General features: G+C 41.6%; 1 protein-coding gene across 1 annotated transcript; it reads left to right on the forward strand.

The window, feature by feature from the left end:
- The first annotated feature begins 23,245 nt into the window (after positions 1-23,245).
- RAB18 (RAB18, member RAS oncogene family) lies at positions 23,246-44,791 on the forward strand. The gene is made up of 7 exons (XM_067542554.1): positions 23,246-23,511; positions 29,481-29,530; positions 37,755-37,816; positions 40,673-40,745; positions 41,677-41,795; positions 41,879-41,945; positions 43,532-44,791. The coding sequence occupies exons 1-7, from the start codon at positions 23,351-23,353 to the stop codon at positions 43,705-43,707; spliced, it is 708 nt and encodes a 235-aa protein (XP_067398655.1). The 5' UTR covers positions 23,246-23,350; the 3' UTR covers positions 43,708-44,791.
- Positions 44,792-72,089: the final 27,298 nt, after the last annotated feature.

Here is a 72,089-nt window from a genome sequence, read left to right on the forward strand (position 1 = left end):
ATGAAAACATGAATGTCCTGTCCAAGTGCCCATGTTGTCATTACATTCCAACTAGTTAAATTCCCCTGCTGTTTTAACTGCATGCAATATTATTCTTCACTTCCGGCTCTAAACTCTTGTGAAGATAACTGTACATTGTTAAACAGCTGCTGTATTCAATCTCAGGGATGATTGAAGTTGTCCCTAACTCTTGGGAGTGATGTGAGGCTTAGGCAATTAAAGGCTTGTCTACACTTACCTCGGAGATTCAGTGGCAGTCGACCGGAGTTACGCAAACTACGCAAAAAAATTGCGTAACTCCCGTCGACTTCTGTGCTTCTGTTCTGCGTGCTGTCTTCACTGCACTGCACCGATGGGAACTGTGTTCCCATCAACGCAGCGCTACGCCACTTGAGAAGGTGGTCTTAATAAGTCAATTTCTGGACTGACTGAGCTGGTCTTCACTGACTGCTCAGTCGATCCAGATAAGTCGATCTGGCAGCGGCAAATTTGCCACCGTCAGTGAAGACATAGTCTAATATTCTGAAAGAACGTTGAGATTCTCAGAAGAAAGATAATACAGAAAGGGAAAAAGAGTTTTGTGTGCATGTGTCTAACTTTGTGAAAATTCAAATCTGGACCCAAAAGTTGCAACAGACCATGTATACAATGGGCCAAACCAAATCTCTGAATCCAAACATGCCCAAACATAAAAAAAAAATTGCATCTGGATATGGATTTGAAGATAGGAGTGCATATGGGGTGTGCCTGGCACACCCTAATGCAGGGGTGTCAAACATCCATTCCGTGGGCTGAATCCAGTCCGTGAACTTTTTTTATCTGGCTCGCGTATCTTTTACAGCAAGATCACCCGCGGTGCTGTGTTTCCAGCTGATGCTGGAGGGTAAAGCTGTCGCCGAAAGAGTGGGGGGCACGCAATTTCTCGGTGGACGGACACAGCGAGCTACCACCGAAAAACAAGGGGCTGCGAGATTTTGTGGCAGAGACTAGGACACAACGAGAATTGTGCTGGCAGGTAATTCAAATGTGGCCAGCCGGTAGAATTGAGTTTGAAACGCCTGATAAAGATGAAAATGAAAATTCCCTGGGTGCACACCCTAATGAAATGTGCTGCACATGCCTATGGATTTGAACTTTGTGTCTTGGTCTGTTTCTTTTCTTTAACACTATTTCATTCTGTTCAGAGTCATTGAAATATGCGATAAAATCCCTATCTTTCCATCAGATTTTCATATTTTGGATGATTTACTCTTCTGGCCTCAACACATGGCACTGTGGAAATGACAAGAAGAGGTGGAACAGGAAGCTGGCAGCCAGCCAGTTTCTCTTCTGTAGAACACTGAAAGCTGTGAGCTAGGGCTGTGGCTTTTGGTACATTGCTGGGTGGTACCTTTACTGTTTAACAGCATTTTTCTTTATACTTCTCATTTGGGTTGTACTAGCTGTCACCGTACCACAGTGGGTCACAGCTGAGGATACCAGATTCAGGACAAACTGCTGAGAAAAGGGGCAGACCCACCCTAAACTGGAAGTTTTTCTTCCATATGGTATACCAAGCCAATCACAAAAGTAAACTTCCATCTCACCATACTGGTTAACAAGAAGTCAGACGTGCACTCTCCTTAGGTATCCCAGTCCTTGTTTCACCACCCAGACATTAGACTTTCTGATGAGTGGTTATTTGAAACCAATTTCATTAAACAAAAAGTTCTTCTAGTCCAAAGAGACCAGCTACACAGTCACGTCAATATCTAACTCAGATCTTACCCAATAATCACATTGCTGCCAATCCTTTAGTATCTAATATCTAAAGGTTTATTTATAAGAGAAAAGAATTAGAGAGTTAAAATGATCAAGGAAAACAAATACATACACTCATTGCAAAGTTCTTGTATCAGGTTTGAAGCAGTAATGGAATAAACTGCTGGCTTGTAAAGTCTCTGGTAACTTCCAAAAGATTGGAAGGTCCTCAGGCCATTGACTAGAATGCTCCTTGTAGTGTAAGTCCAGAGATCAGAGCAGGAAAGAGGCAAAATGGAGATGCTTCCAGGATCTTTTATATCATTAGCCATGTGAAGGGGATGCTCTCAGTCTTATTTAATTTGTGGAAAATTACAGGCACAAGATGGAGTCCAAAGTCACATGAGCTAGTCACATGCTCTTGCATGATTTGATGACTCTTAGGAACAGCCATTACATATACTTTGGCTAAGGCGTCCATAGTAAGGTTATCGAGTGGGGCCAAGTTTCTTGTATGGTCTTTTGTGAGAACTAAGTGTTCTTTAATGGGCCATCAACTTCAATAGCCATTCACATTGTGTTGGCCAGACTGGATGTAAATTACCTTGTGGGTCTTACTCCAGGAACAAACACTATTTGAACTACAGATTTATAGTCAGTATTCATAACTTCAGATACAAAGATGATACATTTATACAAACTGGATACTCATATTTGATAGATTTTGCATTGATACGTAACATGACATACTTCATATAAGATTTGTTGCAATTATATAACAGTGGTAGCAACAATGATATACACGGTCATACTTTAATCCAGTGGTTCCTGACCTTTTCGGCTCGAGGGCCACAGATATCATTTTTATAACACTGAAGAGCCACCAGTCTCCACCAGCAGCCCCTCCCCCCATTGCCCCCGTCTCCTGGGCTGCCACAGGGAAACCGCATGTGTCTTGTAGCCCTGTGCATTCCACCTGGCTCCCTTCTGCAGCCAGGGGGACATGAGATCAGTGCTCCCCTCCCTCTGGCTCCAGCAGGGACCCCAGCACCTATGGACCCAGGCGGAGTGCTTTGCCATGCTCCCTGCTACAGTCAGGTGGAAGGGAGCGCTGATCTCCCATCCTCTTGGCAGCAGCAAGGAGCCTGCACTGGTCTTTTAGTCCCCATGGCAACGCGCTCCTCCTGGGTCGTTAGGCAGCGGCTCCCTTCTGCAGCCAGCGGGAGGGGAGCAGTGGGCCATTTTGAAAGACCCGGCGGGCGGGCCACTTTTGGCCCACAGGCCATGGGTTGGGAACTACTGCTTTAATCATACATCACACTAGCTCAGCACGTGCTCTGGATTTTCCAGAGGGAGGGGGTTGTATGTTGTTGTTACGGGTGTGTGCTTGCTGAGCTGTGTTTCAGCCTTGAAAAACTGATTTTTGGGGGGATAGTTTTGCCTTAATTTTAGCCTCATTATGTCAGTCTGCAAAAAGATTATAAGCCCCCTGGGAAGCTCTTCCAGTACCTGTGTTTACTGGAGCCTTTACTGAGGTCTGCTGCTGGTGCTCAGATTGGAAGCAGCAATCTAGTATGATTTAGCTGTGGCAGCCATTTATTTCTCCCCTGTACTCTGTTACCATGTCCAATGAATTGTTTTGTTTTTAATGGAAACAAATCTGGCACAGCTTTCTTTGCAAATAATCTTAGCAGCAATTATTTGATTGGAAACTGAAACGGATACTTATAGACCTTGCCTAAGTGGAACCCCAGGTGGAAACCATCCTGGAAAATCTATTGGCTACTAGTCATGTACAGACAAGCAGTGCTAGTAGATTTGAGCCTCTTCAGAGAAACTTAAATCTCTCCTAGATTCAGCAAAGACAGTATGTGCTGCAGCTCTGATAGAACATAAGATAACCTTCTGTTAAGAAAAGTTGAGATACTAGTGGACAATGCTAAACCCAGTGTTCTGGATATGAAAGGTGAGACTGGTAGCATAGAATATACTGGAGGAACAGTAGATGTAACTGAAACCTTATTAGAAACAAAACTCCATCAATCTCTGTCAGCAGGCAAAGATTTGCAAATACCAGAGCCTTCTGCAGGTGCATGAAATATCAGGAGCGGAACAAGAAAAGTTCAGTGGGTGACTTACTCTATCTGGGATAGAGAGAAAGTTATTGCTATAATGAGGAAAAATAAAGGTTATGTTTCAATATTGTCAGGTTAGTATTTGTGCATCTGGGATGTATTTCTGGATCTACAGATGCACCTGGATCGTGATTCAATGCCTGCAGAAGACAATAGGAGTCTCTCAATTGACTTCATTGGGTTTTATATCAGGCCTTTAGAGCATTTGGTCTGGCACATCAGATACAGAAGTTCTAAGTTAATAAGTATCCAGCTCATTTCAGGGGTCTGTCTGGTGTCAGATATATTTTCTGAGGTTTCTGATTGAGAAGGAGAAAATTCTGCATAAAAGGATTTTGCTTTGTTGGAATGTTGTGAGGACTGAGAGGCAAAATCCTCACCACAGAGACAGGCTTCATGCATAAACAGGCTGCTATTAAAGGCCATAGGGAAGATTAGCACATGTGGCCTGCTCACTATAAGCTTGACCTACAGAATGCTGAGTGCTCTGACCCTGCAGGTTTAACTTTAAGCATATGCCTAAGGGCTTTACTAGATCAGATTCCGAGTGCGCAGCATCTTGCATGATCAAACCCTAAGTTCTCATTCAACATGGGGATGCTGCAGAGACCTGCAATAGAAATCTTAAGGGTTTACAGGATACCCACTGTTGCTACAACCCCTGTGCAGCCGCTTGCCATTTTTAAACATCTTTGTGGCCTTCCATGAGCAGGCAGTGACCTGGTATTCGACCCTGAATGAAGAGCAGGAGCATTAAATTCTCTTAAGTTCTCCAAAAAAGAAGCCATTATTGAAATGCACTTATTTTATCCTAATTACAATGCATTTCCTGTCAAGAGCTTTAAAATACACCTTTATTCCTCCTGAAAAAAATCAGTCTTAACTCTAAAATAAGACTCTGGGAATGATATAATGTAAACATGTGCTGACTCTAATTACAGTAATATTTATCTATAAAACAGATGGTAACGCTTTAAAAAATGTGTGAGTAACGATCAGAATGAATTCATAAGGATTTATATTTCTGTCATGTACTTGCATAAGTGTTGCCTTGCATGTTGCTACATGTGAAGGACTCATTTTTGTTTTTGTTTTTAAAAAAGTGAGGTTTTTTACCAAACAGATGGAAAACATTATTGACTACTGTTTTCCTTTCTTGTTAAAAATGTTTTGTCTAACCATCAACATAATTACACATCCACATTGTTGTAAATCACACTGTATAAACATTTAAAATAAAGAGGACTATTAGGGTGAAATGCACAGTATTCCAGACATTAAAACAAAGTAAATATGAACTGGACTCTGCTGAATAAGAAAATTCTAAAACTCAAGGACAGACAAAAACATAATTGTACAGATTTGGCATCACTTTCTTCCGTCTACATCATGTTATTCTACAGGCCATCCGGCCTGCTTTCAGTTGCTTTTCTCCAACTCTTTATATGAATGTTCATTAGTGAGGAGACATTCACTTCTACACTGTAGTTCATTTCAATGTTTTGATACCTCCAATTGCTTTTTTCATTTAATACTTTATCACAGTAACATTCAGGAAGAAAGGAAGGCACAAGACCAATCTAATGCAGATCCTTCTGTTTTCTCTGTTATTCACAAGGTCCTACATTTTATAACCAGTACATCATATTTGAAATAGGGCATAGACTGAAATTGAGGATGAAAGGATGGTAATCAGTAAATGTGTCTGATCAGCTGCGTTAGATACCTTGGATTAGATGCTTATTCTGTGTCCATTATCCTTTAAGAGTTCAATCCTTGCAATCTTAGCCTATAAGAGACAGCACACTGAAATGGATGGGACAGTACACCTGAATTAGAGTTATAGGACTGGTTCTGTTTCACTGTAAACTTAAGGAGGTTATAATTGACACCGCATCTCCATTTATTTGTTTCTTAATTAGAAGCAATGCCATTGCTTTTTCGAATACCAGTCAAGATTTGTTTCTAGTAATACTGTGTAGCTTTCTAAATCCATTTTAATTTCTAAAATGATTCAAATTATAGTTTACAGCTTAAAAGCAGCCTCTAACAATGCATTAAGCCTGTCTGTTTGCGCAAATGCTGGCTCTTGAGCACACATGTATGTGAATACAAATTTTGGGAAAGCGATATAGAAGTGCAAAGCATTATTATTGTCTTGTATTGTTAGAAGTGTCATTCTTTAGATGAAAGGTTAAACTAAATTCCCCTGTGTACTATTAGAAGTTAAATATTTCATGGTCTTTTAAAAAAAAAATGGGGAAGGGAGACTGCCTAAACCAGATGTCGTGTGACATTTCCACCCCCTCCCCCCCAATAAAAAAGTCTTGCTGAGTGCATAATGGCTTCCCTGTTTGTCTAGACAGTCAATGCAAGTCCAGTATCTCTGTAATTTAATGCTCTCTAAGGTGCTTTGGGATACCTTGCATATGGAAGGTGCTATATAAAACTAAATGTTAAAAATGATATTTCCCAAAGGGTTCAGTGAACCTTTTCTTAAAATTTCTGAAAGCAATGGAAGAAGAATGAGCTCTGACATTCTTTTACGAAAGCCATCAGGAAAGATGAATTTGTCTGTACAATTTCCATAGAAAAGGTTCATAGATAGCCAGAGTTTGGAAAATCATTTGTTTACACATGCATATAGTCCTCCCTGGGAGCAGATTAGAAGCTGTGATATAGGCTAAATTTACAGACCAGTGGCCTCCCTTTTAAAGGCACAAATTACACTCGTATTTTTGCACCAACAATTCAGTTACAGGTGTAGCTACTTAGATTTACTCCCATGATTCATCTTATTTGTGAATAATTGCAAGTGCAAATTACTGCATCAACGACAGATACTAGATTTTTGCCTAACTGAAAATATACTCCATAAAATTTAAACTCCAAATTATTGGGCCTGATTCACAACTGCAATACTTCAGTTTTATGTCAATGAAAGTCCAGTGATTTCAGTGGAATTCGGCTGATGTAAGACTGGAACACAGTGGTGAATCAAGCCCATTATCAGAGCTGGTTAAAACACTGGAAAACAATTTCACAAATAATTTTGATGTTTCCATTTGCGGGATTTGAAATGGTGCTACTGGATTCAGCATGAAGTTTCTGAGCAATAGGAGAAGGAACCTCCATCTTCTCTCAGCTGGCAGAAGACTTTTCAGGAGATGGGGCTTAGCGCAAGGTTGGGAAGGAAGTAAATGAAGGGGAGTTTTCAGACAGCAGTTGTAAATATATATATGTATATTCCAAGGGGCAGTTTAAGGATGGATCAATTCAATACATAGGAAACAAGTTATGAACATATCATGTTCTATTTTTCAGCAGACTGAAGTCTGAATCCACAGACACTAAATTGTCATTATTTCACCAGCACATATATACCCCTTGCTGTGCCAAAAGGTGATTTGCCAAACTGCAGGATTTCTGACATACTAAGGTATAGGGCAGAGAATAAAATGTTTTTAAGCAAAACATTGTTTACATAGTGGCATGGCTCAAAGCTTGGCTTAGAAACTGAAATTTATAACACAGAGTAGCTGTATGTAGAATGGCTGCATTGTGATACTGCCAATGAGCCATTCACACACTGCGAAGCAAGTATCAATAAAGGCTTTGCAGAACTAGTGTGAAAAATCAGTGTTTTATCGGTTTTCAAGAAAGTGTACAATGAGATGATTATGAGGAACTATAGCAGATAAAGTCCATCTGTCTATCCATCCAATGGGTACTCACGCAGAGGGATTATAGAAATAAGACACAGGTCTGATTCCTCTGTTTAGGACAGTGGTTCTTAACCTTTCCAAACTACTGTACCCCTGAAGCCTGAGTCCCACCCCCATGGGGCTGAGGCATGTAACTTAGTTTCATGGCGCCCCTGTGGCTCCAGGCAATTGCCTTTCTTGCCACCCCCAATACCAGCTCTGCACTTGCGACCCCTCTAAAACCCCAGGTTAAGAAACACTGGTTTAGGAGCTATGTAATACTGTCTTTCATTCAGTGATTCAATCATTTAGTGATAAAGTCTTTGCAGCCCGATCAAAGGTGAGTTCCACAAGAGTGCTTATTTTGCATGTTGGCCCTGTTGAAACTTTGCACACCATTTGCTTTGAGAAGAAAGTACTAAGTCCAAATGTTGTAGGCACAATAAATCTTCACTGCGCTAGCAACGGATGAGAACTTTGATTATTTTACATGTTTTTCGTCCATTGCTTAATTTTTCAAGAATACAATACAGGTAAACTATGCTGCTAAATTTTTTTCTAGAATTTTTTGGAATATTGAACTATTGTTAACCCAAAACAATATTTAACTATATGGGGTGAAATTCTGAGCTTATTGAAACCAGTGGGAGTTTTTGACATTGACTGCAAAGGGGCCAGTGTTTTACCCATGGAATTCAAAAGAATGGATAATCAGCAGCACAGAACATTTATTAATATTTGTTTTAAAAATAATTCTGAATAATTCTTAGTGAGTGATCAAATTAAGGGTCTTTTGAACAGCACTTTTGAACAAATAAGTCTTTTGAACAATCCTGTTCTTACTTGGATTGCATCAGTCTCCATATAACCACTGCTGAACAACTAAACAATAAGGCTGAGGTTCCATGTGCCCCAGAATTAATTTAAAATTAAACTTGAAGATTATATCACCTCATGGTTATGTGAATTCCATTATACCAACTCCAGTGATATCAGAATGAGCACTGTAGTATATGTGACATCTAGGAAAAGGGTCATCAGTTCACAGAAGCTGCTGGTTAACTGTTTTGTGCACCCAGATTAGTCAATTACAGTATATTCTGATGGTGTAATGCTTACAACTTTATATCCTGTTTCCTTAGCTTTGGTGCATAGAGTTTCTGAACTGGAATTAGCTCCTTCCTGCTTGTGGAGATGAATTAATCTCTGATTAAACAAAATTATTTTTCTAATTTGTCTCCAAACAAATAAGTACATGCCTTGTCACTAGGAATGGACTTTGCATTGCAGATTCATACTCATATTCATGAATCATTACAGAAGGCTGGAATGTGCACAAAAATTTTGCTCCTGTTGAAGTCATTGGGAGTTTTTAAACTTCAACAGGAGGAGGATCAAGCACTGTGTAAGTGGGTAGAGAGTGAAAATAAGGGGCTCTGTACTGGGAATATTAGCATCTGAAATTCTCTGATTTCTGGTTTGTAGATCTCTAGATATTTAAAAAAAAAAAACCCACATGAATGAGTTCAGGCATTTGTAATTCTAAAAGAAAACCACTAAGTAAGCCAGATTATAATGGGGAAAAAATAACAATTAAGCTTTTGTTCTAATATGGAGCAATCTAGCTAGCACTCAACAGCCAGTATATATTACTCTTCAGACACAAACACAGTACCATCGTGTGTTATTTCTATACAGAGGTATTGTAAACCCAGAATCAATACTGCAACTAAAAAACTGGATTAGGGCCTTGTCTTGCTGACAGTGAAGTCAACTGGAAATTTGTCTCATTAACCTCAATGGGAGCTCAATCAAGCTCAAAATCTGGAGCTAGTATAAATCATGATGCTCATTAATAACACATTGATGCTTTTTCATCTTTAACAGCCTCCCAGTAAATGAATAACAGCAAAGATGAAATTACGTTTTTTTGTTTCATTTTTTTGTTTTGAAAAAAGGTAATAGATTGCCCATGGAAAATTCTGGAAACAAATTTGTTCAACTACAATAGGAATGAGTATTTATACACTAGTAAATCTCAGTCAAGCTATACTGTATAACCCAAAAAGTTATAAGGAAATGTTCTGCATGAGGAAGGCATCAGACTGTTAAACGTTTACCAACAGCAGGAAATGATTCATATCACAGTACTGTGGAATCTAGAATCACTTATATTGGTGAACATACTGTGCCTCACCAGCTCAGATTATAATGAATTTATATAATATATATTTATATATAAATATAATTTAAACCTAACCTATCTTGTTAAAACCATTGCTAATGCTAAAGATACTTAAGAGCCCCCAAGAAATTAGAGATCAAACAAAGGCAAGAAGACCTGCAAAAGTGCTTCCAAAGTTCAATATGCTCTAAGTACTCTATGTGAAGAGCTCAAATGACAAATGGAAATCGGAGTCTTTTGAAGTGCATAGCAAATACTTCATATTGACACATAATTGAAATACTCATCAGAAAAGCTACCCAGACACAATGGATAGCATGTGATATGAACAGGAGAAGTTAAAAACAGGATACAAGACTTTGGGGACTACAGTGAAGACTATCCAGAGGCTAAACCATGAATCTAAAAACTGCAACTGGATTCAAGTTACCAGATGCTTCATAAATAGACAATTGAGCAGCTGAATCAAGAGGGAGTACTACCATGTTGCAGGAAACCCAGTGGAAAAGTAATCTTTGCAAAAAAGTGTGTGTGTGTGTGTGTGTGTGTGTGTGTGTGTGTGTGTGTGTGTGTGTGTGTGTGTGTGTGTGTGTGTGTGTGTGTGTGTGTGTGTGTGTGTGTGTCCTCAGTCACCTAATTCAAACTCCTGATACAGAAGAAATGTTTTGGTTTATTTGTAAGATTTTTGGCTTACATTATGAGAAGATTAAATTGCATATATTTTATTCTTGAAATTAGTACTGTGCCTTATGCCACTATCCAGGATCATGATCCTGTTAGATCTCATGAGCTAAACAGTGTCAAACCTGGTCAGTATTTGAAGGAGCAGATCACCAAGAAAAAATCAAGATGGTGTAGGGAATATTATTGCCTACATTTAATAGGTGGTACTTTTCTCTCTGAGTCAGCTCTTCAGGACACAGGCCTGTGGTCATACTGCACCTTACACAGTGGGGCTCAATCCTTATGCAGGCCTATGGACACTAATGCAATAGAAATCTTAAAAATAATAGTAAACCATACCCAGCATGGTGTGAAAGAGGATTGTTCAATTAGTAGTGGTATTTTACATCAAATGAGATGTAAAAACAAGGCTCTTAACATTAGTTGTGATTAAAGGTTCCATTTACAATTTTCACAGGAGCATACCAGTGTGTGTTAGCTGTTGTCCTGCACAAATCCTAATTTAGGTAATTACATTTTGTCTCTGCCTACCTAACTTTCTGCTTCACTTGCAAATGGATATGGTATTTTTCTTTGCTGCCTGTCCTAAATGGTTCTGCAATATAGCTGTGTGCTGTTAAACAGTTGCTATCTTTTACTCTGGGGGTAGCTTCACTTCAAGCAGTTGTTAAAAAGATTCCTAAGGAGTTTGCAAACCACTTTGGGAGGAAGGGCATTGTGTAAATATGAGTCACTGTAAAACAATAATATTTATTAAAGATAATGTTTTAAAAAAATGGTCAGGTACAGAGTTTAAACGGAAGAGTTCCTGGACATCCAGGCATAATGTACAGATTAACAGCGGGTACAGAGTTTGGTTGGGAGTCAGGGAGTACAATGAAAGCATAATCTATGGTATCCTGGATGGGGGGTAATAGGTTTGACGGTTAACAGTACACACGATCGGTAATTCAGGAACATCACTTATTGCAGGGGTTACATAGGATGCGGTTAATGGGGAGTAGGTATGTCCATAATAGTGGATTGTCCCTCATTGAGTCAGTTATGTGGTGTAAATAGTCCTTTAATCTATAATTTAATCTATTACTACTGCAACTACTCCTGGACCTGATAGTCAGGGATGAACATACCCAGTTCCCATTGAAAGGGAGTTGCAGCTGTTCACCATGCTCCAGCATAAGCCCCCAAAATAATAAGATATAAATGAAAAGGTAAATGATGAAACAGCAAACATAGATACTCTATAGCAATATAGAAGGAAATCTTTTTTAAAGTCTCTGTGATGCTGCAATTTTTTAAGGGAAGATGTAAGAAAGGATGTAAATGTATGTTGTTATGTTGCCATGGCTACTTAGTGATGAAAGTGCATAAGAAAGTTGAATAATGAACTTGGCCCAGCCTCAGCACCTAGAATTGGCCTTTTACATAAAACACAGAAACTTGGGTTCCACTTCCTAGTCCTTGCTGTATAAACCTTGGAATATGTGGATGAAGCATGATCTGCGACTGCAGGGGAGAGAAGATATCTCACATTACTCAGGCATCTTTGCTTACTCTACACCAGTGATATTCAGACTCAGGCTTGGGAGTCACAAGTGGCTCTTTAATGTGTCTCCTGCAGCTGTTTGCAGCATGATATTAAAACACTGTGTGATTTAATTATTAATCAGTCTAAGTTATTAGCCAGTCAGGATGCTCCTACTATGTTATTAACCAATTTAGTTGATCAAATAATAATACTTGGTCAGTCATTTTGCTATGAGAATAATACATATATATAATATGTAAAACTAAATATGTCCCCTGTCATACTGTTTACATAAGAATATATAGTTCTATAGTAAATGAAACAATGAATTCACACTGTGGCTCCTTTGAGTAATGTTGATCGCTAATTTGGCTCCTGAACCACTGAGGTCTGAATATCACTGCTCTACACCTTCCTATGGCGCAATATCACCTGCACATTAGGGGCACTGTATTTACACACTCCATCTGTCAGAAACAGAATAGCACCATCAGACAGATGGTCCATTCCCTCTTGTACCGTGGACCCTCTTCACTTCCTTACTTTACCACATCCATGTTCCTGTGCCAAAAAAGGACCTCTTCCCTTGATATGTGATGTTCCTACCTCATCCAATGGCTTCTACATTGCGGCAGCCTTTGAACCATATGTTACAGATGGGTATGAGGTCAAAGGCTCTTGTCGTGTGGAAGCTGATCAGCGAGCATGCAAACAGCGTAAGTGAGATGGTGGAGTTAGCCACGTGGGCTGGAGTGGAGTTTCCTAGCATACCTTGGACCACCAAAACTGGAATTCAGACAGTCCTTGCCTGTGTTTGTCCCCTCAATTGCTAGAATCATTGTTATTTGCCTCATTTGTCGATCACTGCGCTGGTTGAGGGCAATCCTCCTCCCTCAAGGCCACCAAGAGCGTGATGAGGCTGGTTTATTTAATCTCTCCCATCCTAATACTTAATTCTGCAGACATGTATAATCAAAGACTGTGGATGAGGTGCATCACCTCTAGCGAGGGGATTATGAGGATAAGATGGTCCCAAGAAGGGAAGGGGTGTTGCATTAGCCTTATTGTCTTGAGAACAACTGGTTTGTGGTAAATGAGGGTATATGTTCTCAAGTGGAAAACAGTCCCATTGCTGACTTTCCCTCCTTTTAACAACCTTTATTCCAGGGTCATTCTATTTAAAAAAAAAAAAAAAAAGGTCTATTTCAGTGGTTCTTAACTTTTTTTTATCCAAGGACCCCCAAAATTAAATCGACAAACCTGCAGACCCCCAATGCCACCCTCCAGAGGCAACGCATGGGGAGGCATGCAGGGTCATATGACCCCCTACCCCTCCAGATTTCAGGGGCACATGCTCCTCCCCCACATTGCCTCTGGTTGCTGGCACATTCGCGGATCCCTCTGATTATATTGGTGGACTCCTAAGGGTCCACACACCACAGGTTGAGAACCACTGGTCTACTTTTATTCTTATCCAGAACAATTGCTTTTTAAGAAATGAACTGCTTTGGTTTGCTTGGAGGCATGTACAATGTGCGTAAACAAACATGTTGCAGCCACATACATTGCAGCCTAATCTGCACCCTCAAGCAAGAGTCTCCTATATGCAGAAAAATATCTCTTGCTCTACCACCAACATTATAAATCTACAGGAAGTCTTGAGTTAGCCTTTCAAAAATGAATGTGGTGAGGTGGGGATAGTGAGCTTTGGAAATGTGTTACTAATTCTTTTTATAACTGATCAAAATCCCAGTATTTATAATCTAGGTGAAATTGACTTCCCACTTTGGTCTGTTCTATGAATACCTCCTTTAACTTCTACTTTTTATCGTCTTAGGTAAAGATAGTTGTATGTTAAAATATTTCTAAGATCTCTGTACTAGATAAAAATATACTTGCTGTAAACAAAGAAATGCCATCACAATCCCAATTGTTTCAGTATGCTGAAGAGGTGAAAACCTCTGCCTTACTGACAATACATTTAGCTATTGTGTGAAAACTCCAAGGTTCAAAAGTAGCACGCCTCATTGTTCCTTCTGTGATCTTTTACAGGTTGTTGCGCCATCCTTTTCACTGTTGGCACTTTTGTTGTAATTAAAAATATAAAATATATTTTGCTCCTTTTAAAGATGTAATGAATGCACACTAGAAACTGATGCCTAAACAGAGGTACATTTGTGCATTGCTATGTTTATATCTGCTTCATGGTAACTTTAGAGATATTTTTAAAAGTGTATTCAGGGAATCCATTCAATAGTCTCAAATCAATCCTTGTTAAGATGAAAGGTTATTGACACAGCACTGAAAAAGAGGATTTGATTTTTAACACTCCTGCTTACACTTGTTGGGATTAAATTAATCCATTTATTTGAACAGAATTCAACGGAATGGAGAGTTAGCCAGTCTTTTACAAAATCTTCCAGCTGAGATATAAAGTGTGGTGTATCTTGAAGGGAGCTCTTAAGCCTAACTTTTAATTAGTAAATTTGCCATATTTCAAGGCATGCAACTGAATTTGAACACTATGTAAGGTGACCAAATTTCTTCAGCGCAAAACCAGCATGGTCTATAAGTGATTAATATAGAGTACCTTTTTAATGATCTTAAAAATGTGTTGATTTTCACTACCAGCAAGAACTGAGTTTTCCAGAAAAATGTTCAAAGTTATGACATCACTACCAAAAGCAGCCTTAGCATTTTTGGGTAGGCTTGCAACACAATTTTTCATGTTACCCATCCACCAAATAGTCAATTCCTGTCCATCATTATCACAACATGCGTACTCCATCTCTTAAAAGTGTGTTTGAGTATAAACAGTTTAATTGCTCAATGTTATGCATCTGTCTCCTTAGTCTTCTGTGCTGGTCATAAGGCTTGTCTATACTTACCTCGGAGATTCGGCAGCAGTCGACCGGAGTTACGCAAGCTACGCAAAAAACTTGCGTAACTCCTTTCGACTTCTCTGCTTCTGTTCTGCGCGCCGTCTTCATTGCACTGCGCCGACGGGAACCGCGTTCCCATTGACGCAGTGCTACGCCACTTGATAAGGTGGTCTTAATACATCGATTTCTGGATCGACTGAGTGGGTCTTCACTGACTGCTCAGTCGATCCAGAGAAGTCGATCTGATGGCGGCAACTTTGCCGCCGTCAGTGTAGACATAGCCATAGAAACTCACTAAGCAGTGCAGGCTTGTGAATCTCTGTGGAACTCAAAGGAATAACAGGAGAGGTGTTGCCCAGTCTGGCTGCTGACAGCAGGGAGAGAGACAGTATTATCATGCATCTCCTTCATAAAAATAAGTTGGAGCCTACAAAGGAGAAGCCAGCCACAGCAGGCACATTTTCATTATAGTCAGGTCTCCAGAGAAGGCCTGCCCAGAATTCAGGGAGTTGTGTGGCATTTCTAAGTCCTTTCAGTTACTTGTTGAATGTGAAATCATACAGATTTTCTTACTGTGCTTAAAGGTGCCTCATAGAAAAGGAGTTTATTTGAAATTCCTCCCCCAGCTTGAGAGCCTAAGCCACAACATCTACACACCTATTTTTAGCGTGCTAGCCCAAGACCCCCTAACACGAGTCTGTTGACCTGGGATGGGAGGCTTATGCCCAGATGCACTGTACACATACCCCTATGGGCCACCCTGAGGATCTGGGAATGGGATACTAAGACTAGTCTGTGCAGCACCACTTTAGCTGATTTATTTTAAATGAAAAGGTCATTTGCTGATGCAGGGTTCTGTGCATAGTTGGCATCACTGGAAAAGTTTTGCAAGTCCTCAGTAAATTAGGGTCTTTAGAGTTTCAAAGCCACCATCCTCCAGAGGGTTTTGTGTGAAGCCTGGAGCAAATGCACAAATACTACCTAATCAACTGTTGGAACATCCTGTGAAGTAAGTATTATTATCCCATTTTATAGATGTAGAAATTAAAACAGAAAGGTTAAGTGATTTGGCAAAATTGTCAAAGGAGTCCGTCACACCCAGGACTAGAATGCAACAGTCTTTTGTTGTCAATCACATACCTAGTTAATTAGACCATGTTGCATCTCATGTTACTGAGTCATCCACCCTTGTGGCTAGAGATTACATTTGCTGCTCAGCACAGGAGCTGGTCCAGCTGCAGACGGTTGTCTGGGAGTGTCTCACACTGGGTTCAGCACTAAATCACGAGTGGCCTAGGTGGCACTTATCCATGTCGCCATCAATCAAGGAATCCAGTAGCCCTGTTTTCCATAGATCCTAGAGATCAGCCCTGGCTAAAGGGACGGAGAGGCTGTCACTGTCTTTCAGGAAAAAAGCAACAAACCTTGAATGCTGGTGAACAGTTTACTTCTTCAAAGATATCTTTGTAAGCAAGGGCTAGAAACGCCCCTGTTTGTTGGTCACAGAATTACCATACAAAGGTCAGGCACATCACCTTAAAACCTATAAATTTTACACTAACATTCTTTGAAGTAAAGGCATGCCAGGGGGAGAAGGAAGATAATGCTTCTTTCCCACCAAGGCCTTACTTAGAAGTAATAATAATAATGATTTTATTAGCCTTATTTCCAGCACAGACGGCCAGAAAAAAAGAAAAAAATAACAGACTCTAACTAAAATTCATATCAATTAACAGAAACAAAATTTGTCCTTGCCACGACCCCGTTCCCTGTAATTTAGGCCTGACTACTTGTCCAACTTTTAACTCTTTATTCTCCTACACTTTCTTTTATTTAAATGGAAACAGATTAGACTTGAGGGGTACTCAAATACTCAGTTTAAATGGTGTCAGTGGGTTACAGTGATTTACATTAGTCTGACACTTCTAGATCCTGAAAATCATAGGAGCCCTCAGGACCTCAAAGACCATCTCTTCCCAGCATCTAAATTGACAGTACACTGCTACCTAGCATTGTGAGCTATCCACACTTTCCTTGTGTACACTGTTCTCCCAAATGCAGTGCAGGAGTACTATCTCTTCTCAGTGTTTACTGTTGTCTCTCCCACACGCACCATGGTCTGTTGTACTTATTTTGTTTTACCTAATTTGTAAAGATGGGCCTAAATCAAAATCTTGGGAGATGAGCCCTCAGCTGCCATGATCCCATGTGCTTGATGCAGCTGAGGTGGGGAAGGCAAAGTTGGTTGTAAGCCATCATTTAACTTCCTCCAATCCTGAAGCTGGCTAAGAGCTGGAACAGGCTTGTAACGGTCCTGTGGGATCCCTGTAGTGCGCCACATTCCCTCCCCGACTCTTCCCATGCTCTGCACACTGAGGTGTTGAAACAGAGCCAACTATTCCAGTTATATGCCATCTGAGGATTTCCCCCATGAAGGGGTATCCTTAGCTGTCCATTTAGGGCAGATTTAAGCTCTCTTCCTGCTCCTGGCATTAGTAGGGCTGAGGATCTAGCCCTGGATATGAACACTCCTTAACCTTGAATGAGGCAGGGAGTTGTAATCTAAACCAGGATTCAGATCCAAATTTAGCCAATATCCCTTATAGCTATAATGGGCAGAATTAACACACAGGATACAAATGCCCCTGTACTTCGCAGGTTGGGCCCGTATTTCCAGAGGTAATGATACTGTGAGGTGCTGTGTGCCCTCAACAGGAATTGGCAAAGGGCCCCCATCTCAGTGGAGCCCCTGACCACTGGAGGAAAAAAACACCCTCTTACACACGTATACAAACTAACTCAGGGCCAAGAAGGGGTGGGGTGGTGCAAGGCATCGTGTTGGAGGGAGAGGACCCCTCATGCATGCTGTGGCAAAATCCAATAGACTGGAGTGAAGAGCCAGGCCAGCCATGCAGGACAGGAACTGCTGTGGGGTGAGGGCAGGGAGGGCTTGCTCTCTAATCTCCCTGGGACTTCTCACCCCTCAGGGGCAGGACCCAACTCTTCTCACTCCGGGCTTCTCCCCTCCCAGAGGCAAGGAAGGGGAGGCAATTGTCATAGTGCACAGAGACCTAAAATTCTTTAATCAAGCCGTGGCCCTCAACTCCTTTTGACTTCAGTATAAACCCAGAAGGTAGGCACCTTGGCTTATTACATGACTGTAAATCCCACCAATGGATCCTTATATATAATAATTAATATTATAACACCTTTTACACATCTCAGAATATTATTAATAAAGAGACAGTCATGGTGCAGCCATAGTCATCTATTTGCACAGATTTAAATAAGGGATGTGCCTATAATATCTAATAATTAGATAATGATTGTTTTTGTGTTCATACAGTATAGTCATTGGGAGTTAGGGCCCCTGAGGGAATCATATAACTGTAAGGAACTCAAGAGATCATATAGCCTGGCCCCGTCCTGAGGTGAGACCCAGAATACTTAGATCATCCCTGACAGGCAGGGTGGATAAAATTCAATGATTTTTTTTTTTAAATCAAAATAATCAGATTTTTTAAATTTAAATGGGATTTTTATAAATTTTTTTAGGTGATCAATAAAATACTCAATTTCTCATTTAAAAAGTAACAGTTACAATTAAATCTCATCACAAATATGCTAATCTTACACTTACAGTCTCATAAAAATGAATTAATGGCTCTAGTCTGTCCAGCCTAATTTACAACTCTTGCTTCTTGAAAGTTCTGGGCTTTCAGTTTCTGTTTCTCAGCAGACTAAAGTCATATATGCAAAGAAAGACACAGGCTGGATAGGACTGTTGTTGTTCTGTGCTTATGTGCTGGTGGAGCTGGGCCAAGCAAGGCAGAGGAGTTAGTTAACACATTGTCTTAAATGCACAGAGAGAATATTTTCATTGTTTAGTATTATTCACTCAATGCTGCAAACGTGGCAAAGATGAGAAGATACTTAGAAGAAGAAATGGAAGGATGCTCCTTAATAACATATGGCTGCAGTGCCCATTTAATGCATATTTTAGCCACAGACTTAAGTATGTCTTCTCCAGGAATAAAAGAAAATGTTGTTGAAGTCACAAAATACTTCCTTAATAGCCTTTTTGCTTCAGCTTCACTGAAGAGAGCAGGAGGATCCAAACTATTCTCCCTCAAGATGTTCGATGGAATTCTGTGGTTGATTGTTTTGAACAATTTACTTAAAACTGGCCTATTCTCATAAAACTTTGTGAAGAAAACCATGATAAAATAGATGGAAGTATCTCATTCAAAGTATCTAACATTGGATTAAAGGGGAATGTAGAGGACATGCTCAGTATACTGAAGCCTATATCCATAACCTTAAACAAACTTCAGAGAAATTGTTGCTGCATTCCTGATGCTGTCAAAATTTGGAAGGCACTTCAAGAGACATTGAAGAAAGAAATACCTCACCAGAAAGTGAAACTGCAGGCAATAAAGAAGCGAATGGATCAAGCACTTGCTACACCTCATTTTCTTGCAAACATTCTCGACCCCAGATATAAAGGTAGATACCAACGTTCTGAAGAAGATAATACTTCCATGGCATGGACATCTCAAAATCACTCCTCAATTATGCCAGTCATAATAAATTTCAGGGCTGGAATGGAACCATTTAAACAGCACATGTTTACTGATGATGTTTTGAACAGTCATTCCCCTAAATTGGTGGAAACCTTGCCAGGCACCTTGAAACAGAGTTCTTTCAGTTGCTAAACCAACTTTTCACAGCAGTAGCTTCCTCTGCAGGCACAGAGAATATTTTCATGGTTTGTATTATTCACTCAAAGCTAAGAAATCAACTGGGAGTTGAAAAAGCAGGAAAACTCGTATATCTGTTTCAGTCTATGAATAAAAATGACAGTGGGAGTGGGGAAGATGAGAGCTAGTTGTAGAAGTTTTAAGGACAGTGTACGTTTAGTGTTGTGATGACTTGTCTGCTAGTTAATAAACTTTAAAAAATGTTAAAAAAAAAAAAAAAAGTTTAAGGACAGCCATCAGCCAGCAACTCAGGAGACTGCTGCAATTGCAAATGTGAAACATGTATGTAACGTTTAAGATATAGTTGAAGATAAGTGCTATTGTGTTTGTGTGTGTGATTTAGTTCTTACCATTCCTAACATATTGCTGCTGCATCTGCAGCTTGACACAGGTAATGAGTATTATGTACTATTTCCTAAATTAATAAAAATCAAGTTATCTAAAAAATTACACCAAGTATACCCTCCTAGATGTTGTAAAATGTTGTAGGTTAACATGCTTTAGTGATCAGATTTGCACCATGTAGAAGAAGTATCAGTGGAAAACTTGATTTAAATCAATGATTTTCTTGGTGATTTAAATTGCATTGCTTTACAGGTGTTTATCTAACCTGTTCTTAAAAACCTCCAATTGTAGGGATTCCATAACTTCCTCTGAAAGCCTATTGCAGAGTTTACCTATCCTTATAGCTAGAAAGTTTTTCCTCATATCTCATCTAAATCTCACTTGCTGCAGATTAAGCCCATTACTTCTTGTCCTGCCTTCAGTGGATATGGGAAACAATCAGCCCACATCCTCTCTATAGCAATCCTTAACATATTTGAAGGTCCCCCGTCAATTTTCTTTTCTCAAAACTAAACATGCCCAGCTTTTTTTAACTTTTCCTCATAGGTAAGGTTTTCTAAACCTTTTATCATTTTTGTTGCTCTCCTCTGGAATGTCTCCAAATTGTCCATAACTTTCTTAAAGAATGGCACCTAGAACTGGCCACAGTACTTCAACTGAGGTCTCCATGTAAAATCAGACCATTACCTCCCAGGTCTTACATACAACACTCCTGTTAATAGACACCAGAATTTTATTAGCCTTTTTTGCAACTGCATCACATTTTTGTCTAATTCGTGATCCAGTATAACCCCCAGTTCCTTTTCAGCATTACTGCCTAGCGAGTTATTCCCCATTTTGTAGTTGTGCATTTGATTTTTCCCTCCTAAACATTGCACTTTGCATTTGTCTTATACCAGCTTTGAGTCAGATGCTGAGTCCAGAACTGTTAGCTAGTCGGGTCTGTCGGAAAAATTTTGCTGTGTGTTTCCTGAAGACATTTGGAGTCTTGCTCATTATCTTTCTAAAATCTCCCTGGGCCAAACTGTCCTAGTTTGAGATACTCTAGCCAACTTCACACCCTCCAATGTTTTTGAGAAATACATATGCTGCAAGATTGTTAACTGAGCAAGTGTCTCCCAGGGAAGGGTCTGTGTAATCATGTGTGTCTGGAAAGGGGAATGGATCATGTTTGCCTGAAAAAAAAAATTAACCTCAAATTATGCAATATGTATGAGATCGGAGATGGAGGAAGTAAATGGAGAGCATTGGGAAACCAATACATTTATTGATATACCTGTAACCAGCCCTGAAAAGCAGGTATGGTACAGGCAAAAAAGGTACAGTTGGTACAGGAAAGGTATAGGTATATGATATCATGTCAAAGTAACTTTTATATATGAACTCGTATGCACTTATATTCGTAGATTCCATGACCAGAAGGGACTATTGTGATCATCTAGTCCGACCTCCTGTCTAACACAGGCCATAGAACTTCCCCCAAATAATACCTAGAGCATATCTTTCAGAAAACAAATTAATTTAAAAATTGTCAGTGATAGAAAATTCACAATCCTTGGTAAATTGTTCCACTGATTATCTCACTGTTAAAAATGTACACTTTATTGCCAATCTGAATTTGTCTAGCTTTAACTTCCAGCCACTGGGTCATGTTATACCTTTCTCTGCTAGATTAAAGAGCCCATTAGTAAATATTTGGTCTCTATGTACATACTTATAGACTGTAATCATCACCCCTTAATGTTTTCTTTGTTAAGCTAAATATTTTGAGCTCCTTGAGTCTATCACTGTAAGGCAGGTTTTCCAATCCTTTAATCATTCTCATGGCTTTTTTCTGAATCCTTTCCAATTTTTCAACATCCTTGCTGAACTGTGGACACCAGAATTGAATACAGTATCTCAGCAGTGATTGCATCAATATTAATGTTCGTAAGGATAGGATGACCAAATGCTCCCATTATGTAGTGGAATATTTCAATTTTGAGGGGTTGCCTGGGTGCCCCAGCACTTGGGAAGAGGTTTCGTTCTCCATTTCAATATGATTAGCTTGCCTAACTCCATTCCGCAGTAGCCCTCCTTCTCTTCTAGCAGTTGTATCTGACTTTTTCTCTCCTCCAGCTGTGATCTCCAATCCCAAAGGTACCAACCACACTGCCTATAGAGAAACTGAAACCTTAAGAACATCCTTTTAAGTGACTTGTCATCCACCATTATCCACTAGTTTATCTAAATAATCTGGGGTAGGGTGGGGGAAATGATCATTTAGACCTTATTTTAAATCAAAAAAATAATTTATTCTCAGTTTTCAGCTGAAATGCTGAAGATAGACAGGTAGGGATTGCAACCCTTCCTCACTTTTAAAGGAATCATGGTGCTAAGTTGCTTCCCAGTTGGACCCTGAAACTTCATTCCACACAGAAGACTCAGAGGAGCAGGACGGAAGGGGTCTGTGTATATGCATGCACTTGCCCTCTAGAAGCCGGTGCACAGAAGGAATACATCTACTGCTACTCCTTTAGCTTAAGTAGAATCTTTACTTTGGACAATACAGGTTTCTAGCCTTGGCTCCCCAAATGTGTGTGTAATTTATATAGGAATTTTAGTTGCTCTGGTGACTGGATAAGTGAATGAAAAGTAGGCAAAGAATGATGGAAGAGAAGGAAAAATGGATAAACGGGGTGGCAGACAGTTCCCTGACAACTCCCCATCTCCCCATGGCAAATGCCCTCAATTTTTCCCTCCCATATCCCCGAGGGGGAAGACCCCAACTCTCCTGAATAAAACACCCTCCCCCATCCACATTACATATTTAGGTGGCTGTCCCACTTCCCCATGTAGATCAGGTCACTAATAATATGTCCACACCACAGCAGGAACTGTGCCTCCCAGCACGGCTAACTCCACAGCAGGGCACTAACATAAGCTGTGTGGACGTTGGGGTTCCAGTCGTGGGAGGGCCCGGCCAGGCCGTGTCACAACACGTCCACACTGCGATTTTTGGCACGCTGGAGTGGGGCCGGCTTGAGTCTCTTTCCCCAGGCTGGGGGCTGTGCCCCGCAGCCTCACCCTACAGGCAAGCCGCCAGACTAGAGAGGCACCGAAGCTGCAGTCAGTGCCAGTGCCCCCAGTCTGCGCACGCGCGATGCAGCACACGGTGCTCACTCGCTGACGGGCAGCTGAGCGAGGTACAGACTCGGAGACACCGAACTCACCAACACGAGGCTGTGGACGGTTGGGGAGGAGACGTTTACGTTATACGTTACCGTCTCCGCTCTACAGCGCATGCGCCACCAAGAAGGTCGTTTTCGGATACATCTGAAACGCCGAGGCAGGTCAAAGCGCATGCGTAGACGGGATACAATGGGAAATTAAAAAAACTGCGCGCGCATGCGCAGTCACCCCAGAGAGCCTACCCACCCTGCGCAAGGGCGACTAGGGAGAGTCGGGGTCGGTGGAGCTGGCTGCGGGCGGGCGCTCGTGATGGACGAGGATATACTGACCACGCTGAAGATCCTCATAATCGGCGAAAGTGGCGTCGGCAAGTCCAGGTGAGGCAGGGCCGCTCCCTGCGCGCCACGCCAGCCTCCCGGGCTGGCTTGTCATGGCTGGGCCCGGCGCCGTGCTGGACAGACCCCTCCCGCGGGACCCGGCCCGGCGGGGCCTCCTGGTTCGGGGCGAGACTGCCGGTCTCGGATACAGCCTCGCTCCCCGGCCCGGGTGACAGCCAGCAGGGGGACCCCCTCCCCTCGGGTGACCAGGGGGACCCCCCTCGGCCCCTCCCCCCTCGGCCCTGGTGACAGCCAGCAGGGGGACCCCCCTCAGGTCCGGGCCCCTCGGCCCTGGTGACAGCCAGCAGGGGGACCCCCCTCAGGTCCTCGGCCCTGGTGACAGCCAGCAGGGGGACCCCCTCCCCCTCGGCCCTGGTGACAGCCAGCAGGGCCCCTCCCCCTCGGCCCTGGTGACAGGTCCGGGCCCCTCCCCCCTCGGCCCTGGTGACAGCCAACGGGGACCCTCCCCTCAGATCCTGGCCCCTCCCTGCCAGGCCTGGTTCACAGCCAGCCCTCTGTCTCAGATCTGGGGCTTGCCCTTCTGCCTTGCCTTATTTAGGGTTTCCCCGGATCTTGTCTTGAACCTTCCTCCCTGCCCCTCTTCACAGTCAGGCTGCCTCCCCTCTCCCTCATCCTTGAGGACCCTCTTATCTAGCCCCTTCCTTAGTTCATGTTCAGAAGCAGACTCCATCTTGGCTTTCCTAGCCACTGTGCATTGAGTACAATTTGTTAAATTACTTTTGAACTACTGTTTCTCACTGCCCAAGGATCATACATATTATGTGCCTATTGGCAGTGAGGTGAGTAGGGGGTTGGGGGGCCTTTAGACAGTCCCCTGGCCCAATTAAAAGTGGGACTAAAAATCATCAAAACCATCCTACTCAGACAGATCTATTGACTCCCCTCATTTTGCTATGTGTGGGTCTTTCAAATAGGACATGAAAAACCAGGGCCTTGTCCACACTATGTGGAAAAGATGTATGTGCTATACACCTGAGTGTATCATAGTTAGGCTTGCTAGAATTTGATTTTTATTTTTTATAGTTTTGGTGGATAATAGTGTTTGTTTTAAAGCATTTTTAAAAAAAATTATTGTTTTTGTTTTTTTCTTTTAAATTATTTTCACAGTTGTGGGAAATTATGGGGGTGGAATAATTCGGGGGCATCACAGCAATTATTTAATGATAGTAATCATTGAGTTACACAATGTTAAAGTTTTAAAATGATTAAATCACAAATTGTCAACACCACATGTCAAAATATACAAAGTAAATATCCCTGAATCAAATTCTAAATTGTCAAGCTGCATTTTTCTTTCTTTGCCTATCTATACATTTCTATCATTATTGATTGAAATACTTTTTTGGTTTGTGTGTGTTTGATTAAATTGCTGTTTACTGACATTTACAAATAAAAATCTAATCTTTCCAAGCCTAACAATATTACTTTTAGAAATAAATGCTTTTTAAACAGTAATTTAATTCTGCTACCTTGCATCAGATAAAAAGGGAATCTTGCCTTCTAATAATTTAAACCAAGCGATAGGTGGTCATTGCTTCTTTCTAATCCTCAGTGTATTGGATCTCTAAAATGTTGCAATAATCCTGTGATGTCAGACATGACTTGAGCAAATTTATTTTAGATTAGGTCATCTCTTGTTCATGTGACCTTGTGAAAGTTTACACTTAGGCACAAATAACTCTCAAGTCTTGCTTACTTATTGTATGTATTTAATATTGCAAAACAGGGAGACATTTAAAATCCCTTGTCTGTATGTCATAAACATTGAATTATTTTATATCCAAGAATTACATTAAAGCAACTTGGCATTTAAAGTTTTCTTTATTTATTTGGATGGTAAACTGCAACTTTGTGTCAAGTAGTATTAGTTTTTACACTAAAAATACTGCTTGCGCTCAGATAACTTAACATTCCTTAACTGAGCATGTTCAAATATGAAGTTTCTATTAGCCTATGATAATAAAAGTACTTGACTGGAGACCTGGCTCTGATTCAGTAACACCTTCTTCTACATGACAGGTGTGTATAACATAGAAAGACTCACTTTGAGTGAACTTAAGAGGGAAACCCTACATTCATATTAGCATTTGCAAAAAGTTGCAAATTGGCATTTGTTAGCAAGCCTGTGTATATACAAATATCATTATGAGCGTTCTATGTTTGTCAGACTCATATGAAACTGGATTAGATTGCAAGTTAAAGGGAAGCCTTTTCTAAATATGATCTCAGTCAAAACACCAGGGATCTAAAAGTAAATCTGTCTCTCAGTATGACCTCCCTCCAGCCTGATAGTTCACCTTTCAGTATGACCCATTGTATCATCTTGAGCCACTGAAGGTGTAGTTTTAAAGTAAAGATTTCCCATTGGAACTTGGCTAACAGCTTGCAGAATACATGAGCCAGAACAAAATCCATCTCATTCTCCCATATCTATATTTGCTCTGCTAGTTTACAGGAGTAAAAAGCACTGATCTTATTTTTTGTAGGTAAAGTAAACAGTTAGGACTTGTTCCAGAGGGGTAGCCATGTTAGTCTGTATACAGCAAAAACAACGAAGTGGGTTATAGCCCACGAAAACTTATGCCTGCAGAAATTAAATTTGTTAGTCTTTAAAGTGCTACAGGACTCTTGGTGTTTTTTTTTTTTTAAGTTAGGACTTGCAATACAAACATAACAGATAAAGTTGAGGAAGAACTATAGTCACATTTCTGGTCACACGAGCACTTTAAGTTCATACTCTCTATAAAATAAACTTGGCTTCTGTATGTGACAGTATCACACTTCAGATTTTGTTTTGTTGCACTAGACAGTGAAATTGAATGCAGGCTGTCAGTCATAGTTCTCAGCTGTCTGCCACATGGTTATATGCTCTTGTCCCAATATGTAATATCACTGCTCAGTAGCTTAAAAGGAACTTTCTTTATGTAGTATTGTGGCTAGCATGCCAAAATGAGAATCCTTGTTCATAGACTTTTAAGGCTGGAAGGGATCATCATGATCATCTAGTCTGAGTACATTGCAGACCACAGACCTTCACTCACCCATTCCTGTAATAGACCAATAATCTCTGGCTGAGTTACTGAAGTACTCAAATCATGTTTTAAAGACTATAAGGTACACAGAAACCACCATTTATACTAGATTAAACCTGCAAGTGACCTGTGCCCAATTCTGCAGAGGAAGGGGGGGGGAAAAAACCCCAGGGTCTCTGCCAATCTGTCCTGTGGGAAAATTCATTCCTGGCCCCAGATATGATGATCAATTAGGCCCTGAGCACGTGGGCAAGATCCACCAGCCAGGCACATGGGAAAGAATTCTCTGTAGTAACTCAGCATCCTCCCCATCTAGTGTCCCATCACCAGCATTGGAGATATTTGCTGCTAGTAGTCGCAGATCGGCTACTTGCCAGTGTAGGCAGTCTCATTATACCATCTCCACCATAAATTTATCACGCTCACTCTTGGAGCCAGTTAGGTTTTTTGTCCCCCCTGTTACCTTTGGAAAGCTGTTCCAGAACTTCACTCCGATGGTTAGAAACTGTCATCTAATTTCAAACCTAAACTTCTTGATGGCCAGTTTATATCCATTTTTCTTGTGTCCACACTGGCACTTAAATAATTCCTCTCCCTCCATGGTATTTATCCCTCTGATGTATTTATAGAGGGCAGTCTTATCTCCCCTCAGCCTTTGTTTGGTTAGGCTAAACAAGCCAAGCGCTTTGAGTCTTTTCTTTATAAGGTAAGTTTTCCATTCCTCTGATCATCCTAGTAGCCCTTCTCTGCACCTGTTCCACTTTGAATTCATCTTAAGCATGAGAGATCAGAACTATACACAGTATTCCAGATGAGGTCTCCCCAGTGGCTTGTATAATGGTACTAACACTTCAATTTCTCTATTGGAAATCCATCCTAAGACTGTATTAGTTTTTTCATGGCCACATCACATTGGCAGCTCACATTCATCCTGCGATCAACCAATACACCCAGGTCTTTCTCCTTCTCTGTCTCTTCCAACTGATATATCCCCAGCTTATAACAAAAATTCTTGTTGTTATTCCCTAAGTGCATGACTTTGCACTATTACAATTCATCCCATTTCTATTTCTCCAGTTTTCAAAATAGTCCAGATCTTCTTGTATGATATTCTGGTACTCCTTTGTATTGGCAATACCTCCCAACTTTGTATCATCCACAAGTTTTATTAGTACACTTCCACTTTTTGTGCCCAGGTCATTAACCTTATTTACCATTTTTATTATTTATCTAGACCGATCCCTGAGAAACTCCACTAGTAACCTCCCTCCAGCCTGACAGTTCACTTTTCAGTATGACCCATTGTAGTCTCCTTTTTAACAGCTTCTTTATCCATCAACCTTTAAATTCTCATATTAATCCCCATCTTCTCCAATTGAACTAATAATTTACCATGTGGAACTGTATCAAATGCCTTACTGAAATTCAAGTAGATTGGATCTACTGCATTTCCTTTGTCTAAAAAATCAGTTATTGTCTCAAAGAAGGAGATCAGGTTGGCCTGGCACAATCTACCTTTCATAAAACCATGTTGTATTTTATCCCATTCACCTCTATGTCCATAACTATTTTCTCTTTCAAAATTTGTTTCAAGACTTTGCATACAATTGAAGTCAAACTAACAGACCTGCATCATTGGATCACTTTTTCTTTTCCTTTCTAAAAATAGGAACTGTATTAGCAATTCTCCAATCTAGGGTACGATTCCCAAGTTTACAGATTCATTAAAAATCTTTGCTATTGGGCTTGAGATTTCATGTGCCAGTTCCTTTAACATTCTTGTATAGAGATTATCAGGCTCCCTGATTTCATCCCATTAAAATGTTTGTCCTTCAGGTGGAAGTCAAAATCAATCAGTGGATTCTTTCCTGCTCCCATTAGGATCCTCGGGTCCACATCCTGTATCTTAGCTCCTGGCAGACAGTGCACCCATCTGTTCTCTGTATCAACTCTGGTGACAGGCCTTTCTGTTCTTCTTAAGGAGGAGTCCCCAATCACTTTTTCTGGTGATGGTGTGATTCTTTGGCCTTCCTCCTTTCTGGCTGCAAGTCCTCTTGTCTTTTATTCTCCTTTGCAGTATTCTGCGAGTCACCCTGTATCCTTTTGGAGCTCTGAACTCAGAATTTCCATTGACTCTTCCCCTAGAGAGGACTAGCTGCTCTTGGATAATAAATTTTAGAAGGCCCAGTTACTCAATTTTCTGTAATTTGATGTGCCATCCCCACCTGTACAATGTAAAATTTTTAACTCTAGTGCTCACCATTTTATCAGAATTCTAATTTGTGTGAGATTGCATAAGTATTTCTATTCCTAATGTACAGGTTCCAGAATAATTTGTTTTGTTCATAACACTTTCCACTAAAGGTCTGTATCTTTCTGTGTCTAAGAAGTTTCCTTAGTGTTGCACATATGTTGTTCCATAGATTCTTCCTACTGTGGAAAGGTAACTTGCACTCTGGAACCTTCTTTGAAACTTGCAAAAATGTCATGCTGGGGCATTATCTAATTAAATCTTTTTTCTTTTTGCTCTGGGTTTTAGAAGACTTGCAATAGAACACAATAGAAATAGAATATTCTGAACAATAGAGCATGTGACATTGTTTTGGACAATCCTAGTCAGGGGCAGAGATTGAAGCCTAGCCCCAAAGAGGCTTATTCAGTACTGTAATTAAAGAGTAAAAATAACTCCTCCTTTCCAGAACACAGCTAATATTAGTTATGCAGTAAACTGAAGTGCAGTACTTTTAATTCCACTGTCTTGAAGGTGATGCTCAGATCTATCTTGTTTTATTTTAATGTAACTTTGCTTTCAGAGTTGTGGTATACAGTAATGCATGAATCTGGAAAGCTACAGTTTACACTGCAACAACAAAATATCTGGTGTTTTGATACTATTTTTTATTCTCCCTCCATCAGCCTTTTGTTGCGGTTCACAGATGACACATTTGACCCAGATGACACAATAAGTGTTGCTAACACTACATCATAAATCCCAGTGACTTGCTGGACTTGCAGAACTGTTAAGGAGGTTCATCTCATTCAGTAAGTGTGTGCAGTCAACACTACATCATAAATCAAATTAACTTATGTAGACAGCACTAGGTCGATGGAAGAGTTTTTCTGTTGGCCTAGTACTGCCTGTTGGAGGTGGATTACCAGTGGGAGAATGCTCCCATTGCTGTAGGAAGTGTCTACACTGAAGCACTACTGTGGCACAGTTGTGCTGCTGAAGTGTTTTTAGATGTAGATATACCCATAGTGTATGGAACTATACTACAGAAATATAAACAGTAATTGGGTGCTGTTACACTTTGCACAAAATCAGTTCAGAATTGACACAATGTAGGTATATGTGTACTTTGTATTCTTGAAGCTGGAAGTTATAGGTATCGGCTGTCACCGAAGAAGATGTGCGTCTGTCAGCACTACAGCCAACTTATGGTGTTAGTGAATTTGTTAGAGCCATGTGCAAAAGATTCTTGCTAATCCTTGCGAGAAATCAGTAAAATCTCTCAAACATGATAGGAGATTGGAACTTAGTTTAATAATAATAAAAGTACTGCTCAGGATTTGTGTTAGGGTAGGTTGCATAGGTGGCTACCTAGGAAACTGAAGATTTAGGAAAAAGATTCAAGCCCTCTAGATCCAAAGCAGGTAGTTCCTGCTGCTCCAGAGAAGTTCTGTATTATACTGGACATTGAACTCTTCTCTCCCACTTTCCCTTCAAGGAACAGATGTTTGAAGGGTAGGAAATGGCTTCTTCCTTACCTACCCCAAAACAGCCATTAGCTCCTGGGCAAATGGCTCAAGAGGAAAGGGGAAGAGAGGAGGGGAGCACGTAGAGCAGCTGAAATACTGTACTGGGAGGGCGTGGGCGATGTGGGTAGCAGTAAAGGCCCAGCATTAATTGAATTGTATTTAGGAGGGTGAGACAGAATCCAGAATGAAAGAGTGTGGATATTGAAGTTTGTGTAAGGCAGCAAAATATGTAGAATCAATCCTGCTATTATGTGATGTATCATTTTTACCCATAATCACCAATTATTTATTTAGCGTGGAACTGGGAGCAAATTAAGATAACTTTTCTGCACAAGCTATTCTAATTCTAAAACTAGATTGATTGCAGTGGAGGTTCTAACTAAAAATTTGGAAGAGAGAAAGTAATTTTCCTTAAACTCTTGGTCAGTTGAGGTGGCTACTGAGAGAGAAATACTAATGCAAAGCCAAAAATAACTTTGTGCAGCTGTTTAACATATTTGACCAGTTGAATTAAATATTGGGGAGGGGGAAGGAAATTATGTAATGGAATTAAAATATGACTATTGCTAAACAATAATTCAAACTACTAATGCAGGAAAAGCAGGTATTGCAGAAGTACTAACACTTCATTTTTTTCCGATGTCCCAACAACTAATTTGGGCAATATAGGCTTGTTCACACAGGTTTGCTTGATGCTGTGCCTCTAATCTACCTTCTCTAACTTGCTTATAGAATGAGAAAGAGATGACCTATCATTTGGGTGATCTCCTCTGACATTAACTACCATCTCTAGCATAAACTCTGCTGTTAGGTAACGGTTGCAAGCTGATCACATACATAAAGATTGTAGCAAAGTATCTGCACAAGGAGGCAGAATTAAGGTTGTATGGACAATCTTACTTGTCACTTACTAATTTCTGAGTGCCTTTCAACCTTAAAGTCCGTTAAATTGAATATTAACAGTAAATTATCACCCAGAGGCCCCAATAAGGGCTGGGGACCTCATTGTGCTAGATAGCATTCAAATATGGGAAGACACAGATCAGCCTTTTGAGGTGAGACCAGCTGTTGAGTTTCTTTTCAAGAAAGGCTTTGGTTAGCGTGAAACTTAATTTTTTTCAAGTTTTCCTACCATCTAACTTGACCTCTCTGACCAGCAATGCAGTATCATGGACAATCATCAGCCTGGTGACAAAAATGTTAATGGCTTTATCAGCTTACTTGCTTTCATGTGGGAATTGAGTATAAATACATTTCTACGTCAACTAAATAACTGCTTCAACTCATCCTGTCAAGAAAAATGGAGGTATTTGAGTACCTGCTGCTTTTTCCTTAAACAATGTAGACCCTGAAGGAAACCGTTAATGAAACATGCATTGAGGATAAAACATAAGATGCAGGTCAACTTGCCTGAATTTTTAAAAAATGTCTCTTCTCAAGGGACCAAATCTATATAAAAGCTGATAAATTGTCAACAAGTGCATAACTCCCAAATATAACTTTACAGTGAAGTAATTCAAAATTATTGTTGTATCTTTACACCATTTTTAACCTAAAGTTAACAAAGTTGAACTTGAATCACATTGTTTAACTTCATTAACCATAACCATTAATTGATGTAGATCATTAGTTACAATTTTAATACTATTTTCTCTTGCTATCTCTGTGGACACATATTCCACAGCTGTATAAGTAGCGACAGTATCTACCCTTTGCTGTGAACGAGGCTTGACTTTAACAAAACCAAGGTTCTATATTGTTTGCAAGAAGGGCCTGGCATAAACCAAAGAAATACTATCTAAAAACTGACTCAAAATAGTTCTTATATAAGAGCTTTCACCATTCATCTCAATGGAATGTTGACTCTAAAATCCAATGATGATGTAGATCTCAATATAAACTATTTAACTGCTGATCTTTCTAGCGCAGATAGCTATCAAATGTGTGTCTCGACTGCTTCATATACAGTCCTGGGTAATAAAACATCCAGCTCCTTCTTTTACAAATCTTAATAATGAAGTCTTCAATATAAAATTCTGCAAAAAGTCTAATTAGACTAAAGCATTTCAGTCCTCAGGAGACTAAACTGTTGTGTGTAACAGACAGAGAGCAGGATAGTCTGAGGTGCCACCAGTGCCTGAAGTCCCTGCAATAGTGGGGAGTTGACTAGGAGAGAGAGGCCTACATAATCCTACCAAGCAATTCAGGCTGCAGAGGAAGGCAAACTCTCTACTTCCTTTCCCCAAGGTCCCTGTCAATCTGACCTGGGGAAAATATTACTTCCCAATGCCAAATCTCGTTATCAGTTTCACCCTGAGCAAGTGAGCAAGACAGCAGCCAGACATCTAAGAAAAAATGATTCTCTGAACCATGTTAGAGCACTGGTCCATCTTATCCTGTGTCCAATCTCCAGCTGTGGCCAATCTTTGATGCTTCAAAGAAAGATATGGGATGTGAAACAGAATACATCTGGCCAATTGTGCATTGAGGGGGAGGGGAATTCCTTCCTGATGCCTGTGTGTGACTGGCTGAAGCATGATATTTGATTATAACCATTGTATTAATGCAAAGCTGCAAGTGTTTTGAGCGTGTTGAGGGCAATGCAGGCAATCTTGTTCTCCTGTGGCCCATTAAGAAAGGGGTTAAATATGGGAATTCACAGATTCCAAAGCAATAAGACACCAGCCTGGCTTCTGACACACACAGACTTCTTCTCCCAGAAGCTGGATTAAATCATATAGTTGAGAAGGTTATGCAATCTTGTTTTAAAGATGCCAAGCAATGCTGAGTCTACCATATTCCCTTGTGAGCTGAACTGTTCCATTGTTTTATTACCCTCATTGCTATGAAATTCTTATTTCAGGGTTTAATTTGTCCAACTTCAAGCCATTGTTTCTGAAGCTGAGAAATGCCATTTTCATGTACTAGCTGGTGGGTAGCACTGCACTCTATTGGACTGTCAGACTTGCTTTGTTTGGCCATTTATGATGGTTACTGTCAACTCTCCTTCAGCTGAAATGGCTGAAGGCTGGGAGTCGAAAGTCCAGTGTTACTACTTATGTGCAGATATGTAAATACTATGGGTGAAATCCTGGCCCCATTAAAGTAAATGGGAGTCTTGCCACTGACTTCAGTGGGCCAACATGTCACCCTATAGCTGTGTAGTCATGTATTTATATATAATCTTCTGAGTGCATTGTGAAATGAAACCTTGAACACAAATTCATTAACTCTCCCAAGATACTCTTATAAGAGTAGATATTCCTGGCCAAAGTCCAATCGGGGCAAGTTACATTCTAAATAACTTAATTACCCCTAGTATTTCCAGATCAATAAATCTTCCCTCACTTCCTCATCCTACCATCCCTTCCCTCACCCAAATTGCTGTGTAGTGTGGTGTTGTCGTGTGCTCTCTTAGACAACTTATTTCAGTAGTCGATGAAGTAATATTGGCATACAGTTCAAAGTTCTCAAGATCTTTTTGGATGAAAGGCGCTGTATACTGTATAAATATAAGGCGTTATTATGTGTTCTGAATGTATGCTGGTGGATTGCACGTTTACTGTGTTTACACCAGTAGACTTTTAATTGTTAACCCTTTTTGCATCTCTCCGTTTGTGGAATCTATCTATGTTACAAATGTGCTTTTCTGCAAGCTCAACATTTTTTTTGTATTAGGCTTCTCATAATCAAATTAATGAAGACTAAAGTAGCAACAGTTCAAATAGATATTAATGCATGCCATTGGGAGTCAGTTCTAGAGAGCATAACTATGTTTAGCATTGTTCAGGGTGGATTGATTTAAATCAAGGCGATTTAAATCACCAAGAAAATCATTGATTTAAATCAAGTTTCCCCACTGATACTTCTTCACATATATTTTAAACAATGGTGCAAATCTGATCACTAAAGCATGTTGACCTACAATTCGGTACAGCATTTTACAAAATCTAGGAGGATATACTTGGTGTAATTTTTTAGATAATTTGATTTTTATTAATTTAGGAAATAGTACATAATACTCATTATCTGTGTCAAGCTGCAGATGCAGCAGCAGTACATATGGAATGGTAAGAACTAAATCACACACACAAACACAATAGCACTTATATTTTATTAAACTAAATCTTAAACGTTACATACATTTTTCACATTTGCAATTGTAGCAGTCTCCTGAGTTGCTGGCTGATGGCTGTCCTTAAACTTTTTTTTTTTAATTTTCAAAGTTTATCAACTCTAACAGACAAGTCATCGCAACACTAAACGTACGCTGTCCTTAAAACTTCTACAACTAGCTCTCATCTTCTCCACTCCCACTGTCATTCTTATTCATAGACTGAAACAGAAATACAAGTTTTCCTGCTTTTTCAACTCCCAGTTGAATTCTTAGCTTTGAGTGAATAATACCAAGCAATGAAAATCTCTCTCTGCTTGCAGAGGAAGCTACTGCTGTGAAAATTGGATTAGCAACTGAAGGAACTCTTTCAAGGTGCTTGGCTAATGATTTCCACCAATTCAGGGAAGTGACTTTGTTCAAAACATCATCAGTAAACATGTACTGTTTAAATGGTTCCATTCCAGCCCTGAAATTTATTATGACTGGCATAACTGAGGAGTGATTTTGAGATGCCCATGCCATGGAAGCATCATCTTCTTCAGAACTTAGGCATCTATCTTTATATCTGGGGTTGAGAATGTTTGCAAGAAAATGAGGTGGAGTTCGTGTTTGATCCATTCGCTTCTTTATTGCCTGCAGTTTCACTTTCTGGTGAGGTATTTCTTCCTTCAATGTGTCTTGAAGTGCCTTCCAAATTTTGACAGCATCAGCAGTGCAGCAACTATTTCTCTGAAGTTTGTTTATGAATATAGGCTTTAGTATACTGAGCATATCCTCTACATTCCTCTTTACTCCAATGTTAGATACTTTGGATGAGATACTTCCATCTATTTTATCATGGTTTTCTTCACAAAGTTTTATGAAAATAGGCCCGTTCTTAATAAATTGTTCAAAACAGTCAACCGGGAATTTCTTCAAAATATTCCCAGATAGGGTCGATCTTATGCCCAGAATCCACGACCGTTTTTCTGTGGCAAAAGTGTGGGGGAATATAGGAAGCTATGTGTGTACTGAATAATGTCTTCACTTTTTCTTTCCAGTCCACTTCAGTATTCCTTTCTACTCTGCCTCCGTCTTTTGTCTCTCTGTCTATAAGACAGTGTCTTAACTAACTCCTCTACCTTGCTAGGCCCAGCTCCACCACCACATAAGCACAGAACAACAACAATCCTATCCAGCCTGCGTCTTTCTTTGCACATGTGACTTTAGTCTGCTGAGAAACAAAAACTGAAACAGCAACTGAAAGCCCAGATCTTTCAAGCAGCAAGAGAGCTGGTAGTTAGGCTGGACAGAGAAGAGCCATTAATTTATTTTTATGAGACTAAGTGTAAGCTTAGCATATTTGTGATGAGATTTAATTGTAACTGTTGTTTAAAAAATAAGAGGGAAATTTAGTATTTTATTGATTTAAAAACAAACACAGAAATGAAAAAAAATCCCATTTTTTTTTTAATTTAAAAAAAAACCCAACATTTTTATGCACCCTGGCATTGTTATAACTGTTTTCTTTTGTACAAGTTAAGATGATAACGTTTTATCAAGAGCTCTGCAGTTGGTTAGAAACATAAGTCAATTTTCTACTCTCCTCTTCTGCTGTACTGTAACTATGCTGTCTTTTCCTTTATCACTTAAAGGTGGGTTAAGTATTAAAATTTGGTGTAATGCTATGCAGCATGCTTATTTAAAAATAATGTTTCCAAGCATGTATTAAAGGAAAACTGTATAATAATGGTAAATATAACATTAAGTTTACATTTTTAAATGCTCCCATAAAGTCCAAAATTAAGATTTTTGTTAATCGTGACTGGCATGTATTGCTCATAAGGAGCATTTTGGATTTAGTTATAGTAATATTTTAAAGTATGTTAGGCTTTCCAAATATCTCTTTAAATCTCCTTCTTTGATAGCTGTTTAATAGGGCTGTCATGGCTCTTCTTAGCAGAGGTACGCTTTGATGCAGTTTGACATGGAACGTTTTATTAGTTTTAAGTGCCAACTCTTTATTTTACATTGAACTCTGAAAATTGACAGGGCAGCAGATTATTTAGGTTTAAGATTAATCAAATTGTAAGCATGGCAAGTTCCTGTTTTAACTACTTACAGCACAGTTGTCACTGACCTCAAATTGGAGATACAGTGATAAGAATTTCTGTCTTTGCAGCCTGTTCATTCAACAGTAATTGAGTGCTAAACCAATCTTAGTAAAACATTGTTACTTTTATATACTGTATCAATTATGGATTAAGAATCTTAAATTTAAAATAACATTTAAATAAACTAGACCTTAGTGCACTTTTTTGCTATAAAAGTTTTAAAGCCAGAGTTAAAAAAAGCCTCTTTAATGTTCAGTGCATAATACAATCATGTACTCTACAATCATGATCTAGAGAAATCTTGTATCAACAACCTATGTGCTTCTCACTGCAATGTGCCTAGAAAATTAACAAATCTAAGATGTGGAGCACTAAAATGGAGGGAGTTCCAAAGTAGAGAAGCCTTCAGAAAATTGAGTGGGCCTCCAGCTGTAGTGACTCCATTGATTGTAACAGCCATGTCCTCACATGAAGGCAGTGTGACTAGTAACCAGGCTGTCATTTGTGATGTCATAAACCGAAAATACCTTGAACTCCATTCAAACTTGCCATTTAAGAGAGATCTCTGCAGTTGGCATTGCCACTTTAAGAGAGTCTTAAAGCGGCAATACCTTCCTCTGCAGAAGCCTGCTGTCGAAAAGAGGAAAGTGGCCCGAATTTTTTGGTCGGGGGTATTGTATGGCCCCTGCGAATTGGAGTTTATGTGAATTTGGCCTGTCAGCATCATCGAGTTTGACACCCCTGATTTAAATAGTTAACTTGAACATCATATGCAGAAATGCTGTACTTCATGAAGGAAATATTACTACCTGCTACATTTTCATGCAAAAGTAACTTGAGTTCTGTAGCACTTTAAAGACTAACAATTTTAATTTCAGTAGGCATAAGCTTTCATGAGCCTCAGCTCACTTCCTCAGATGCAGTTGGTAGAAATGATACAGCAAAATAGGCAGCATATAGAAAATATATAGAAGGCAACATTTACATATCCAAGGGCATAGATAACAATGGGGAAGCCGGGTGCTTGAGGCTTGATGACAACCATTGAGTAGGAGGTGGGAGGAGGAGTAACTGATTAAACTGGTCCATTGCACTGCTACTGACAAAGGACATTGTCCGTTATGACTTACTTGGATCTTTCCTTTTTCATTGTCTTTCCATCTGACAAAATTAATCATAGCACATGTTTGAAGGAGGATTAAAACCTTTTTACTCTTCCAGGTGTTGACTTCAAGGTGAAAACAATTTCAGTTGATGGAAATAAAGCTAAGCTGGCAATATGGGTAAGTCCTGAACATAATAAATATCTGAACTCTGTGTAGTTTATTGCTTTGTTCTAGTGGTGGTGGTTTTTATGACAATATGCAGTTGAAGGGATTTGCCATGTAAATAGAACATGCTGGCTTTGTTGTTAGTGTGTGTGTGTGGTGGGGTTGTTTTGTTTTTTGTACTGGGTCATTTATAAAAATGTAACTGATGGGATTTTCCCATTTTCAGGATAGATGATCTAGCTATAGCATCAGCTTTGGTATCTGAAAGTAGAGGATGGGACTTTTCTTCTATGGGAAGAGACTTTATTATCATCAAACAGAAACCAAGTATACAGAAGAATATGGAGTTATATTAGAAGGAAAAGTCCTTAATTTATTATCATCAAACAGAAACCAAGTATACAGAAGAATATGGAGTTATATTAGAAGGAAAAGTCCTTAATTTGAGTACAGATAAATATTGCCTGTGCATCTTATAACATTCTATTTGAGTTCATGATATTACAGACTCTACACTTAGCCTGATAACTAAGCATGTTAAATTAGGTATAAAGCTCACACTGAATATTCACATTATTAAAGGAAAAATCTTCTGAACTAAGACTTTAAATTTTCCAAACAAATATTAATACTGCATAAATTACATTACTACAGTTTTGCATGTTTCATTTACATTAAAGTTACATTAAAGTTACTAAAGTTCCAAGAACATGGAAACACCCAGGTGAACCAAAAGGTGTTTGCCTGTTAAGGCTTGAGTTCAGGATTGCCTCTGTTAACATAGCACCTAAAATAGAACAAGAAGCTCTGTATCCTGCATAACTCTGTTTAAGTGCTTGTGATGACCTTGATTGTCGATGGGAATCCTCAAACTTTGAACGATGGAAAGTGAAGGAGGGAAAAGATTTTCAAATAACTTATAACAATATATTTACTTTTTAATATGTAAGCAGGGTTCATGTTCCCATGGTCACAGAATCCACCTCATGGTATGGAACAACCACTGGAATTCTAGGGTAGTCAGTTGCTCTGTGATGGCTGGCTGGCTGCTTGAAACTCTCTCAGTGCTGAGCAAAGTGGAGAAATTCTGCTGATGCCTGCTTTGTCTGAGGAAAGAAGCAGACACAAGAGGAAGTAAAATACAGATCATGGGTACTTCCCTTGCTTTGATATCAAAAGTGCTTCATATCTCAGGTACCAAATTGTAGGCCCTCAGTGAGGCACCGACAGTCAGATCTCCAAGCACATCCTCACTCAAGCAAGCAGAGTGAGTATGATGACCAAGAAAATGGACACAGCCATAGGAGGGCCTCTCATTAGCATATGAGAAGGAGCTGGAGCCAGTGGAACATTTCCCCTCTCTGATAGTAGAAGAAAGAAAAGGAGTCATAGAGCAGAAGAATTATTTTCTGGAAGGAAGAAAATGAGCCAGATAGGACACCTGAATACTCTTTCCTGGAGAGACGGGTGAACTGTTCTCTCCTTTTTTTGTGGAGAGACTCCTACTCAAAGGGAAAGATGACTTCTCTTCCGCCTTATGCCCTGCATCTCAAAAGCACAAACCTGAGATCTAAAACTACAAGTTTTCTCCTTGACCACTGTAGTCATGCATGTCCTATGCTAAACTCAGGGAGGCAGCATAAAACAAATTAATTAAGTGCAAGGAAGATTGCTGATTTCTGTATACCTACATACAGTGGTAAGATCTCCATGTCAGTGTAGAAGAGCACAATGCGATCGGTTAGGGAAACAGGTGATGGAGGGGCCACAGTGCTGCATTTCTATGGTTCAAGTGACCTGGAGGAGCAGTACTATTACAGCCCATAAACTGGATAACAGTTCCTGGGTGTGGACTGGTGAAGGGGGTTTGCAAAGGAGTCCTGTGCCCTGGCTCTAGTTTGAGATGGAGGGTGGGCATGGGGATAGACTTTCTCTTCAGTGAAGTATTCTGCACTCCACTCACATAGAGCCTGAATATTCAGGATCTGTGATGGTGGAGTGAATTTTGAACCTGAATGAAAAATGTTGCTGATATCTGACTTACTGGAATGTCTGCTCTTTTGGAGGTAGATTGGGTGACTTAAGTTTCATTTACTTTTTATTTATTTGTAAGCAATGTGCTTCTAAACTAAGACAGTGTTTGAGTGAATGAGCTTCTTTCTCTGATGCAAGCATTTTGTCATGATCTGTGTTGTTTATATAGTTCACTGTAGTTTCAAGGATCTACAACAAGCGCATGTAGTCAGCATTTTAATACTTGATCTCTGCAGACCCATTGGTCCTTTAAGTTCATAAAGTCCTAAAATATAAATCTGATTTCACAAGCTACTTCAGTTTAAGAAGAAACACGATCAGTTCTTTGATACTTCTGACGCTGCTTGGTTTGCTGTAACTCATGTTAAACATGTTTTCCATGGTTTGAAGCTAATTATCAACACAAGGTAGTGAAAAGCCATGTATCTTGCCTTGTTATCACAAGACATGGCACTGTTTTGCAAACCTAAAATATTCACTTAGAAACCAGTGCAGTGCAGTGCAACTGTTTATCTGGTAGCTGTAGAGCAGTAATAGCCTCAGTGGAAATGTGAGTACCCTATATCATTGTAGAGTGGCTTTGTTTACTTATTATGCTTAAACTTTAAAAACCACTCTCTAAAGCAAAGGTCTGTCAACTTTGTATCTAATCTTAATTGTATATCATCTAAAGTTAAGTAAACTTGATTCCTTTGGTGGTGCTATATTCCATGATTGTTTTGAAGTTTCTTTGTTGTATTCATTAGATCTTGCAGATGCTGTACTTTCAGTAGCATATAGGGTAGATTATTTTGTGCAAGATAGAGTAATGGAAAACATTCTGAATATTTTTAGGATACTGCAGGTCAGGAGCGGTTCAGAACATTAACACCCAGCTACTATAGAGGAGCACAGGGTGTTATCCTAGGTAAGTATGCTACTGAACGTGCCACTTTAAAACTTGAGATTTTTTCTAGCCATATGAAAAAGTTAAAGCCAAGCTAATTCTTCTCCAACTATATTTGGCTGTTTAATACTGAAATTCTTGGCCTCTAGATATATGTATGGTCACAGTCACTGGAGTATCTAAGCATCTTGAACACCTCTTTCCATCAGGAAACCACCTCCCTTCTTTCCTGGAGAAATTATTGCTGCTTGTCTACACAGTGCTGCAATCCTAACTACGAGAGTGTGAAATATAGAGTGCTCTGAAATGTGCTCTAACTGCCCTGTATAAACTCTGCTGGCACGTACTAAAAGGTACCTAGTTCACACTCTGCAATACACACACCCCCGTAGTCAGGACTGCAGTACCACATAGACAAGTCTTAATATTTTATTTGACTATAAAATATATTATCCATTTTGCTATCAACACCAATGACCTGTTATTACATCCCCAATGTCATTTGGAAAAGATTGCTTTAAATTAAAAAGCCTGTGCTTCAAACAGAAGGAAAGGAGAACTGGGCCAAAACCCTCTACTTTTTGCATTTGCCCACTGTAGTTAACTGTTGGTTTTCTTTTGGATATTTGCCTCACTGTGTGTTGGAAGTCTCCTTACTAGGCACTTGGAGCTCAAAGCATGTTTTACTATTGCTGGAGTTGAGTGGTAGATAAGAAATCCAGGGGCAAAAATAATTTTGGTGCTTTGTCTTTAAGGCTAACCATCACCTTGGCTCTGAGGATTGTATGTGCAATAACTTGCAATTATGCTAATTTGTAAACAGATCTATTTTTTCTTTAAAAATAATTCAGATTTTCAATGTCTGCAATCACTTAATATTTGCAATAAATTATTTGGAAACTTTACAATAATATGTTAAATCATATTATTTTCCATTGCCAATATTTTTCAGTTTATGATGTCACAAGAAGAGACACCTTTGTCAAACTGGACAATTGGTTAAATGAATTGGAGACATACTGCACAAGGAATGACATAGTTAAAATGTTAGTTGGAAACAAGATTGATAAGGTAAGCAAACTTAAAAAAATTACCTTTGGTTGTTTGTACTTATACGTTTGTCATAGCATATAATAAACTGTTTCTTCTTGCAGGAAAACAGGGCAGTTGACAGGAGTGAAGGTCTCAAATTTGCAAGAAAACATTCCATGTTGTTCATAGGTATGCTTTTCAAGATGTATATGAAGCCTACATAATATTTTAAATTACCACTATGTAACAAAACTCGTTGGATTCTATTTTTACAAAATTGCTAAGGGGACAATTTTACTGTATCAACTAAGTAATCTAATAGTGTCTTTTAACTGCATTGCTTAAGTGCTTTACAAAATTAACTTAAGCCTCAACATCCTCAAAATAGGTATTCCCATCTTGTATAGACTGGTCTTAAAATGTCCATCAAAATTTCTAGACTCATGACAGATGAGTAAACTGAGGTGCATAAAGTCTAAAGAGAAGCCTCATTGAAGTCAATGGGAGTCTTGCCATTGACTTCAGTGGGGCCAGGATTTCACCCTCCATGACATGTCCAAAGCAACACATTGAATTGATGACAGAGCCAAAACTAGAGACAGAAACCTATAAATAAATGGCCAACCCTCAGCATATCAAAAAGATAGATATGTGCCAAGGATCTGTGTTAGGATTGTTGTCTAAATGTATTGATTTGTAAATGGGGGATTGGGTTGAATAAAGAAGTGGCAGACATGCAGATAATTAAGTTCTTTGGGACTGGAAAAAACCATTGCGCATCAGGGGGACCTGACAAAGCTAGGCGTTAATGGCAGTACAAGACCAGACAAACTAGTGTTGACAGAGATAAGGTAATTCAGGTTGGAAGGAATAACCTCTTTGGTGCTCTTGCACATTGCTTCTAAATTAACTAACCACAGTAAGTGGGGATCTGGATGTTGCTACAGAGTATTATGGAAGTCAAGATCTTAAGTTTGAGAACATCCCAGTCCACGCCAAAACAATATATTTAATTTATTTTAATTTCCTGTAGAAACTCCCTTATTGTAAGGCATAAATCAACCAGTAGCCAGTGAGGCTAGGAAGAAACTTCACCTATAGACATGTTACTCAAGTATGAACCTCCAAGGTACTGGCCACAGTCAGTGAACTGAAATAGATTGAGCTCTCACCTGATCAGCACCTAGAAATTGTCTGACTGGAGCTGGAGTCATTCTTTTCAATCTGTACACTTCCAGTGCACCCATCACCTTAGTATCTAGATGCTGCAGCCAAAATAAAGGCTGTTTTATGTTCCTAATACCATTCTCTATTCCACTCCCCCATTTTAAGAGACCTCTTTAAATGGCATTAAACTTGGTGGTGTCTACTATAAACCTCACTGACTGTGGCTACTTTACTGGATCATATATCCTGCTAACTTCAGTACTACTAGCTTATTACAAAACTACTCTGCACAAGGCTGTGCTGTAAAGTATAATAGACTCTTTAACTTGAAAGTCTAGCAATTTAAAAAAAAAATTGGAACATGGCAATTGTGATTATTCTAATATTTCATATAGCATATCAAAGCTCAGATCTGACTGTAGAGAGTAAAAGTCAACCCTGCTTTAAATATCAGGACTTGCTGTTCATCTGTGAATGGTTTCCTTTCGGTTCCAAAAGTGTAAGATGCATGTTGAGATCAACACCAGTTGGTTCTCTCCAATTAAAGTAAGAAGATGGTGGAAGGTACATTAAGGCTTGCTTGACTTCTTACATTTTTCTTTCCCCAGAGGCAAGTGCAAAAACATGTGATGGTGTACAGTGTGCCTTTGAAGAACTTGTTGAAAAGATTATTCAGACTCCTGGACTGTGGGAAAGTGAGAGCCAAAACAGAGGCGTAAAGTTATCAAACCAGGAAGAAAGCTATGGAGGAGGAGCCTGTAGTGGATACTGCTCTATGTTATAAACTCTGGGAAGTTTATCCCCTTGCATATTTAAACAGATAGTGTCATCTTTCTGTAAATTCATTAACTGCTATTTTTAGGGACCTTGCAGTTTGCACATATTTGTTTTGTATCATGGCAGTGGACATTTGTAGGAAAACATGCTCAGAAGCTTTCCTAGTTGAAAAACATTATGGTAAGCATGCCCAACTTGCAGTCATCAGGTTTTTTATATGTAGCATAAAATAAAAACAATGCACTCAAATTTTATGACCTTATACATTCATCATGTAACTACTCTAAAACAAAATCCATCTAACAAATATACATTGTTGCATTCTGTTTGCTTTTTGTCTGTTTTTTTAAGTGCTCTTGAAAGTATAGAATTGCTTTATATGCACACATCCTAAAAATGATGCTTGCTAAAACGTAATATCTTTTACTGGTAATGCTTGTCCTTATTGGTATGAAAACATAAACAGCATGATTACAAAATTCTTACAGCCAGGTCTGTTACAAATTCATTTTCATTAAGCAGAGCTCTCTAAACTATAGCCTCTGCCAGTTATTAGTTTATCTGAACATTTTTTGAAGAGATGTTTCTAAAATTTCCTTTGAAATGTTGAGCCAAACACAAAAGGGAATTTTTTAAAAAATCATCACTTCAGTTGATAACTTGATTGCTTAACTGGAGTTTTAATCCTGTCATATTTATATACTAGATTCATGGCACTCTTTTACAGTAGTCTTTATGATACTGTCCACTATAGACCTGCAGTAGAGTCTTCATTTTTGGCTAAAGATTTGAATGGTGTCCTTTATTCTTTCATTGTGAATCAGTTTACCACACTTACGTACAGACACTCTTTTCCTAAATGTAGCTCACTTATGGCTATGAAGGTCTGTATCACACGACTGCTTGTGTGGCTATTTGTTCAGAAACATAACTTCCTGTCAGACACTAAATATGTGAAAAGTCAGTGCTTTTGGATCTCTGTGTGGGGAAAATTATTGCAGTGAGTATTTCACTTGCTGTTACTGTAAACACAGTGGTTTCTCTGTTTCAGAAGACTAATCTGTATAGACTAATAAATTTTTTCCACAGTATTTAATTTTTCTATCCTCTTCCTATTGTATAGTTGTATATTTTCTAATACACGTTTTATGGAGGAATTATTTCTGGTGTCCTAAAGCAAAGACAAGCCTAGGTATATCCTTCTTAAAATTAATCAGGTAATTGATCTCCATATTAGAATAAACTACTGAGCAGTTTCTTGTAAATATACATTAAAATACCTTTAATACTGCATTTTGTGTAGATGTCAACACTCCATTATAGTAAATCTGTATTTTGCAGCCACTTGGTTTTTGTGGTTAAATACACTTATTCATCTATAGAAACCTTGCTTTCTACTTTTACACTTGGTAAAAAACATTACCAAAATTTGAAGACTTAAATATACAAGCTGTTTTTACCAAATATTGTATCTTGAGTACTGTTAATGTAAGTAGGATCATCTAAATATGTAAATGTAATCAATAATTTAATACACTTCCATGTTGCATTAAAGCTTTAGATGTGTATTACTGTGTCTTGATACAGCATACATTTGCTCACCCAATCTTAATTTATTCATCAGTGGTGAGGCTGTCCTGGATCTATGCTTTGAATGCTTGATTAAGGTAGGTAAGCATTTACAAAAGTATTAATATAAAATCTCAGCTGCTGCAATACAACTTTCTGGTAATTGTGTAACTTTTAGCTAGATGTCTGTTTCACAGCTAGCTACACTTCTGTCCCCTGTCTGGGCTGAGTACATCCCCTCAGATTTCAGGTATTGTACCTTTTAAACAGTCCAACCTAGAGTTCTGCCACTTACAAAGGGTATGGTAGCCCAGGGCCCAGTTTATCAACTGTTGTTACTCTGCTGGTCTGACTGAGTTTTGGTACCTGCGGTTCTTGCCTTTGGGAGGCTGTGACCAATGGGATATAGTGATTAGCCAGCTTTCTGAAAATGTTTGTTTTTCAGTAAAAACAAAGCATTAAAGGAAAGATTTTAATCTGGTCTACAGCCACATCTATTTTACCATCTCCTGATGCTAGCTTCAGCAGGCCTAACTTGTTCAGCCACTCTCTCAGTAGGGTCCTATGATTCAGTGCAATTTTGAACAATAATTTACCACCCCCCTCCCCCACACACACACTTGAGGGCTGTTTTTAACACTGCTATAATCCTTTTGATCTTCTGTGTCTGTTTGCTGAGCAGTGGCTTATTTTAAGCCATTTTTTTCCTTCCTTTTTTTTCCTGACAACCCCTGTTAAACTAAACCAACATTCATGCACCAAACATCTCAATAACCTGGACAATGTACTATATACAATCTAGTACAGAGCACCTCAAAATCCTTTGTACCAGTCAATTGAGTAAAGAAATCCCAGTATATCGTGATTCATTTGCATCACCATGCAAAAAAATTGCAGGCATCAGCAATGCAGACTTGAGTCTGCCCTCTGACTTACATGGACTGAAAGCTATTTAGCATCTGTTTGACTGTCTGTATGGTGACACCAGCTACTTCTTCAGGAGCAGCATTTGACAGAACCAGCTTGCAAAATGAAGGACTGTGCCTAAGATACGATACTAGCTTGATTGATAATCTATGCTTCATGCTGGTAGGGAGAGGAAATCCAGCTTGTGGGAGCTCTTAGATAAACTCGACCTAGCAGCACCTGCTGTACTATGTAGGATTTGTGACATTTGTAGTAGAGTTTAGTATGTGGTGGGGAGGAGGTAAAGGGGCAACATAAGTCTTAATTTGGAACGGGCTCACTTTGCACTCTTGGGAGGGTGTAACTGAACTAGTCTTCCAGCTCCACAAATGAATTTCAGTGGCTACAACTGATGGGAGTTCTCTGTTGTGCTGAGAATTATGCAGAAGCATGAAGCTCCAACAATACCCAATAGAGCTATTCTGGGCTAGAAACTGCAGTAGCTGGGCTCCCTTGTCTTACTGAACTTGGTACAATTGCTATAAAACTATCTGTGCCTGTAGTGGACTACTTTAGTGCCAGGATTAGACAGCCATGTGACTATCTTATCACTCTCTTCAGAATTTGACCTATTTATGTAGGATATCCAACAAACAATGACCATAATCCAGGTCACCACTGGTGAGTGTTCCGTGGTCTCCTTTGCGACTGACACAGTGCCTGAACCTCCCAGTAACAGACTACACTAGAAGTCTATCATCCACCTTAAAACTTGCAATTGTCTGACAAATAAGCAAGAAATAGTGTGAGGTATGTTGCATCAAGAACCTGTCTGCCAGTATTTACCATTTCTGAGCAAAGCAGTGGAAATTGACACATTCTTCATGGCAAACAGAAAATGGTCCAACAAGGCTCTTGACCAGGCCATGGTACAATTGTGAAAGGTTTTGCATATTAGTTAAAGGCAGCTGTAGTCAAAAGTCACTTAATGCTTGCTCATTCTATTGGATGTCTGCAGAATTTCAGTCTTAGATTCTCTTTTCTTTTTTGGTCACTGCTGCTAAGAATATGTGGAAGTGTTTCAAATCATTCCTCTCAGACTGGTAGAAGGCTGAGATGGGCAGTTACAACACTATTTGTACAGCTTCCATCTGTGGAACACCACAAAGCTTCATTCTTTCTTAAAATTCAACCCTTTTACTGCAATCTACTGTAAGAGACTGAAAGCATACCTTGCAACGTGTCTAGGGGTGGTGCTCAGCAGTCCATGGGGGAGATGGGTCTCAGAGCCTGTGCTCCAGCCTGAATAGGAGTGTCTATGCTGCATTTTTATAGCCCTGTGAGACATAGCTGTAGTAGTGGCAACTGCATCAGTAGTGAATGAGAGTGTCATCTGCATATTATTGGCAGCTGAGTTAATGGCATCTCGCTGTACTTCCCAGTGGTCTCATGTAGTTATTGAAGAGGGGAGAGTGTGGATCACTGTGGGATCCTACAGGTGAAGCGCCTGCAGAGAGGAGGTGCAATTACCCATCACCACTCTTTGAATTGTGCTGGAGAGTAACGATTGGAGCCATTGCAGTGCTGGGCCACTTTATGCTCTTTGATGTAAGCAGGTTAACAATACTTTTGTGTTTTATTGTGTCAAAAGTTGAAGAGAAGTCCAGCATTTTGAGCATGGTGGAGACCTTGCCTGTGTTCACTGACTGAGGTGCTCTTCTAGTGCTATTAGTGCTGTCTCTGAGCTGTGCCCTGCTCTGAACCCTGATTTGTGAGGTATCCAGGATGTTTGGCTGATGTCACAGGTTGGAGCTTGCTGGCTGTTATTTTCTCCATGATTTTGTCTAGGAATGGGAGGTTGCTGCTCAGATGGTAGTTCAGGTCTTTCCAGATCAAATGATGGTTTTTTGAGGGTTGGTTAAACTGCTGATGTGACATTGGCCTCTAGGGGAGCCATGTTGAAATTGCTCAAATTAGGGTAAACTGCAAAGAATGGGGCAGGATTTTCCTTCCATAAGATACACCAAGCCAGCAACAAACAGCTTCTGATCACCTCACTGGTTATTCAGAAGACAAAAAAAACAGTTCCCTTAAAGCCATCCAGCCCTCCGGCTTCTACCCAGACAGCCAAGTCAAATATGATGGAGTTTACTGAAAATCTTTGTCAATCATATGTAAAAAAGTTCTACCAGTCCCAAAGGACTGGACACATTACCAACCAGGTCAATGAATAGTTCAGAACTCACCCAAATACCTGCTTAAAGCCACTGCTTATTAACTAAACTAATATTTATTTTAAAAAAGAGAATAGTGGTTAAAAGTTCATATACATACATGAGAATAAAGTTCATAGGTCTGTTTCAAAGTAAAGATGATAAACTGTGTTGCAGAAGTCTCTTTCAGGATCAGTTTTGCAGGTTACAGTCGAATAGATAGTCCACAGAGTCTGTATAATTTCTTCCATGAGAAATGGCAGGGTGGACCAGGCAAACTGGAATCTGGGACTTGTGATGCAAACCTTCCCTATCAAGGCTTAAGCAGCTCTAAAATAAAAAGGATCAAGTCCCTAGAGTCTTGCATAGCTCCTTTTCAGGTTATTGATATCTTCTTGACAGCAGGTAACAAAGCAGATAATTCTTGGGTGCATAATAGGTAATCACTTTATGCTTTGAAGTAACATCTATTTCTTACATTGATAACTAGCTGCACTGATCAGCAGAAGGTAATTGGCCATCTTCAGCCATTTACAGATTACTATTTAAATTTCAAAGAGAAATAAAAAACAGTAACATTACTACATTCAAGTCTAATCTAACTTAATATCTGTTTTTGATTCCTAAATTAACAGAATATAATGCCAGACAGGAACGATTTGGTTACATCGATAATTACTAACAAGATTGTAGGTGAATACAGACATACATAGCCATTATATATTTCCAAAACTCCTAACAATAGAGGTGCAAAATTTTAGCTATTTACAGTGAATGGTCCTAATTACCATTTGTATCTGTTTCTAAAGGTTGTGTTTGTGTCATTCCAGTCTGTTAAAGTTTACCCCTTTCTGGCCCAGCGTCACAATTGCATTTTGGTAAGGCTGCTTCCCTGAAGAAGGCACTGAAAACTTCTATTAGTATTGGGAATAGTTGTTTGCTGGCTTTTACTATCCCAGAGGGGTCTGGATGTGTTTCACAGGTTGTCACTAATATTTTTTAGGGTTCCTTAAATTTTGACATATGTGTGGGGGAGGGCAGCTCACTCAAAAGTGATGGAGTGGATAATACAATCAGATTGGGGTGGAGTTTTCTTTCCCAGTTATCAAAGTGTGCTGATAGTTTTTCCACAGTGGTTAATACTTGGGTTGGATTCCTGGTCTATGCAGTTGGGAATGATGAGCTAGCTCACTGTGCAAAATAGCTCTTCTAGCTGTAAGTCTGCTATATTGATGGTGGGGGAGTAAAAGGCTAATTCTTCCTCCTTTAATCCAGTGACATAGTCCTGGAAGAGTTGTTTGTGCTGATGGTAGATGGATTCAGAATTTGTTTTGTGCCACTTGTGTTCTGACATTCGGCCTGTGTGCTTCATCTGCCATAGTTCATCTGTGATCCCTGGTGATCCTCTAGGTTGGCGTGGAGGTGGGAGTGTATGACTTAATCCCAAGATGTCTATGGTAGTGGACATTAGGTAGTTGTACTGTTTGTATTGACTCATTAGCACCTTGGCCAGTTTGATCTCCTGTGTCAATTTATCATTTCTGTCTATTCCTGATCCAGTGGCAGGTAGCTATATAGTATGATGCCATCTCTTTCCTTTCATGTAACATGAGCCACAGGTTTTCCTCATCATTCACCTATTAATTCTTTTTCCTTATCACAAATGCAGTACTCCTAACTATAAAAAAAACAAACCCTCTCATCCCAAATGCCTGTGAGAAAAGATAGGTCTTGGAATGTGATTGGAAGGTTTATAGATCTAGCCTTTGATGGACTAAACCAAGAAGTGGGTTCCAGAGCCAAGGGATTTTCATGCGGAGCATCCTGTCAGCAACTCCCTCCTTTCTAATAGCAAGAGACCACCATCTTCTGTGCTCTCCTGATTTCATCTGTGGCAGAATGACATGAGGAGAGGCAGTTCCTCAGTAACCAACTCCCACACTACTTAGGGCTTTAGCAGTTAAAACTAATGCACTGAATTTCCCCTGGCAACTGAAACATCAGCCTGATATACTCAGTGTGACATTCCATTCAACAGATGAGCTGTAGTATTCTGCACCCATTTGTTTCATAGTGGAATTGAGCAGTAGCCCTCCGAAAGATGTCAAAGGCATGGGTAAGTGCAACAAGCTCTGCATTTCACAGTACTGTCACTTGCCTCATTAAATGCAGATTAGGGGAAAATGCCGCCTTGCCTTTGACTGTTACCTGCCTATCTGCTAGCAGCTTTGAGTCTAACCATGTTGCTAATTTGCAAACCTTAGTAACAATTGAAATTGTTCTCCTTCAACTAAAGCTGTTGCTGTAATCTTCTGTTATGCTTGTACAGTACTCTCAGTCCATGTGTATTTTATATAGTAGATCATGTGTGAGAACTCTTCACTGATGACTTACATAAAATTGAAGTGTAATCAGATAGCATTGCAAAGTGATGCTTAAAACTTTAACTAAAGCCATTTTAACTTTTTTCCCCCTTGCCAGAAAATACAGTACTGAGCCTGAAAAATCCAGTTGCCACTTCATATTTAAAAAAAAGCAAACCACCCACACATACATACTTGGTCCTTGCAGAAATTAATCATACTCTAATAGAGTGTAAATCTGCAAGTAGGTAGTGGATTCAGTTTTGTATGACTTTGGAGAAAGCAACTTAGGGTTATGGTGGTAAAGAGAGGCTATTTTATAGATAGGGAAGCCTACATCCCAAAGGGGTTATGAGGCTTAATTGTTGACAAAAGCAGCAGGAGTTCTTTTAATAAAAGCCTCCACAGTAATTCAGGTATTCCAGGATATCTGCCCTAGAGTTCTGCTTCATAACTGAGCTCAGACAACTGGTAGCTGGACTGATTTTCTAGGGGCTGTGCCTGAGTTCAGATATATATAGTGAATCACCAATGTTAATGTTGTGCCCTGCTTAGCTGAAGTGGGAATCACAGAGCAGGTGAACCTGGAGCCGTATGGAAATATGTTAAAGGAAAACAAATGCTGGAGACACTATAATATTTCTGGCAGATGGTGCTTTAAGCTGTTTGAATGTTTTTTCCATCTAAGTAAATTATACATTTTAAAAGTGTTTTAGTTTTTAATTGAATGTTTTCCCATTCTTTCTGTGCTTCCATCTTGTTTCAGGCCTTTGTATTAAAATGCTCCACATATCTGGGCATCTAGCAGCAGAATTTAGTCCTGTCAACACTGCTAGTATGGTTGCTATTAATACTCTAGCAACCACATGTAAGTAATTAGCATTAGCATGGTTTTCCCAATACTTAATGGAAAAATGTAGTCCTAAATTTAATTCAGTGGGAAAAAGGTGTCAGGTGGGAAACATTTCAGGGCTGCTCAACCTTATAGACATGGCTTGAGCATGTAAAGTGGCTAAAGAGGAGAAAGGAAGAAATTATGTAGCATGATGACTATAATTTAGTTTATGAAAGAAATAAATTTGCTTATTGGAGGAAATACTGTGGTATTCCCTAATTACTGGCAGGTGCTCAATGCCAACATTTGATTAGAGAGTGCTGCAATACCTGTTTAAACACAGCTGTTGTTATCAGGGGTCCCTGTCCATTAGGCACAGGATTATTTCTGAACATTTGTGCTCTCTAAACCATGCTTCCAAAACTATTATCTAACTAAGGGCAAACACTGACTCCTGGCAGTGTTCTCAGGAAAAGAAAATTGACCCCACTGGTCACAGAAACCAGAATGGAAACAGCCCTGCCTAAAGATAGGTGCTCCTAGCATAGCTGAGATGTGTGGATAAAGGCTGAAATATATGTGTACCCCCCCCCCCCCCCCCCCCCCCCCCCCCCCCCTGTATTTAACATCCTCCCTTCTCTTCCCGGCCAGTGCGTATGCTTAGGCCATACAGTGTAATATTTTGTTTTATTTTGTTTTTTTAGGTGAAAATTCAGACTTAAAATTTTTCAAGGCTGAGTGAGTTTTGAAGTGCCTTTTTTCTCTACCTCAATTGTTTGCACAATGGATAAAGATCCATTTTTAGTACTATGCTATTGCTCAAGTGCATGTGAACGTTGCAGGAAAGATTATATACAACCACTTTAAGAAGTTGTGTGTTCTCACTCTCTCTAAGCCTACTTCCCCAGCAGACTTTCTTGTAGGCTTAATGAGGGTTGTAGGGGTTTGCCACCTAGCTTGGACTTCATTCCTGCAGTGCTTTTATCTTTAAAATGAAGGAATGAAAAATTACTCCTATGTCTGTGCAGAATTAATATTCATGAAATCCTGTCAAATCTCCTAATCTCATTTTGGACAAATTTACTTTTATCCCAAAACCCAGCTTTCCAAATCTGCCAAAGAAAACACTGGCCTGTACAAGCCTGTTTCAAAATACAGCAATTCAGAGGAGTCTGATAGCAAAGAAAAAGTTAAAATGAAGTCAATGTGGTTTTCATATCTCTTTAAAAAATGTATGCTCTGATTACAGAGATGAGGTGGAGCCTTGAAACGGCGGTCCTGTTCTTTACTGACACTTTACACTGCCCTGTTAATAGAGGGTTGTACATGTATGGGGATTTTTATTTAAAAAAAACACTGAGTTTGAACATTATCATAAAACATCTGGGCACACACAAGAAATGTAAAAAGAGACTTTGTATATATATCAATTTGTAATCTGCTTTCTCCATGTATCTTAGGTCCTTATATGGCCCTTATGACCATAATATGTGAGAGCCTCACAGTCTAACATATTTAGCCTCTGAACATTCTGTGAAGTAAGAAACTCCTATTATCTCTATTTCCCAGATGAGGAACAGAGGCCCAGAGAAGGTCACACAGGAAGGCTGTGGCAGAGCAGGGAAATTGAGCCAGCATCTTTTAAGGCCCATCTTCGTGTCCTTATTGCTGAACCATTCTCCCTGTATAGTACTGACCATGCCCTTTTAAGCATTCCATGCTGCTACCCTCTCAGTTTAGAAGGCACTAAATGTGCAAAGCCTTCCAAGGATAATCCACCACTGAAAGATGTGGGTGGGTAGGTGAGAGGTGGTCTGTGAAGAACTCTGCACTGCTACTTCAGTGGACCATCCAATCTGCTCATCCATCCTATGAGGGAGCTGTACTGTATTAGTACCACTTAGGGCTTGATTGGGGTGTTAGCACAAGCACTGAGTAAGGGGCAGGATGTAGTTATGCTGCCTCAAGACCAGACCAGGACTCAGACTGGGAGTCAGAATCACAGGTTAGTCCTAGTTCTGTCCCTCTGTCAATTTTGCTCCAGGGTGCTTAATCACCCTCACTCCTTAATTTGAATTTGTCTAGCTTCAGGTTCCAGCCATTGGTTGTTTTGCCTGTCTCCACAAGATTAATGGGTCCTTTAGTGCCCAATATTTTCTCCTTCTGAAGGTACTCATACACTGTAACCTTGTCACCTCTCAAGTTTCTTTTTGATAAACTATACAGATCAGGTTTGTTCATTAAGTGTCTGTCAGGCATTGTCTCCAGCTCTTGAATCATTTTTGTGGTTCTTTTCTGCACTCTTCCCAACATCTTTTTTAAAATGTGGACACCAGAACTGGGTGCAGTAGTCTAGTACTGGTCACCCCATTGCTGTATACAGAGGTAAAATCACCTCCTTACTCCTACACACTACTCCCCTATTTATACATCCAAGGATCACATTCATCCTTTTTGCCATAGCATTACACTGGGGGCTCATCTTGAGCTGCTTTTCCACTATGATCCCTAGATCCTTTTCAGAGTCATTGCTTTCCAGGATACAGTCCTCAATTTTGTAGATATGGCCTGCACTCCTTGGTCCTAGATGTATAACTTTGAATCTAGCTATATCAAAATGCATTTTGTTTGAATGGGCCCAGTTTACCAAGTGATCCAGATGACGCTGTATGTCTGCCCTGTCCTCATCATTATTTACCATTCTAATCTTTGATTCATCCACAAATGTTAATCAGCAGTTTTATATTTACTTCCAGCTCATTGCTGAAAACGTTGAATAGTGTCAGGTGCTGAACAGCCACATTCAGTGATGAGCCTCACTGATGAATATTTCTTGAGATCTGTCAGTTAACCAATACTTAATCCATTTATCATGTGCTCTATTGAAACTGTATAGTGCTAATTTTTTCATCACAGTGTCATGCAGAACTGTGTCAAATGCCTTGCCAAAGTCTATTACAGGTATGCAGTTACCTTTAGCCACCAAGCTTGTAATCTCCTCAAAGAATGAAATCACGTTTGTTTAACAAAGCCTATTTTCCATAAAGTCATGTCCACTAGTGTGATGCCTCCTAGGGTACCCAGAGCTGCAAAACACCTCGCTACCACCTGTGCTTAGTGTGAGGAAGGCTTGACTGTGCCTGCCATGGGTCACCTCCCCAATGCCACCAGCTATGGGAAAAACAAGCACTGTTCTCCAGACCTTGCAGGCCCTGCTGTCACTCTGCAGAGTAACTAGCACACCCCAACCCTTGTGCCCTCTGAGCCTTTCACTGGAAGGTCCAGTCCATGATCCACTAGATACTCACAGTGTTCACAGATTTGCTACCGCCAAAGAAGCAGTACACCCCAGCTCTACCTGCTGCCACTCAGATCACCGCTCCGCTTAACACACAGCACTTAGATATGTTTATAACTGAAAACAAGTATTAAGTTTATTTAACAAAGCATAGAGAATCACACAATAGCAAATAGAAGTATTGGAACCAATAGGCTATATACAAAATGCAACCATAACACATATTCTAGAGCCTAGACTTACTTAAAACGCTCATGTTCTGTAAAGTACTGCTCGTCCCAACTCTAGGCTTGCTGTGACCCTCCTTTCAAGAGACAAGCACGCTGACTGTTTGCCCCCTTGTTCCTCTCATAGAATCATAGAAGATGAGGAATAGAAAGGACTTCAAGAGGTCATCTTTTCCAACCCCCTGCTCAAAGCAGGACCAACCCAACTATATCATCCCAGCCAGGGCTTTGTCAAGTCAGGTCTTAAAAACCTCTAAGGATGGAGATACCATCTCCTTAGGTAACCCATTCCAGTGCTTCACCACCCTCCTAGTTAAAAAGTTTTTCCTAATATCGAACCAAGACATCCCTCACTGCAACTTGAAACCATTGCTCCTTGTTCTGTCATTTGCCGCCACTGAGAACAGCCTACCTCCATCTTCCCTGGAACTCCACTTCAGGTAGGTGAAGGCTGCTATCAAATCCCCCTCAGTTTTCTCTTCTGCAGACTAAACAAGCCCAGTTCACTCAGCCTCTCCTCATAAATCATGTGCTCCAGCCCCCTTATCATTTTTTTGCCCTCCACTGGACTCTCTCCAATTTGTATACATCCTTCCTGTAGTTGGATGTCCAAAATTGGACACAATACAATGCCCTTTTTGAATATTGGCACAGCATTAACAGTCTTCTGGAATTTCCCTGGTATTCCAACATATTAAAAATGAGCATCAGCAAGCCAGAGATCTCCTCAGCCAGTTTTTTAGGACTCTTAAGTGCAAGTTACCTGGGTCTGCTGATTTTAAAAATGTTTATCCCTAGCAGATGTTGTTTAACATCTTCCTTGGTTACTAATGGACTAGAAAGTACTCCATCATCATCATATGATACAAGCACATCATCGTGCTTCTTTCCAAATACAGAACAGAACAATTAATTGATCACTTCTGCCTTTTCTGCATCATTAACCATGTTACTACTTCCATCTAGTAATGGGTCTATACTAATGCTAGGATTTACTATGGTTCTTAATATACTTTAAAAGCTCCTACTGATTGTCCATAGTCCTGCCAACCATGGATTTTTTTCCTTGATGTCTTTAGCTTCCTTATTATTCACCCTCCTACTCCTCTGCATGAACGTACATCAAGAGTCACAATCTGGCCCTGAGCCAGTAAGTGCCTTGTGGTAGTAGAAACTAACTACTAGCAGGTGTTTGCCAGACCCTGCCAGAACAATGGATGCAAAGCCTGCAGCTATATCTGCACTGCTCTAATGATCAATACCCACAACAACAGACCTTTCAAGCTCCATGGTTCCCACACATGCCTACCACAACATGTGGTGTACCTAATCCAATACACTAATTGCCCCAACCACAGCTATGTGGGTGAAAGCAGACAGCCACTATTCTCTTGAATGATCTCACACAGAAAAATGAGAAAAGACAAAAACACCATATCACTCCTGGGCAAACACTTTTCACAACGCAATCACTCTGCATTTGACCTCTCAGACATCTTCAAAGGAAACATGCACAACACCTTCAAAAGGCAAGACTGGAAACTGGAATTCATAATTCTGATAGACACTAAAGACCGTGGACTTAAAATAGAGCACTGGTTTTATGGCTCTGTGATGTTAGCCTCTAGGGGAGTCATGCTGAGGTAGCTTAAACAGGGCTAAATTGCAAAGAATGGGGCAGGCAGACTCCCAAATACTGGTGGCTTTTCTTCCATAAAATATACCCAGTGTTAAGAATGAAACCCTAATTCTTGGATTCAGACCCCTTCCCCACATCTAGTCATCAGAGACAGGCTGGTTATTAAAACATTAGAACATTTACTGAGAGGAAACTGACATTAAGGAAAGGGGTCGCTCAGGGTTAACAACAGCGGTAGGTATTAAATCTAGATTCCCATACCAAAACATAAACCAGGGATTAGGGACGAGAGCTGTACATCACCATTTGGCCTTCTCCCCTGCACGGCATGTTGGCTACGACCAGGCTGGCGGGGGTGGATCAGGATTAGGTAAGGACCTTGAAACCCGGAGGGCAACAGCAATGGAAGGTAGGTGGATCAGCCAGGACTGGTGAACGACAGAAGGTAGGTGGCAGATAATAGATGGTGGGCCTCGGGTGGACGAGTCTTCTTCAAGTGACCAGAGGAGGCACAGCCCTGAACAGGGCAGGAGTGTCCAAGTGATTTATCAGTTCAAAAGTGATTTCAGCCTTAGCTTGAGTGCTCCTCCTCTCTTTCTCTCTCTCTCTCCTTTTTCAGCTCCTCTCCTCTCGACGATCCACAGAGACTGCGCAGCTTGCTGGATTTCTTCTGCCCTATATACAGTTCTATCTCTTGGCAGATTTTTATGTATCAATTCAGTTTTCCTGCTCCCAGCCTGAAAAGGCGGGAAAAATGCCCAAGAAGAAGGGACACAAAGATAAAGGTGTTGGCACTCTGCCAAGCAAAATGGCATTTGCACCCTCAGAAACACTCTTAAAACTCTACAAGTCCCCTACTTGATACTCAGTAAGGCAACTTCTGGGTATCACTACATTTATGGGACGTTATGATACACATAAAGCCTATGCAATTAGACATTTTTTGTTTTATCTGACACTGACAAACCATTTGATTATCATAGTAACCTGGACTATTAAAATTACCACGAATGGATGGATGAGAATATGCCACACCTTATTATTAATGAAAGGGTTAGAAAATAAATGGTCCCACCGTTGAGCAAAGATGGACAACTGTTTTACCCTGCTCAACACATTCTCTAGACGGTGGGCCAAATGATGTATAGATATCATTATATCTTTATTTTCTTTGGCCAATTGCTCTAGATGCTCCTGCGTCTTGGGATGGTATATAAGCTGGCTGAGTGCACTTATGTTCACTCCTAAGTGTATAGGAGTAATGTTTTGACATAACGTATATGTGGCAGATATTTCCTCCGGTTGATTGGCAGTTACCTTAAAATTCGCATCACAATCCTTAATACTATAAGCGTTACACACATACAAATTAACTCTGGAGTCATGAACTATGTTAAAATATTTATTTACAACAAACTGGCTGCAAGTGCTTCTCAAACATATACTGTTGATTCACCACTACTATAGCAGAATGGTTGGACTTGGTTCTCTGCATATTATAATGACATTTACCATTGCTATTACTCAAACAGATGTGTGGACCTTCATAGATATCACCAGTGCATGTGTATCCCAAGCCCATTTGCCACATGCAGGCATGCATATTTACTTTCTTATACCCAATCTCCCCTTTGTGAACCCATCTTGGGAGGTCTATGGGCATCAATAATGAATTATTTACAATAAGGCCCAACGGGATTAATGCATATACCCAATCTTCAGAAGCCTGAACTATCATTAGAATATACGTGGTGATCTTTGATTGCTTGGGGTCATAACTGAAATTTAACATGAGTCATCAATTTTGATGCTCCACTGCAAATTTGCTCAAGTTTTTTGCAAGCACTGATTTTAGTTCTACAGGGATTTGGCCTTGAAAACCTTCCATTAGAATGCCGCTGGCGACATTTAGCATCCATGAGCTTGCACACAGACCAATGCCCATTAAATATTTTGCTGTAAAGTGGCTATTGCCCCTACTAGGGCTTCATTATTCATTGCCTGCATATTATACCATTGAGGGAGTACATGAGGAAGTTGATAATCAAAGGTGCTAATTGCGTCAGAGAAGTGGTAAGTGGTTGGTTTAAGGATGCCATATTTTGACCTGTATGACTGATTTTGACTGTCAACTGCTCTGCATCCACCAGCGTTCATTACACTTAACCCTGTGCCCACTGCACCTAAGACCTTTGCTACTAAATCCCATTTAACTCTTACAGGCTTCATTAGGAAGCTCTTTAATCAGGCTTCCCATCCTTGCATTAAAATTCCTTCGAATCTAGCACACCTCCTCTGGATTAATTTAGCAGAAATTGGCAAAAACATAGTAACCTTTTTAATGAATAACCGCTTACGTTTACAAGATATGCATGGGTTGGGGTGTGAACTCGTAACATAGCACTACCTGCCAAACTTTGTAAACTGACATACAGGTTTACCTGAATCAAACCTTCTTTAACTTGTGAGGGAATGTCTGAGGAAATGTAAGCACATTTGCTGGATCTGTTTGGCCTATGTGGGTCCATACATGACTCTAATTCTTTATTGTCAATCTCCCACTTGCAAATTGGGCCAATCTTTCGGATTAAAAGAGAAGAGTATCCATTTTTCTTTGGGTCGGGATTGTGGAAATGATAGCCTTAATGGGTGCCAATGATGTCATGGCCCTCTTCCCCTTTTCCTCTCGCCACACTAAATGGCATTGATCTTTCTCAGTGAAGGCCTACCCCATAATATGCCCTGCCACTCTGAGATGGGGCACCCTTAATCCCCTACCAAATAGATATATGCCTGTGTATGGCTCCACTTTGGTTTGATTGGTTTTGAAATAATTGTGTTCTCCAGCCTTTATGTGCACTGCTTCAGACATATTTACATACATACATAACAGCAACATATTTACAAAGAAGGACGACTGATGATGTCCTTCCTGAGAATAAACAAACAAAACAGAGATAGACAATATAATAACATTTCCTTTTCCTATACCTGTTTAAGTTGTAGCACCCCATTTCCACTCTTTTAATTGAGTGGAATGAAACCATTTCAAGGTATTTTGTCTTTTTCCTTTTACTTCCAACTGGTACACAGGGGGCTTGCGCAACCCATTTGGGGTGTAACACGTGGCCCTTGCCTGAAAAGAACCTATATAGGACCTTATCCCTGTTGAAGTAAACTGCTTAGGCCTTAAACTTTGGTCAAGAAAAGTAGGTCTTGTGGGTAAAGGGAAGAGGTAAAACAGAGAGTGAGAAAGTACTGAAAAATGTAACTGTTTGAATCAAAAGGAAAAGCTTGTACTGCAGTTCATTTGTGTCTGTAACCTTGACTAATGATAAGAAGAATGAATGCTGTAATTCTAACACTGCTATAAATATATGTTAAAATCTGTCTGAGGGCAGAGACCCTTTACTGACCAGAGGCAACTCTGTCAGTGGCTCTCCTCTTGCATATGCTTGTGCTTCATAATAATAAAAGAGTCTCAGATCTCTGTTGAGCCTCAACTAAAAACGCAGAGTGAAGCCTTGTTTCTTTCACATCCCCAATATTTGATTCTATGGGTCTGAAACTCTCACCCAACCATTTATCCATTCCCTTAATGTTTGATCTGAACTGGTGGGCTACTCTTGTCTGTATCTTTGTTATAGTATCTAGTAATTTTGTCATGTATTGCTTCTTTAGAATCTTAGGCTAGTATGAGTCTAGTGGCACCTCACCTATCCACCAATGTTCTGGTGTCCGCATGCATCTCCCAGTGAAGACTTCATGGAGGTCAAACCATGTGAAGCCACAGTCGATTGTACTGCCATCAAAATGAATGGCAACTTCACATTCCAGTCCTTTCCAGAACTGGTTATGACCTTCCTTATTGCCGTTTTAATTACATGATTGGTTCGCTATACCAATCCCAAACTTTGCGAGTGGCCTGCAATATGGAACTTTTGGCGAACACCCAGTACCTGACACAGAGTCTTTACCACCTCTCCTACAAAATGGGGCCCTTGTTCCGAGTCTATTGACTCAGAGAGTCCGCACCTAGAGAATGTTTGATTTAATAGGACTTTTGCGGTAGTTGAAGCCGTGTTATTTTTAGTTGGAAACGCTTCGACCCATTTAGAGAAGCTTTCTACAATGACCAAACAGTACTTATTGCTCTGAGCTGCATTGGGCTTTGGCCCTATGAAGTCCATTTGTATTCTACACCCCAGACCCACAATAGGCTGATGGCTCATGGGTCCTTTTGCTATCTTATCAGAATTGTTAACCACACAATTGAGACAGGTTTGAACATGCTTCTTGGTGGCCCTAAACATATTGGGCCACCATGCAACCATTTTTACACGAGATAAAGTCTTTTCCACAGCGAAATGTCCTTGAGAATGTGCGAGTTGGAGAAGTTCCTTACATAGGCAGCTTGGCATCACTAATATTGGGCTTATGTCTTTTAGTAACACCATTATTAATCCATGTTGACCTTTGAAGATTCAGAAGTGTTTATATTCTCCTCGAGCTAACAACTCCTGCAACTTTTTATCGTACTTCTTCAAGGTTACAATATCATGCTGATCATTTACGTCATCCTGTTTTCGTTGTACCGGAGAAATCATAATGGTGTCCAATTTTACCCAAAGATTTGCTTTGTCCATTATGGCTGCCTTCTTTGTCATATCATCTACTTGATTGTGCAGGATGGATAATTCTCAGTGGTCTCTGCGATGTGCTTTTACTTTGCATGACCCAGTTATCCCTGTGCACCCCTTTCCGAGTTCCCAAGCATGTTTTAGGTACTTCACATACAGGATAGGTTTCCCATCTGCACTACGTATATCATGCTCCAACCAAATTGGCATCCATTCGGTGAAAGATTTCACTACCCAGTCCAAGTCTATGAATATACAGATGTCTTCACTAGATAAAACATGATCTAAAATAGCTACCACAGCCACAGTCTCTGCAGCTTGGGTAGAGTGTGGACTCACCACTCCCTGTAGTGTTTGCTGGGTATCAGTGTTGTATGCTGCGTAACCAGTGTTGAGCACTCCATTCACATACCGAGAGCTACCATCCACTATCCAAGGCTTTAAATTCTTATTTCTTGCCTGTTGGTATGTAGCTATAATCCTGAATGGTGATTTTATGATGACACGTGCTTCTGCTGGGATCGGACAGCTGTGCTGTTCTCCCTCCATCAGCAGTACATATGGAGCAACTGCTAACTGTGGCACCTTAATTACTTCAATATTCTTGTTTACTAAACTCATTGTCCAAGCTGCCAACTGGGAATTTGAGACTGGGCCTTCATTAATGCACCCTGATATTACATATTTGAGGGGGATATGCATAGCCTTGGTGTGGGCCCTTTCCCATTGGGAGTACTTAACAGGGATTCCTCCCATTATTTTGAAAACTAACACCTCCTTCTCACAGCTTGAAAATTGCTTCTCCACATTGGATAGAAGCTGGGAGCCATAGGCTACTGGTTTTTGCCCATTCCCAAATCCTGAGATAGGATTGCACTAATGCCTTCTTTAGAAATGGCTAGTTGCAAAATAAAAGGTGCATTAAGCTGCGGATATGTTAATACTGGCGCCTTCAGCAGTGAAAGCATTCATTTTCTCTGTTCCCCACTTCCAAGGTTGAGCCTTCTTTAATAAAGCATACAGAGGTTTTGCTATTTCCACATATCCATATATAAAATCTCTTGAGAAGCCGGTCAGGCCCAAAAATGACCTCAATGCTAATATATCTTGGAGAGCTGGTAACTCTAAGATTAAATCTGCATGCTGTGACTCTGGTCTTTGACCCTCTACCCCCAAATGGATACCTAAGTGCTCCTCTTTTCACCAACTGCACCTTGGAGAGGTTGACAATAAAACCTGCCTTAGAAATGATTTCTAGGTCCAAATCCAAAATCCTTAAATTCTCGTCCTGGGTCTTTGTAGCTACTAGAATATCATCAACATAGTTGAAAACAAATTGTCTATCATGCTTGCCTAATGAGTACCATATACATGACATGAATCGGTGACACAACAATGGAGTATTGTGGAAACCCTGGGGAACACGTGTAAATGAGAGTTGGCAATTTTTTAATGTAAAAGCAAACTTATATTGGCAGGAGGGATTGAGGGGGATAGAAAAGAAAGCATTACTTAAATCAATTACTGAGCACCATTTTTCTCCATCAGTGATCATTGCCAATATTTCATTATACTTGGCTACGACAGGTGCAAGACGAGGGGTGATCTTATTCAATTTCCTGTAATCAATTGTTAGTCTCACGTTTTCTGGTCCACCTTAAGCACAGGCCAGATTGGGGCGTTATACAAGCTTTCCATTTCCTTGAGTACCTGTTCTCACAAAAAGTCAATGGTAGGCTGCAAACCTTCCTCGGCTGCTGTGGGATACTTTGCTTCACTGGTTTTGGGTCAAGGTCCTTTACCATTACCTCCAAATCAATACATCCACAATGTAGTTTATGGATAGCAAATACCTTTTTATGCTTTTGTGTTAATTTCATTCCTTCAGGTTCACCTCCTGGTATCTGAAGCTGCTCAGGGGTCTTCAAGGCAGCAACCCGATGTGAGGCTGATATTACAACAGGCTGGTTGCCTATTATCAATTAATTGTTTGGTAAATCAATTGTTAGGCACATTTGCTTCATGATGTCAAAGCCAAGTATTCTGCCTGAATCGAGTGACTGAATGCCAAAGATAGCCTTAATGCATATAATTTCCCAATCTACAAGATAGGAGATATGTAAAAGGGGTCAGACTATCTTTTCCATTAAAATCCTCAAGTGTCTTCAGCTCCATAATTTTAACAGTTTTTAATCTAGGTTCTAAATCCGAAGATAGCAATGAAATGGTGGCTCCAGTATCTATTAATATAGTCTGTTTAAAATGTCTGAACTCTTCTTCCACTTGCAATTGAATGATAGGTCTTCCCCAATAATCATGTTTTACTTGAGCCACAATAGTGGAAAGAGAGCTGCCTCCTGTCATGCCAAGTCAATCTGGTCTTGGCGCACTTCTTGGGTATCTTTCTGCCTTTCGTGAAAGGCCAACCTCTGCATTAGTTCATCTGTTGGAAGCCCATGTATTGCTTCTCAAGACTCATATTTTAATAACCTTTTCCAAATTTGGTTACGGAAGATGGCTTGCTCTTCATATTCATTTGGTTGTTTAGGGCTGTTCCTGTGGTCAACCTCCTGTGGTCTTCCTCCTGCTGAGGGGTTTTGGTAGTTTTTGGAGTATGCTTTGGCTTTTGACTGCTGGTTGAATTTCTTTCCTTTGCTTTCTGTAGCTACAGCTATTGGCTTTTTCCTGCCTCCCACAGAAGATGGAAAAGCTTCCTTCTGTAACTCACAAGTGTATCTCAGCTTTTCTTCCAGCTTGGAAAGACTAACAGTTCGATGATCAACCATCCCTAATGTTACTTTTAAGGGCGATGTTAGTCCCTGAGCCATTGACTATTTGAATTTTTCAGTGTTGCAAGTAAGTGCTCCAGCTAGCCAGTGTAATATTTTTTTTACAAGCAACATATTTTTCTGGGCATTCTGAATATCTCTGGCACTCGGAGTAAAATCGCCCTATCGCATGATAGTGAGGCTAGTAGACCTTATATATTTCTTGATACAATTTGATAGCCCCTTAGATGCTGCCTACTTGTAATTGCCCTGGTAGACCTCCGAAGTCCTCAGTGGGCATACATTTAGTTATTAAGATGACAATGTCACCCACATTAATTCCGGGAATGGAGCTCAGCTTTGCTAACCAATCCAACACATTTATCTGTTTAAAACTCCCAACGCCTTTCTCATAGCCCTCGCTGCTTCTGGGGTATAAGACTTAGTTTCAAATCTGACTTCAGGTGGCCTGTTCGAGCCATCTCCAGATGTAGTAGTAGTTGTTATTAGTGGTGCACGAGGAATACCCTCTCCTGATTCTGCCTTCTGAAGAAGAGGTGCTCTTGTTGACTTAAGCTGCTACCACTGCTACTTCTGTGTAGTCTGCTTGCTTCAGGGCAAGAGGCTGCCAGTAACACTTGAGTTTGTTTGAGCTCTTCCTTTAAGTAAAAGATCTCTTGTTGGCACTGAGAGTGGTTAATTGCAGCTGCTTGCTTCTGGCTTAGCTCTTGCATAAGCCTTCACATGGCTATTTGGGCCTCCTCCAGCTTTTTGTTCAATGTTTGAACTTGATTTTCACTTTTGGTTAGCAAATGCTTGATTTCACAATTTTACTCTTAGTTCAGATATTTCTGTGGCATACCACCCATTTTGTGACTCTACTCCCTGTAACCTATTTATCAGCCTTTCCTTCTTGGACTCTACAGCGGCTTTTTGTTCCCTTACTGACAACCTCTCTTTGTCCAGAGCATTAACTGCCTCCTGCAATTCTCTTACTGCCATAGATAAGCCATAAACAAGGGCTCTTTTCTGCTGTTTTCTATTGGGTTTAGGCTAATCTACTACATAACTTTTCCACTTAGCACTTAATGGTTTATACACCTCTTTCTCTTTAAACAGATCACTTGCCCACAGGTTACACCCTTTTCCAAAAGACTCCACACAAAAATTCAATGTATTTTTATTTATCCGCTCTGACCAACCGTTCTCGAAGGAGTAGCCATGGTCACAGACTTTCTGTCAGTGATGGCCTTTCCAGCACACTGGCCTTCCCGCACACTTGCTTACAGCTACTGCATTTGGGTCAGTGAGCTGCTTGGGGCTCAATGCTTCCTGTTGGAACACTTAAAGTTCCTTCTCAGTAACAACCCACCAGAGTCTAAATCTTGCACTCTGATTTAGTCTCACAATGGGGTCCCCTCAGCACTTGTCACTGAGTAAGTGTCCCCAAACAAGACAGGGTGTGGTGCCCCTGTCCATAAATGGGCTTACTGCCCAACAAATTTCTTATGAACCTTCACCAAATCTCCTGGCTGTTTCCGACCAGCAACCCCTCCTGGATATTAATCCGATTAATCAGGTGGGGAACCCAAATGAGAGGCTTCCTCAGCCTCTGTCCCCAAACAGCGGATTCATCACACACAAGCCCTGTTCCCAAGTTTGAGTACACAAGACTTGCTTTGGCACCCACAGCCATTAGGACTCAGCGTCCTCCCAAACAACTGGCTTGTTCAGCCTCCGTTCCCAAACAGTGGATTCAACATGATCCCTGTTCCCAAATCCAGGTACGCAAGACTTGCTCTGGCACACACGGCCGTTAAGATTCTGCATCCTCTCACAAGACGGCCTTCTGGTCTACTCCTGTGACTCAGCACACTGGCTGGTTAGTTTTAACACCCGTATATCTGATTTCGGGGTAAATACAATGTTCCCCAATAGCAGGATTCTTGCCTGCTGTACTGCTCACTGGCAGCATCCAATATCTTATGGCACTCAAGGCTGAAACTGTACCACCTTCTAACTGTTCCCACCATGCAGTCAGTGGACTGCAGTTAACTCACTGAGCGAAAATAATAACCAAAACCTATAATGGGGTCTGGCCGTGGTTGCCAATTTGTTAATAATGAAACCCTAATTCTTGTATTCGGAACCCTTTCCTGCATCTAGTCATCGGAGACAGGCTGGTTATTAAAACATTAGAACATTTATTGAGGGGAAACTAATAGTAAGGAAAAGGGTCTGTCAGGGTTAACAACAGAGGTAGGTATTAAACCCAAATCCCATACCAAAACATAAACCAGGGATTAGGGACGAGAGCTGTACTTCACCACTGGGCCTTCTCCACTGCACGGTGTATTGGTTTCTACCAGACTGGCAGGGGTGGATCAGGATCAGGTAAGGACCTTGGAACCAGAAGGACAACAATGATGGAAGGTAAGTGGATCAGCTGGGACCGGTGACCAACAGAAGGTAGGTGGCAGCTAACAGATGGTGGGCCTTGGGTGGGAGAGTCTTCTTCAAGTGACCAGAGGAGGCACAGCCCTGAACAGGGCAGGAGTGTCCAAGTGATTTATCAGTTCAAAAGTGATTTCAGCCTTAGCTTGAGTGCTCCTCCTCTCTTTCTCTCTCTCTCTTCTTCTTCAGCTCCTCTCCTCTCAATGAACTATGAAGACTGCGCAGCTTGCTGGCTTTCTTCTGCCCTACATACAGTTCTGTCTCTAGGCAGATTTTCATGTATCAATTCAGTTCCACTTTGAGTGATTGCTCATATCCATTCCAATATAAGTGAGTGCGCGCCCTGTGCACTGGTTCCTGGAACTTTTTTGCCCTTAGCAAGCCCCGTAGGGCCGGCTCCGGCGCCCCCTGGTGTGCCGTGCTCATGCCGCGGTATATCAGGCACCGCCGGCCCTGCGGGCCCTCAGTTCCTTCTTTCCGCCCGTTGACGGTTGTTGGAATGTCTGCCCCTTGCTGAAACAGCAAGTAGCAACCCCGTTCTCGTTGTTGTTGTATGTAGTTGATAGTGTTTAGTATAGTAGTTTAGTTAAATAGTTAGATTAGAACAATAGGTAGTTAGCCCTCAGGGGCTTAAGGTTGGCCCGTGCCTGCCTCAACTGGTTTTAAGGCCTGTGCTGCTTGCGGCAAAGCCTTTCCTGTGAGCGATCCTCACGACCGCTGCCTCCGTTGTCTCGGAGAGCAGCACCGTAAAGACAGATGTAAAATCTGCCAGGCCTTCAAGCCGTGGACCCAGAAGGAGAGGGACGCCTGCTTGAAGGCTATCCTGATGGAGTCCACGCTTCGGCCAGACTCCGAACCGGCACGATCCCCTGTGGCACTGAGTGTCTCCTCGGTGTGGAGTGCCCCACCAGCACCGGGTTCATCCAGCCAGCAACCTTCGGTGCTGAAGAAGAAGAAGTGGCAGGAGACCGCTCACAAGGACTCCCCCGTACCACCGGTCGGGCAGGAGGCCAGTCAGGAGATGCCCCAGCCATGTGCTGTGGAGAGTACTCCAGCACCGGCATCTCCTCACAGGGAGCCTCCCCCGACTCCTGGGAGTGTGGGAGTGCCCTTGCAGGGACTGTTGACACCAGAGGCGTTCACCGCAGCACGCGCCCTGATGGGCATGCCCACGTCTCTTCCCACCCCCGCTCGGCTGAGGGCGCAGGCGCTGGTGTCTCGGGTAAACCTGCGCTGGGTTGCCCCAGTGGATGGTCGAGGCAGGAGTCCAGGTCTCCCCCCAGACGGTCACGGAGGGTAGAGAGTGCGGGCTCCCCTCCCAGCTCCGACTCCGAGTCGTTGAGCTCCTTGACACCGCGGCACCAAGGGCGGTCTCGAGGCTCCAGTGCGAGGTGACGCTGCTACAGTTCCGCCTCACGGGGGGATCGCACTTCGAGATCTCAGGCACCGAGTCCTCCATGACACTGGTCTCGATCCCTGGCATGCAGCCTGGCGCAGATCCCAGCTGCAGACACCAGGTAGGTTCGACACCGGTCCCGATCCCCGGCAAGCAGCCCAGCGTGGATCCTGGTGGCTGGAGAGCCCCAACACACTCGGCACTGGTCTTGATCCCAGACATGCAGCCCAGCACGGACTCTGCACCATGCTCAGCACTGGTCCCGATCATGGACCCGCAGCCCGGAGGCAAAACAAGTTCAGCACTGGTCCAGATCCCCATCTCACAGCCCGGAGCGGATCACGGTACCTGACACCGAGCACGGGCGACGCCATTCCAGATCCCCGGCGCAACCATCAGCACCCACAGAAAAGCATCAACACCAGTCCCAATCCCCGGGCCCTAACCTGGCGCAGATCCCGGCACCGAAGGGCTCGGCACCGCGCCACCACTCGCAGTCTTCGGAGTCGGAGCTGGGGCAGAGTCGTTACAGCTGGCACTGCTCCCGATCTCCTAAGGGCAAGTGCCATCGTAAAACCTCGGTGCCCAGGTGGAGATCAGGTTCTAGCTCCTCCAGCTGCTCACTCCCTCGTCGGCACCACAGACATCGGCACCAATGCTCCTCATCATCTTGGAGTAGGTCATCGCCCAGGGCGGGACGGGGCCACAGGTCTCGTCGGCACAGCTCCAGCAGCTCGGGGTTCCAAGCCCGTCCGGATGCTTCCCAGTCGGCACCGGTTCCGGCACCGATGTGGCCCCACAGTCCATGGCAATGGCCCTACTGGGGGCTCTTGGGGGCCCAAATGGGCCAGGATACGGTTTCAGTCCAGTCCTCGGTGGCCAAAGCAGCACCCCCTCCTCCGAGCCAGACGGATAAGGGCCATTCCTCAGAGGAGGAATTGGACCCTCAGGAGGGTCCATCCACAGGGCCCCTTCCGCAATCCTCCTCGTCCTCCCCTGACGATGTGGCCGCCAAGGACCGTAGGGCATCAGTTCCTGACTTTAAGGCATACCAGGAACTGCTTAAGAAGGTAGTGAGCAACTTGAACCTCGAGTTCAAAGAGTTCTCTGAGGAGGAGAACCCCTTCTTTGGTGTGTCTGGGTCGGTGGGGCCATCTAGAGTCACCCAGCCAGTACATGAGAGGGTCTTGACGTTGGCCAAAGCCCTCTGGCAAACCCCTGCCTCGGTTGCCCCTACATCCAAGGGCGCCAAGCAGAAATGCTATGTTCCCATGGAAGGGGTTAATTTCCTCTACAACCACCCTGTCCCGGGGTCTCTCATGGTTGATACCGCCAACCAGCGAGACAGGCAGGGGGCCCAGGCCAACATCCCCAAAAACAAGGACGGCAAAAAGTTAGACCTTTTCAGCTGCAAGGTCTATTCTACGGGGTCCTTGCAGCTGAGGATCGCCAACCACCAGGTGCTCCTCGGCAATTACAATCTGAACCTTTGGTCCTCTTTGCAGAGGTTCGTGCAGGATTTGCCACAAGACCAGGCAGCAGACTTTGCCACGGTCATTGAGGATGGTGCAGCAGTGGCAGAGGCGGCCCTCCAGTCAACCAGCAACGCAGCAGATGCCACTAGCAGAGCGATGGCGTCGGGCATCATGATGCGGCGGTGTTCCTGGCTGCAGTCTTCAGGGCTGTCACAAGAGGTCCAGCAGTCCATCCAGGACCTACCCTTTGCTGGTGTTGGCCTCTTCTCGGACAGGACAGATGACAAACTGCATGCCCTGAAGGATTCCAGGGCGACGTTGAAATCACTTGGGCTTTATACACCACAGGCCTCGAGGCATCAGTCTCGGCCGCAAGGTCAATGCCAGCCCCAGCCCGCCCCTCAGCCGCCTCCCAGACTCGCTCAACCCCGGTGGGGTTGAGATAGATACAGGCCACCTCACTGCCACAACCACCAGGGCCCTCAGCAGGTCCACAGCAAGGCCCAGCCAAGGGGAACAAATTCCAAGCGGCAATTTTGATGGTGCACCCGAGGGTGGCATTTTCCCTGTCCCCATGGATCTGACCCTACCGTTTGCCCACAGGCTCAGACCATACTACACCGATTGGCAAAACATCACCACAGACCGCTGGGTCCTCGGTGTAGTCCTCAGGGGCTACGCCCTCCAGCTCATGGCCTTCCGCCCGGACTTTCCCCCTACCCCGTCCCTCTTCAGGGACCCCTCTCACGAGCAACTCCTCACACAGGAGGTAGACTCTCTCCTCCGCCTGGGAGCCGTGGAGGAGGTTACTCCACGGGAAAGGGGAAAAGGGTTCTACTCAAGATATTTCCTCATTCCCAAAGCAAAGGGGGCCTGAGGCCCATTTTAGACCTCCGCCGTCTGAATAAATTCATCAGACGCCTCAGGTTTCGTATGGTTTCCCTAGCTTCCATCATTCCTGCTCTAGATCCAGGGGACTGGTTCGCTGCCCTTGACTTGAAGGATGCTTATTTTCATATTACTATTCTTCGCGGTCACAGAAGGTTCCTCCAGTTTGTGGTAGTTGGCTGCCACTACCAGTTCTCGGCCCTCCCCTTCGGCCTCTCGTCCGCCCCCAGGATATTCACGAAGTGTATGGTGGTGATGGCAACACATCTGTGCCGCAGAGGGGTCCAGATCTTACCCTACCTGGACGACTGGCTGATTCAGGGCAAGTCCAGAGCCCACGTGAGAAACAGCCTGGCGCTCACCTGTGCGACATGCACCAGACTGGGGCTGCTCATCAACGAGCAGAAGTCTACTCTCACCCCAGTGCAGCGCATAGACTTCATCGGGGCCACCCTAGATGCCACTCAGGCCAGGACCTTCCTCCCACAAACTCGCTTCGAGGCAATTGCCGCCATGATCGACGATCTCTAGAGGTCCCCCACGACGACAACCAGGCACTGCCTGCAGCTGTTGGGACACATGGCGACCTGCATGTACGTGATGAGGCTAACTTGCCTCAAGCTCAGGCCTCTCCAGGCGTGGTTAGCCTCAGTGTACGTACAGGCCAGACACTCCCTGAACAGGGTGGTCATGGTTCCCACACAGGTCCTGCCCTCCCTAAACTGGTGGTGGACTCCCAAGCAGGTATTGCGGGGCGTCCCTTTCAAAGACTTGACTCCTTTGGTCACCCTTATCACAGATGCCTCGGATGTGGGATGGGGGGCCCACATCAGCAGCGATCTGAGCACCCAGGGGCTCTGGTCGGCAGACGAGAGGGGTCTTCACATCAATGTCCGGGAGCTCAGGGCAGTCCGCCTGGCCTGCAAGATGTTCCTCAGATTCCTGAGGGGCAGGATGGTACAGGTCCTCATGGACAACACGGCGGCCATGTTTTATATGAATAGGTGGGAGGGAGAGCGCTCCTCGGCCCTTTGCCAGGAGGCCATTTGACTGTGGGACTTTGCAGTGAGGCACGACTTCCATATATCTGCCTCTCATCTCCCCGGGGTCAGGAACGATGAGGCGGACCACCTCAGCAGGTCGTTTCTACCCCGTCACAACTGGTCGTTGCACTCGGAGGTGGCAACTTTTATTTTCCGCAAGTGGGGTGTTCCCCAACTGGACCTGTTCGCGTCGTCCTGGAACAGGAAGTGCTCGAGGTTCTGCTTGCTCTGGGGTCGCGAGCCAGGCTCTATATCCGACACGTTTCTCATAGATTGGACAGGGACCCTCATGTATGCTTTTTCCCCCATTCCGCAACTGCCCAAAGTCCTCTTGAAAATCAAGAGGGACAAAGCAGACATGATACTAATTGCCCTGGCCTGGCCAAGGCAGCATTGGTTCAGTATGCTGCTGGACCTGTCGATCGCCCCGCCGCTGCCGCTTCCGAGGCAGTTCGACCTGCTCTCCCAGGACCGGGGTCGCCTGCTGCACCTGGACCTGGACTCCCTCCACCTGACAACATGGAGACTCTGTGGCTGACGGAGGGAGAGAGGGCCTACTCGGCGCAAGTCCAGCAGGTTCTACTGGGCAGCAGGAAACCTTCCACTCAGGTGGTGTACCGGGCCAAGCGGAAGCGGTTTACCTGTTGGGCGGAGGCCCAGGGCATCCCGCCAAGC

The sequence above is a fragment of the Emydura macquarii genome, unplaced genomic scaffold (genome assembly GCF_026122565.2).
Source record: "Emydura macquarii macquarii isolate MOO-44397 ecotype Brisbane River unplaced genomic scaffold, CSIRO-AGI_Emac_v2 contig_719, whole genome shotgun sequence".
In the NCBI taxonomy this organism is placed as follows: domain Eukaryota; kingdom Metazoa; phylum Chordata; order Testudines; family Chelidae; genus Emydura; species Emydura macquarii.

Bases quoted from the DNA above. Each gene is read 5' to 3' on its own strand.
- RAB18 (XM_067542554.1), top strand. From the start codon at position 23,351: ATGCGCAGTCACCCCAGAGAGCCTACCCACCCTGCGCAAGGGCGACTA. The intron at 40,746-41,676 runs GTAAGTATGCTA...AATATTTTTCAG, and splicing joins AGCACAGGGTGTTATCCTAG to TTTATGATGTCACAAGAAGA. The intron at 41,796-41,878 runs GTAAGCAAACTT...TTCTTCTTGCAG, and splicing joins TTGGAAACAAGATTGATAAG to GAAAACAGGGCAGTTGACAG.